Source organism: Eubalaena glacialis, chromosome 5 (genome assembly GCF_028564815.1).
Source record: "Eubalaena glacialis isolate mEubGla1 chromosome 5, mEubGla1.1.hap2.+ XY, whole genome shotgun sequence".
Taxonomy (NCBI): Eukaryota; Metazoa; Chordata; class Mammalia; order Artiodactyla; family Balaenidae; genus Eubalaena; species Eubalaena glacialis.
Window position 1 is genome coordinate 153698736 of NC_083720.1, and position 72089 is coordinate 153770824.

Below are 72089 nucleotides of genomic sequence, written 5' to 3' on the forward strand. Positions count from 1 at the left end.
ATGCCTGAATTTTTATCCAAAGGAGTTGAAAAGGGCTCCGAGTGCACAGAGTGGGTTTGAATAGGCAGTGGGAAGGATGATTCAAATTGTTTTCTGATTCTATCTGCTGAGCCCTGTTTATCCAGTGTATTTGTAATATCAATATATTAGCTACACCCATGATTCCATGAGCCGGTTCTTAATTCTACCAGAGACCTTCCCCTTCGGCAATGGTGACTCCCTGTCAGATGCCAGGACTGGGAGAAGGGCCTCCAAGAAGTTCAATGAGGTGTCAGGGACAAACATTTTGGGGGCGAGAGGAGTCAACCAAGTTTACTAAGTCAGACAACTCTTACCTACTTCCTAAGCGTTTCTCCACTAAAAAAACCTGCCTTGGAAACAGCTAGCAGAGTCTTCTGCTTAGTAGAACCTGCCCTCTGCCAAAGACTTACTTTTACTTTTTAAAGAGTTCAGGTCAGTTATTCTTCTGAATACTGAAAATAACAAGATAGTTTTACAAACCAGCTTGGTTATAGTTTCCTTTCAAAAAGTTAATATTTACTATCTAGAAAATAATTCTGGGCTCATGGAAGTGTGCTTTAAGAGTATTGCTACCATATGATCCAGCAATCCCACTCCTGGGCATATATCCGGGGGAAATCATGGTTTGAAAGGATACATGCACCCCAATGTTCATTGCAGTGCTGTTTACAATAGCCAGGACATGGAAGCAACCTAAATGTCCATCAACAGTGAATGAATAAAGAAGATGTGGTACATATATACAGTGGAATACTACTCAGCCATAAAAGAGAATGAAATAATGCCATTTGCAGCAACATGGATGGACCTAGAGGTTATCACACTAAGTGAAGTAAGTCAGAAAGAGGAAGACAAATATCTTATGATATCACTTATATGTGGAATCTAAAAAAAAAAAATGATACAAATGAACTTATTTACAAAACAGACTCATGGACTTAGAGAATGAATTTATGGTTACCAGGGAGGAAGGTGGTAGGGAGGTATAGATTGGGAGATTGGGATTAACATATACACACTACGATATATAAAACAGACAACCAACAAGGACCTACTGTATAGCCCAGGGAACTCTACTCAATATTCTGTAATAACCTAAACGGGAAAAGAATTTGAAAAAGAATAGATACATGTATATATATAACAATCACTTTGCTGTACACCTGAAACTAACACAACATTGTTAATCAACTATTCTCCAATATAAAATAAAATTTAAAAAAAGAGTATTGGATAACAAAGGAAATCAATTTGATGCTTAAGTTCTCATGCAGTTTAGCCAGAATCTATGGGTGCTTCTAGGAAGAATGGTCTGAGTTTGAGTGCTACAGGAACAGTTCTAGTATACATTTGATCACTTGGAAGTTTATCCTTTCCTTCTATACATATTCCAATGCCTTGATCTTTTCCGCATTGTTAAATATAGTCTTTTTACAATTACACACCGTACTCTAATTTCCACTCCCTGCCCTCACCCCCCTATAACAACCTTCTTTTCCTGTGGGGAAAACATTCCCTGTCCCCTGCCTGCCTGCGTGCCTTCTAGACTCTGTTTGCTGTAGAAGCAAAAGCAATAAGTCTAAGTGAGACCCAGAGGTCATCAACCGCTGCCTTTGTGCCAGGACAAGCAAGCCACCTACACCAATCACTAACCTGTTTTTAAAAGAAACCTCCAATCAGGGAGAATCCACAACTTCTTTTTGTGAACTGTTGCACCGAGCAACGGCACACTATAAATGCCTCTTCCCACCGATGTGTACTCTTATCTGCCTGTTCTTTTTTCTCCCTCATTTGCATTAACCCTTTCTTGCCTTTTTATGAACTTCTGGGCCTTCTCTTCTCAGAAGCGGTGGGAGACCAATGTTACTCTGGACACAGCCAGGATGGAAAGGTAAGTCCCTGGCAACGTTGGTGCCCTAATCCCCGGAGGCTGGGATGGACAGAGAGGTGAATGCATTCACCTCGTGAGGTGTTTATTTCACTGCTGCTAAGCGAACACTCTCAAATGCTTTTTAACACCAAAAAGGCTGACACTTCTGAGTCTGTTTCCAAACAGGACACTAGAGGGCTCCCAGGAGTTAAAAATAAGTGGAAAAATACGGCATTTGCTTTTTTTTCCCCCAGAATTTAAAATTAAAGTTTATTTTTTACAATATTAAAAAAAAAAACCCTTACACATCTTAAAAGTGGGTTGTCAGCAGCCAGTTAACAAGTACCCGTTTTGCTTTGCAATCAGAAGTTTTCAAGGGAGCTTTGAAAGCAGAGCTGAAATATTTGAAATGTGGAACACTCTTGACCATGAAATATGTTCTACTTACATGCCTCAGCCTTTAATAGTTCTTTGCATTAGCGTCAGGGATTACATTCTTCCTGGAGCCAAGCACGGGGCCAGCTGTGTAAGTAAGATTGCTTACCAGTTCTTCTTTTTAATAATGTGAAAGAGTAGAGCTAGAGGGCTTTTGGTTTTCTTCTTTCAGCTGACTTTGGTGAAAAGAAAAGGAATAAAAAGCAGTTAGATGTGTGTTTTGTGTTTATGCGTGTGTGTGCGTGTGTGTATGTGTGACTGAATAAATGTAATTGCTTCCAAGATACATGGGCATGTATGGCTTTATATTATAATAACCCTTAAAGTAAGATAATGGAATATATTATGAAGAAAAGACTGTACCATACGATTAAGAGAATATGTTTCTGAATTTGAATGTTAATACTTGGTGCTTCTGTCCAATTAGTTAACGCAGGACTTTTAAAAATAAATAGAAGATAGTTACAGATTTTTAAATTCTTTGGTTACTTTTCTTAAATTATTTCTGAATTTCAAAACGAAAAGCCTGGATTTGTCCAATTTTAATGCTTTTCCTTCAGGATCAAATTAAATGACTCTAGCTGCAAGTTATAAAATAGTCTTGGATTTTGGTGGTTGGTTTTCACTAATGGAAACTGAATAGCAAATCTATACATCTATCTTGTTTCTATTTTTTTTAAACCTCACTTAAAAAATCATTTCGTGGTGATAGTGATGAAAGGAAAGGTTCCGTGTTTTCCTTTCCTCTTGTGGAGGAACTGACCGAGTCTGAGGCTGTGACTCAGTTCACTCTGTGTCCATTCATTCCCAGGAACTAGCCCGACTTCTCCTCGGGGAGGCTGACGGGGTTCAGAAGGTCTGCTGTGGCCAGTGTCAGAAGCCTTCCCGGCCCCATCACCCGCCCTTAACTTCCTCCTCGGCCCACTGGCGACCACTTAGACACCTGCGCGGAGGCGACAGCTGCGTTCAGAAAGCCATGCATCATGCCAGAAGGAGCCGACGGCAGACTTTAAACCCTGCTCAGCATGTGGATGAGGCGCAGAAATGAGCCGTCCGGACCAGCCGGGGCAGCTCCTCAACTGGTTCCTCTCCTCCCTGTGCGTCCCGAGGGTGCGGAAACTCTGGAGCAGCCGGCGCCCCAGGACCAGGAGGAACCTGCTGCTGGGTACGGCCTGCGCCATCTACCTGGGCTTCCTGGTGAGCCAGGTGGGGCGCGCCTCTGCCCCGCACGGAGGGCGCGCGCGCAGGGGGCCGCACTGGAGCCGGGCCACCGCCGAGGCCCCCTTCCCTGAGATACCCCTGGACGGCACGCTGGCCCCTCCCGAGGCCCAGGGCAATGGGACCACGCTGCAACCCAACAATGTGGTGTACATCACCTTGCGCTCCAAGCGCAGCAAGCCCGCCAGCATCCGCGGCACCGTGAAACCCAAGCGCAGGAAGAAGTATGCGGTGGCTTCTCAGGCCCCGGGACCCGGGGCTTTGGTGGGACCGTCCCTTCAGCCTCAGGAAGCTGCAAGGGCAGCTGAGGCTGAAGTGCCCGGGCACGTCCGGGGAGGAAACCTGGCCAAGGCTGGGGAGCGACCCTGGGGGTGGAGGCAGGGTCTGGGAGCGCAAGGTGGGGACGCAGATGTGCAGCTGCCCCGGGCCGAGGGAAGCAACATCAGGATCTACAGCGAGAGCGCCCCGTCATGGCTGAGCGGAGAAGACATCGGCCGGATGCGCCTGCTGGCCGACGGCGCGGTGGCGGGTCTCCAGCCGGCCTGGCCCGCGGGCAGAGCGCGCCTGCTGGTGCTGGAGGGGACCGGCCGGCCCGCGGCGCCCGCCTGCGGCCCCAGCCCCTGCGGGCTGCTCAAGCAGCCTCTGGACATGAGCGAGGTGTTTGCCTTCCACCTGGACAGGATCCTGGGACTCAACCGGACCCTGCCTTCTGTGAGCAGGAAATCCGAGTTCATCCAAGGTAACCGTTTCCCGGGCTTCTTGTTTGCAGCTGTTGGAGACTGGGCTTGATTTCCTCTTTTCCCTCAGCCTCTTTTTCTAAATGATTTTCTCCACCCGCGTTTCCCATTTGGAGAGCAGCAGCGCGTCTTTCCATACGCTTGGCGTCCTCGGTTTTCTCAGCTTTGGGAGGACACGAGAGCGCCCGGGCGATGCTGTGCTGCACACGCGAGAGAAGCCCCCGCTGTGCAATCTGTGCTCTCCGTTTCCCTCGCTGCGCTTCCCAGAGGCTTATTACATCTGATTAAAGCCAGTGGCAATTTGCGTGATGAGGAGAGGGAGCCGGGGTGGAGGCAAAGAACTTGCTGACAGTCAGGCATATTAGTAAATGGGTTTGTATGGAAGTAAGTAGCATCCTGCGCACTGGAAGTTTTTAAAAATAAAGGCGAAGAGGGTTATCTTTCTTCGGCAGATGGAATCTTTTTAAGAGGCCCAGAGCCAGACCATGTTAGATTCGACCCCTTCATCTTTCACGATGGACGTGACCGCTTTAGTTTACAAAGAAAATGAGGCCAAGAGAGGTGATTTGTTCAGCGTATATAGCAACCAGCCACGTGGCTTCTCCAAGTCCATGACTATGGTTTATTGAGCCTGAGTGCCGAGAGATGCCGTCAGGTGGCAAACATTGTGGCAGGTTCTGGGGTGTGGAGTCTGCCGATTCAGCTGCAGGCGTCAGGGCTGGTGTGTGACAATGCTCACGCCATAGAAAGGATTTTCTCTGAATCCTAAGGCTATTCCAGCGTTCCAGCACAAAGTAGGGTGTGTCCTTGGCTGCGTTTGAAAGCAGAGTGATCCCAGAAGTTGCCACTCTAAATCCAGGCTGGTCCAAGAGGCTAAAAAGGACCCCAAAGAGTTTATAAGCTCAAAGGCTATTTCCTTACTGCCTGTCACCACAAAACGTAGCATTTCAGCCCAGTTCCCATGGAGTCTGGACTGGAATGGATTAAAGCCTTGGGAGTGGCCAAAAGCCAAACTGCATTTTCAATGGCTTCAGGGGTATAATTTAGTCTTAGAATGGGTACTTCTTGAAGTACCACTGGTTTACTTAGAAAGACTTGGCATTGCCTACTCATCCTGGTTCGTGGCTAAGTGCTGCAGAGTCACAGGTGTGTTTCGATGCCTCGGATTCACAAAGGCGTCCGCCACGATGATGCTGATGTGAGAAAGCCTCTCAGACGTTCTATCAACTGGTGGTACAAGCTCATTTCTAGAGGGTCCTCACTATTTGCTAAGCGCTATGCTGACTGAGACATAGCGTCTCTGTACATCTTGACTCCTGTGTTTCTCACAGCAGTACTAGGAGGTAGGTGCGATTCTTATCTCCACTTGGGAGATGAGAAAGCTGAGGCTTATTTAGGCAAAGTAACTGGCCTCATGTTAATGGTTAAGCTGGGTTTTGCGCCCAGGCCCAGCAAACTTCAAAACGTCAGCTCTTAGCCATTGGGCTTAGGTGACGCTACCACTTCTGTCCAGACAGGTGCACCCTGGAGAGAGGGAGGATGCGGGTGGGCACGGAGAAGCGGGCACACACTGAGGCTGTCCTGGACCAAGCAGGGCAGAGGGTCCCCCTGGAAGGCTCCCTTGCCGTTCATTCATGTCATAAAGGCCCTGAGAAGAGGTGATGCGTGCTTGAATGTATCCTGAGGCATGGTACTCTGATTGTCCTTCCAGCTTCCCTGGGAGCTCCTGGACGGAAGTTGAGAGAGGAAAGTAGTGGTTAGGAGCCTGAGCTCTGGAGCTGGACCCCTGGGTTTGAATTTACCAACCGTGTGACCCACAGACATCACAGTATCTCTCGGACCCTCCATGTTCTCAGCTCTAAGTGACAACAGTACCCACCACAGGAGGTTGTTGCTAGTTAATACAGGGAAAACACGTAGACCTGGCGCTTGACACGCAGTAAACCTTCAATAAATACTGCTATTTGTGTTACTACACGAAGCACATGAGGTTCCAAGTTCACTGAGTTACTCATATAGCCTCCAAGCCTCACCTATCATTTCTTTTTTTTAATTGAAGTCTAGTTGATTTACAATGCTGTGTTGTTTCAGGTGTACAGCAAAGTGATTCAGTTATACATATATATATTCTTTTACAGATTCTTTTCCATTATGGTTTATTACAAGGTATTGAATATAGTTCACTGTGCTACACAGTAGGTCCTTGTTGTTTATCTATTTTATATATAATAGTGTGTATCTGATAATCCCAAATTCCTAATTCCTCCCCTTCCCCTTTGGTAACCAAGTTTGTTCCCTATGTCTGTGAGTCTGTTTCTGTTTTGTAAATAAGTTCATTTGTACCATTTTTTTAGATTCCACGTATAAGTGATATCATATGATATTTGTCTTTCTCTGTCTGACTTACTTCACTTAGTGTAATAATCTCTAGGTCCGTCCATATTGCTGCAAATGGCATTATTTCATTCTTTTTATGGCTGAGTAATATTCCATTGTGTATATACCACATCTTCTTTATCCATTCATCTGTCAATGGACATTTAGGTTGCTTCCATGTCTTGGCTATTGTAAATAGTGCTGCAATTAACACTGGGGTGCATGCATCTTTTCGAATTAGAGTTTTCTCTGGATACATATCACTTCTTCATGTGACAGGGCTAGGACTAAAACGTAGGTCTCCTGCTGGCTTAGTTAAACTTTTTGGTGTCAGGATACTTCTTAGGTATTTAATTCTGTTCTCTGAATATCCAGCTTCTTTGGGAATGAAGAAGGCAGTTGCATTAAATTTGAAGGAGGCATTTATAATTCCAATGTAGACTGGTGTTCCTCTCTCTTTGCAGAAGTAAGTGTTGATGGAAAGATACCAACAAGGTTGTACTGACATGACTCTCAATATGATGAGTTAAATACCTAAGACTGTATCTCAAGTAATACCAGAACTTTCTTTATTCTTTCTTTGATACTTTCTACTAGAATGTAGTTATTGAGAGTCATAAAATCAGACCAGTTTCCTCAAGAGGCTAGGACATGATTTATAGTTATGAGTACTCTACACAATATAATTCTACTCATGGAGACATTGTACTGATGTAAAGTACATAAATAGATCAGTTCTGCTCACGGTAGGGGATTAACAGTCTTAGGTTCTAGGTATCTCTCTTCACTCACCTACCTCTAGTCTTTTCCTGACTTGTGTCTTTCTTCCCTTGATTTCCACAGATGTGTGGATCTTCCCTCTAGAGTCCTCCTAGTCTTCTCTTGGTCCAAGCTTAGCTTTATTTGTGCCTCCCTAGCTACCTAAGGGGGTGATGGATCTTATCTTGTTACCCAGCATCTGTTTCTGGCTCATTCTATATCATTGCTTTATAATTATAGTTGTTCATTTAATCATCTCTTCTTTCCCACTAGGCTCTAGATCTGTGAAGGCAGAGACATTTCCTGTCGTGCTCATCATTGAATGTCCCGATCCCAGTGGAGAGTCTGGCACATAGTAGTTGCTCAATAAATATTTTTGAATGAATGCAAGAATGCATTTTTGGTCTGTTTCACTGACTCCAAACAGTAAATCTGTACTTGCTTCTGGCTTCAAAAACTGAGGACAAGTACTACCATTTTAGTCCTAAATCCAGGCTGGGATTTCTCCTTGAGATTCTTATAAATAACTCATTGAAAAGGTAAAGAAAAATATCCTTGGCAGCCTCTGTATCATGCAAATAATAAGGTTTATGGAGCTTATTCTTGTGAGGACCATCAATGTAATGTGGTCTGTGGCTTCACACTGTAATGTAATTTGATAATGAGTTTTCTGTAGGAGGAAAAATAGAACTCAGCTTAGGTATGCATTTCTCTGATGATCTGGCTTGGTCTGGGAGGAGATCTTTTCATATCTGGGAGAGTGGATAGTCAGCCAGTCCTGTAAATAATCTGCCTTAAGTGTTGTTTCTGTTCTCTGACTTTTGATGAATGTTTGTGAAAATAAATTCATGCTTAGTACCAAGAACATCGCTAGTCTCTTGTGAGTCGAATATAGATATTTGGCTTATCGCAGTTAATCTTTCAAAGAAACCTATGCAGGAGACGCTTTCTTATCTCAATTTTGAGAAGAAAGAAAGATAAGAAGAAGGCAGCTCAAGGTCATACAATGAGTTAATTGTCCAGAAAGAATTTAAGCCCTTGTCTTGTAACTTCCAAGACTTTCCTCTTTATCAATCTGCTTTCCTCACCAAATCCTTTTGGGGGGCGTTAAGGTGTGTCTTCTTTCTCCATCACCACGACCTATTTGTATACCTGGTTATCTAACACAACTAGACCTTGACGACTTGTGCACTGATGCACAGATACGGGCTATGGGAACCTCTTATTTCTCAAGGAGACAACAACCGTGACTATAGCAAGAGTAATATTGAATGTTACCATCTACTGGCACTGTTTTAAGTACCATGCACCTATTATCTCAATAAATCCTCCTAAACTTTTTATAAGGTGGGTACTCTATGAGAGGCCTTTTGTGGATGTGGAAGTAGAGGCCCAGTGTAATTAAATACCTTTGCCGAAAGTCATGTACATTACCTGGATGTAAAAAGGAGACATACGATGCAAAGGGAGATGCAAAAGAACATCAGAGGCTGTGACTGAACGATGTGCCCACCCCAGCCTCTCAGATGAAACTTTCTGTTCATCCAGCCCAAAGACAAAAGGTCCCAATGATAAAGCTCATCTTCAGGTATTTATTTATTTGTTTGTTTGTTTGTAAAACTGACACAGGTGAGCCTATCAGCCCAGAGCCGCTAGCTCAGGTTCGTCTGGGACAGGTTCTTGGTTGTATAACTTGATGACTTCTAGATGACTCTCCTTGAATCCAAAAATATATATGTGAGATTAGCAGGTTTACTGGCCCTGAACTGTACACTGGACCATTTTCTGACAGGTGTCACTCCAAAGACATCCCAGAAAGTGAGAAGGTTGTACTTGGGGAAGGACAAGGTTGTAATTAGGTAGGGAGGGCCAGGAGGGTACCACCCTACAAAATCCAGCCATGACCACTAGACCAGAGTCTCATCCTGTCCGTATCTGTGTGGGAAATGCAAAAGTGAATTGAAATATAGCATCAAAGGCCTCGTAAAGAAATCCATGTTTGCAATAATGATGTATTTTTCAGTTGTAAACTTATAAAGAATCTAGTGTTATGCCTCACAGAGTGTCTATACTGCATTTGGTGTCATTTGACTATTGCATTACTTAACAATTCCACACAGCAGATGGTATTGATACTTTATATATGGGAATCCTGAGGCTCGGTGAGGTGTGAAATTTGCTCAAGGACGCATAACTAGTGAGCAGTGGAAGTGGAATTTGTACCCAGTTCTGTCTGATACTAAAGTATCCTCATGTTGCTTCTCTTGACCTACATTACCTCTCCAATATAACTTGATATAATCATGGCATAGCGACAACAACGTTCAAATTTTAACATGGTGATTTCTGATTTACCATTAGGCCAATCTTTCTATTTAACTTCTTTTTTCAACTCAGCCACTTAACATTGATAATATTTTCACTCAAAGGAAGTATGGCCATACTACCCTGAACACGGCTACAAGGGCTGTTGTTGTTGTTTAAATACAAGCCAACGCTTCCCAGATTTTCTTGTTTGACCGTAAACAATCGTGTATATGCAAATATGACTGAATGTATTAGTATGTTTTCTGCCAAACTGTCCTTGCAGAAATCATCAATCATGATAGAGGTCACCAGATACTATGTGATACTGATACATTTAAATACTTGTTTAAACAAAATATTTAAAAATACGTATCTAAGACAAGACAAAGCAGACTATGTCCATGTAGAGAGCAGAACCCCAGCCGCCCTGTGATCTTCCACGGAGCACTTGGGCCAAGCTCCCCAGCAGTCTGCGCAGAGATGCAAATGAATCCCAAGGGCTACCTTTTTGGCAGCACTTAAGCATCGTCCTGTTTTTCATGCCCAGCATGGGAGATGCATTATGTGTGCTTTATTTTTAGGATGCCGCTTTACGGCCATAGAGCTGTCAGGCTGGATTAGGTAGCCTCGTTCCAGGAACGCTGTGTGTCAGGGCTGCTTGGGTGACAGACGGCAGGCACCTCACCCACTTCCGTTTAGATTCAGTGTAGATGCCGCTGAGCTCACTGTTCTCTGACTTGTACTGCCTCGTCTCGTCACAGAGCAGGAGGGATACAGTGGGTACTTTCCTCTCTCCTCTCGAGTCCGTGCGAGCAGTGCTGTGAGCTGCACGCTGGTGGTGCGGCTGCCGGAGCAGGGAAGTGGCAGCTGCACAATTCATGTCGTCCCAGGCTCTCAGGTGAGGACAGAGGCATTTTGCAGGGAGTTATGACAATAACCCAGATGCCCTCACAACTTGGAAACACACTGACTTCAAAATCCTAGAAGTCTGGGACATGGGTGCAAACTTTCTTAAAATATTGGCTCAGGAGTATAGGAATCATGTCTTGTTTCTGAAAATCTGGATGGAAAGCACATTGTGTTCTTTTTTAAAATTTTTATTTATTTATTTATTTATTTTTGGCTGTGTCGGGTCTTCGTTTCTGTGCGAGGGCTTTCTCTAGTTGCGGCGAGCGGGGGCCACTCTTCATCGCGGTGCGCGGGCCTCTCACTATCGCGGCCTCTCTTGTTGCGGAGCACAGGCTCCAGACGCACAGGCTCAGTAATTGTGGCTCACGGGCCCAGTTGCTCCGCGGCATGTGGGATCTTCCCAGACCAGGGCTCGAACCCGTGTCCCCTGCATTGGCAGGCAGACTCTCAACCACTGCGCCACCAGGGAAGCCCACATTGTGTTCTTTATCAGAAAAGCCCTAAGGGTATTATTATTTAGCAATCAAGTTGAGCTGATCAACTAAATACATTCATAAGTGAACAAAAGTTTACTGAGCGTGGGCTTCAAGCAGTGCTGGGCTCCACTGTCGTCTTGTTTGCTCACTACATACCTTCTTCGGCAAAGTGGGGGAACTGGGGGACCTTCTCTGCTGTGTCCCTGGAAGTGTCCCCCGATCTCACACGAGGCTGGGGTAGAAGGGACAGTGGCCGGTAGTTGCCACGGTGCTCACAGCCTGAAAGATGCATGTTCCTCAGCTCCATGCAATCTGTTCCCTTCTACAGCATCATATTTATCTTTTCTTCTTTTAAGAAATAGTTGTTGAGCACCTGCTATGTGTCAGCCACTCTTCTAGTCATTAGGGGCCACATCAGTGGACAAAAGAGTCAAGAATCCCTGTCCCCCTTGCAGCTGACACCATTCGACCATGTGACAGCTCAGTGGCCTGGAGGGACTCTTCTTATGGCCACTGATTTCAAGGTTCACTCAGCACCAGCCTGAGCCCAAGGTCATGACCTTTCCATTGGGACTGAATCTGTTGTCACCTCTGGGCGGGTTTAAGGACAGCACAGGTGCTGACCTCAGTTAATGGGCAAATATTGACGTTTCGGTCGAATTTGGTTGTAACTGACAGCATTTACTTTCTATTTGTGACTCTAAACGTGGGGAAGGAGCTGTATAGTTTCCAATTCAAATAGCTTTGCAGTTCAGATTGTGGACATATCTGCTTGCTAGGGCTGCTGTCACAAAATACCACAGATGGGCGGCTTAAACAGAAGACATTTATTTCTCACAGTTCTGGAGGCTGGAAGTCCAAGGTCAAGGTGTCAGCTGGTTTGGTTTCTTCCCAGGCCTCTCTCCGTGGCTTGACGATGGCCGCCTTCTCACTGTGTCCTCATAGGCTCCTTCCTCTGTGGTCCGTCCCCCTCCTGTCTCTCAGTGTGTCCAAACTTCTTCTCATTAGGATAGTCAGATTGGATTAGGGACACTGTAACAGCCTCATTTTAACTTAATTGCCTCTTCAAAGGCGCTTTCTCCAAATGCAGTCACATTCTGAGGTGCTGGGCGTGGGGCTTCAACGTATACATTTGGGGGAATACAGTTTAGCTTCATAATGACTGTCAGTCTAGACTCCCTGAATTTGAATCCTGGTTCTACTGTGTGACCTGGGTGAATTCCCTTAATCTCTTTCTACCTTATTTCTTCGAGTGTAATGGTATTGATAGCAGTACTGACCCCATCGAGTTGTGAGAATGAAGTGAGCCGATACGGATAAAATACCTCGAACAGTGCCCCCCGCATAGGAACGCGCAGTGATTGCTGTGTGTTATTTTCATTCAGTTTCTAAGCTGAGTCAGCGCTTGGTGATCTATCGCTTTAGATTTCCTTAGTTTGTTTCTCTAGAGTGATGTTCACGTGAACTAAATACACAGGCACCTCAAATTGTCATGTAAAGAAGGCGCCTGGAGTGGGTGGTGGAGGGTCCCAGTCTCTCCCGTTTGTGGAGGGCGAATCGCTTTACATTCACCATCTCACCAAACCGCGCAACAGCCCTGCACATCAGATGTTCTCGGACAGATTTCCTGTGGGGAAAGTGAGGCTCAGAGACTAGCGTATGTGCAGGTCGTAGGCAGTGGGGTGGGATGCATACGTGGGTGGCAGGGCCTGCCAGCCTCTCCTCATCACCGTCTGCACCACCATCATTATCCTCTCGCATCACCTGGACCCTCAGTGCATGTGGCGGCGTAATCATGCGTCCCCATGGAAAGCCACCGCCTCCGCGGCCTTTCGGTCTGATTCCCGAGTGCAGCCCCGACGCCTTAACTGTCCACCTTCTCATGACGGTGATTTGGCGTCAGGAGGAGCGAGGCAGTGGTGTCTCCACCACCCCTGTGTTCATCATTCCCAAGTCTCAGAGGATTATGGAGACATGGTGGTGGATGGCAGAAGGAGGGCCTGGAAACCCCCCTGCCCCCACCTCTACCTCTCAAGTGTCTCAATCCTTCTTAACGCACTTAGAGTGAGGACAGTGACATCACTGCTTACTAGGAGGTCACACCAACCAAACGTCTGTTCAGGGCCCATTGACCATTGCTTAGAACCTAAGGGCTGGAGGTGAAAACTGGGGAATTCTGAAAAATTCACTCATTCATTCCTCAACATTGTTGAATGCTTGCTTTGATCGGGACTTATGGCAGGAGCTGGAGAACCAAAGATGATTGGGAACCAGTCCCTGCTCTCACAGGGCTCCCAGCTTGAGGGCAAGAGACAGCTAACCAAACCCGTCCTACAAGAAGGGTAGGATCTGAAAGAGAAATTAAGGCCACACTCCCATTTAACATTGCAACAAAAAGAATAAAACACCTAGAATAAACCTACCTAAGGAGACAAAAGACCTGCATGCAGAAAACTATAAGACACTGATGAAAGAAATTAAAGATGATCCAAACAGATGGAGAGATATACCATGTTCTTGGATTGGAAGAATCAACCTTGTGAAAATGACTCTACTACCCAAAGCAATCTACAGATTCAATGCAATCCCTATCAAACTACCAATAGCATTTTTCACAGAACTAGAACAAAAAATTTCACAATTTGTATGGAAACACAAAAGACCCCGAATAGCCAAAGCAATCTTGAGAAAGAAAAACGGAGATGGAGGAATTAGGCTCCCTGACTTCAGACAATACTACAAAGCTACAGTAATCAAGATAGTATGGCACTGGCACAAAAACAGAAATATAGATCAATGGAACAGGATAGAAAGCCCAGAGATAAACCCACACACATATGGTCACTTTATCTTTGATAAAGGAGGCAAGCACATACAGTGGAGAAAAGACAGCCTCTTCAATAAGTGGTGCTGGGACAACTGGACAGGTACATGGAAAAGAATGAAATTAGAACACTCCCTAACACCATACACAAAAATAAACTCAAAATGGATTAAAGACCTAAATCTAAGGCCAGACAGTATAAAACTCTTAGAGGAAAACATAGGCAGAACACTCTTTGACATAAATCACAGCAAGATCTTTTTTGATCCACCTCCTAAAGAAATGGAAATAAAAACAAAAATAAACAAATGGGACCTAAAGAAACTTAAAAGCTTTTGCACAGCAAAGGAAACCATAACAAGATGAAAAGACGACCCTCAGAATGGGAGAAAATATTTACAAACGAAGCAACTGACAAAGGATTAACCTCCAAAATATACAAGCAGCTCATGCAGCTCAATAACAAAAAAACAAACAACCCAATCCAAAAATGGGCAGAAGAACTAAATAGACATTTCTCCAAAGAAGATATACAGATTGCCAACAAACACATGAAAGGATGCTCAACATCATTAATCATTAGAGAAATGCAAATCAAAACTACAATGAGATATCATCTCACACCGGTCAGAATGGCCATCATCAAAAAGTCTACAAACAATAAATGCTGGAGAGGGTGTAGAGAAAAGGGAAGCCTCTTGCACTGTTGGTGGGAATGTAAATTGATACAGCCACTATGGGGAACAGTATGGAGCTTCCTTAAAAAACTAAAAATAGAACTATCATATGACCCAGCAATCCCACTACTAGGCATATACCCTGAGAAAACCATAATTCAAAAAGATACATGTACCACAGTGTTCACTGCAGCACTATTTACAATAGCCAGGACATGGAAGCGACCTAAATGTCCATTGACAGATGAATGGTTAAAGAAGATGTGGCACATACATACAATGGAATATTACTCAGCCATAGAAAGGAACAAAATTGAGTTATTTGTAATGAGGTGGATGGACCTAGAGTCTGTCATACATAGTGAAGTAAGTCAGAAAGAGAAAAACAAATACCGTATGCTAACACATATATATGGAGTCTTAACAAAACGGTACTGATGAACCTTGTGGCAGGACAGGAATAAAGATGCAGAGGTAGAGAAGGGACATGAAGACACAAGGGGTGAAGTGGAAGCTGGGACGAAGTGAGAGAGTGGCACTGACATATATACACTACCAAATGTAAAATAGATAGCTAGTGGGAAGCAGCTGCATAGCACAGGGAGATCAGCTCGGTGCTTTGTGACCACCTAGAGGGGTGGGATAGGGAGGGTGGGAGGGAGACGCAAGAGGGAGGGGATATGGAGATATATGTATACCTACAGCTGCTTCACTTTGTTATACAGCAGAAACTAACACACCATTGTAAAGCAATTATACTCCAATAAAGATGTTTTAAAAAAAAAAAAGACAGGTAGGATAAAGACCTCCACGAGATATGTTTAGGGAAGCCTGCAGGCACAGAGAGGGATGTGTGTGTATAGGGGGTGGGTAGGGGGACTGCAGAAAGTTCTAGAAGCGGTAATGTCAGACTGGTTCTTCAAAGTCACTGTGGGTGGGTACAGAAGGGTGGAGAGAACCGATGTGTGAGAAGCTTGTGAAGGCAGCGTGTGCCTGGAAACTGCAAACCTTTCTGGAAAAAGGAGAATAGGGGCTGGCGGTGGTGAGTGGAGAGTGGGTGGGTTTATGTTATGGAAGGATATGGACTTCATCCCGCAGATAATGGGAAATCATTGAGGGGTCTGAAGAAGAGGGGTGATGTGATGAGCTTTGGACTGTAGGAAGCTCACTCCAGTCAGCAATTCATGGCTTCTTCATCTACCTTCACCAACATTAAATGGCCCAGGACCGGGTCCCTCTGATGTGACCAAGACTTTACTGGCAAAATGCAATCGTTTGTGGAGCTTGGCAGTGACTCCATCATCATGACCCTCTGAAGTCAAGGTTGGTTCCTGTTTTTCTAAATGGAATATTGAGACAGGAAGAGTCTGGGAGTTCCCATTTTTATAGCGGAAGTCCAGGGCAGACCTAGAAAGCAGAAGTTCCCGTCCATTAGTCAAAGGTTCAGAACAAAGAAGGACACTTTGTTTTTATTTATTTAATTTTTAAAATCTTTATTGGAGTGTAATTGCTTTACAGTGGTGTGTTAGTTTCTGCTTTATAACAAAGTGAATCAGCTATACATATACATATATCCCCATATCCCCTCCCTCTTGTGTCTCCCTCCCACCTTCCCTATCCCACCCCTCTAGGTGGTCACAAAGCACCGAGCTGATCTCCCTGTGCTATGCAGCTGCTTCCCACTAGCTATCTATTGTACATTTGGTAGTGTATATGTGTCCATGCCACTCTCTCACTTTGTCCCAGATTACCTTTCCCCCTCCCCGTGTCCTCAAGTCCATTCTCTACGTCTGCGTCTTTATTCCTGTCCTGCCCCTAGGTTCTTCAGAACCATTTTTTTTAAGATTCCATATATATGTGTTAGCATACGGTATTTGTTTTTCTCTTTCTGACTTTTTTCACATTGTATGACAGTCTCTAGGTTCATACACCTCATTACAAATAACTCAGTTTTGTTTCTTCTTACGGCTGAGTAATATTCCATTGTATATATGTGCCACATCTTCTTTATCCATTCATTTGTTGATGGATACTTAGGTTGCTTCCATGTCCTGCAATTGTAAATAGAGCTGCAGTGAACATTGTGGTACATGACTCTTTTTGAATTATGGTTTTCTCAGGGTATAAGCACAGTAGAGGGATTGCTGGGTTGTATGTTTTTAAAGTAGAACCGATGGTTTGGATTGTTTCAGTCGTCTGTGGCAGAGGAAGTCAGAAGTGCTTCATGCTTAGCTAACGCTTGAGGAAACATGGAGATTATTTTAACTGAGTCCAACCTCGAGAGAACCAGTTAGTGAAACAGTTAGGAAAGTAACTAAATACATTTATATTTTTGTTGGAAGAACGGTATTCTAAATCACCCAGAAATTGGATTCCTAAGACAAGCCCTTGTATTGAGGATTTGGTTGGCTGCATGGAATCTGCATGTATAAAATCTATGGAATTCTGCTTCTCTGCCACCTTCCCCTTTTAAAACCTAATATAGGTTGATTCTTTCTAATATCTGACAGTGCTGTATTTTCAGTGTCTCTGGATCTCACACTTTTCACGCCTTGGGGAACCCGTTGCCTCAGTCAGGGTGGCTTGAGTCCTGTGGAGACCAGAGATGCCGTCAAGAGTAGAATCTACACCTGTGACTTCTTTTTCCACCCCACGCACTCAGCTTCTCTCCAGACACGGCTCTTCTCCTTGTTAATGGCCAGAGCTCCTCATTTCGCTATGCTGGGGCCCGGCAGTTCTTCGTTGCTTGGCTTGGCACTGAGAGCTCAGCCTTTATTTTAGTCCTTCCTTCCCATGGTCCCTTTAAAACACTCTTCAACTGGCAGACACGCAACCTGATCGTCATTACACGCGTGCTTGTCTGTTTCCACTAGACTCCCAGCTGTGGCCCAGGCCTTGCCTGGGACTGGGTTCTTGCAGGGCCTCTGTTTCTGGTATGCCTCACTCTGAATTCTTTCTATCGCACACACAGGAACCAGATGCGTCCAGATACTGGGGGACAATGGTAAATACGTGCTTTGGGAATAAGTGAATTAACAATGTTTAAAATCCTGAGCATCTTATCCTGCACATTTCCTCCCTGGCAAGACTGTCACAGAATCCTATTTCACCCTCCCTCACATTGACTGGCTTGTCCACATTCGCCATCCCTAAGCCAAGAGATCTTACCTGCTTTTTTCACTTTTAATCGCCAGAACCCTACTGTGAGAGGCACAGTAGAAAAATAGAGCAGATAGTACTTAAGGGATCATTAACATCAAGACACCTGCTACCTTCTCAGTGGAGGTTCGCCCACATCAACACTTGCCTTTAGATTAGAGACCTGCAACATTCAAGTTTTCCTTCAATGCATCGGACAGGTGCAATGGAACATGACAGAATTTGTTTCCCATAACAAAGATGAGCCTCAAGTTTTGGCTGGTCTTTGTTTTCTTTAGAGGGTTTTGGAGTTATTTTTAATGAAGGGCTCTGAGCTGAACTGTCACTTTCCTTTTTGTCTTGTTCACAAGAAGCTTGGAACTTGGCCCATGTGATAAAATAGGCTTTTGATTTCAGAGCTCAGGATATTTTTACTTGTTTTTGCCCGGTGATAGATGCAGACATTCACTGATAACTCCCGCTGTAGTTCAACAAAACTGGTCACCGGTTCAAGGTGAAGGGCACCTGATACACCAGGGCAGAAGAGGTTGTGTATAGCATTCATTCTTAGTGGATTTTCACGTTCATCTTCTCACAAGAATGTCTTCTTTGTGCTTTTGAATAAAGAACGACTTGGGAGAACATCAAAATTCAGGGGAGATTTTCAGATTTTGGAAAAAATAAGTTTTACTGGCAAGTCTCAGTTTTTTAAAAGACAGCTATATAACCGTTAATTCACAGGAACACCCACATTTCTTTTAAAACCCCACTTCCTCCCCATTCTGACAGTTAGAATTTTCTCTCTTCACCGTTAAGATCTCTCTAGAGAGCCCAGTACTGCATCATTCTGACAAACCCAAATGCGAAGAGATAAATGCTCCTCATCTCTGAAACACTTCAGGTAAGTTGCTTTAACCTGTTTCCTGCTTTCAAAGGGTATTTTTCTGTCATCCCTTCAGATCTGTCAAGGTTCATTCAATTCTGTTATCAGCCGTATTTTATACAAAGTGGAATGCTCCTCACAGCTCTGAGATCTGGAACCAGCCTGGGCAACGTGCACAAATACTCTGCAAGACCTGCTGGCTGGAAGGAAGGGCATCCAGCCTGGCTCAGCCTGAGAATTGCCGCTTACCCTGCTTTCCGGAAGCCCCTTTCCCTGCGGTGACTGATGCCAGGCGTGGCAGGACAGAATGTGTTTCTGTGGCAGTCAGAATATTTTGCTGAGGGGAGATGCATGTGGAGGAAAACAGAGGATGTTAACTGAAAACCAGTTATTCCCATCCGTTGAAAGCTCCCTGTGGCAGTTTGAGAACCATTTAATAGAAAATGTATCATTCAAAAAAATTTTAAGATTTAAAGGAGAGAAATGGTAAATGAAACACAATAAACCCATACACTAGATTAGGGATTGATTCACTACAGTCTGTGGGTGAGAGATAGCCCACAGCCTGTTTTGTGTGGTCCCTGGGCTACCAATGGTTTCCACAATTTTAAATGGTTGAAAAAAATATCCAAATAACAATGATACTACTATGACACTTGAAAATTACAAATTACAAAAAAATGTGAATTTCAGGGTATGTAAATACAGTTTTATTGGAACACAGTCACCACCATTTGTTTATATATTGTTTTGACTGCTTTCATATGACAATGGGGTTGCTAGTTGACATTGTATGGCCCTCAAAGCCTGAAATACTCACCGTCTGCCCTTGACCAAGTTTGCCGACCACTGGGCTACATTATTGTATCACAGTTAAAGTGACACTATTTAAGAATATTTAATTGTAAGAGAAATGTTTGCAATGTAACATTTAGTGAAACAATTATGATAAACTATATACATAAGGTGATTCCAAATAGTTTATTCCCCTTGTGCAATTTTTGCCTCTTTTCCCTGCTGGAAATGTAAACTCTATGAAAGCAAAAAATCCCACAAAACAACAAACAACTGAAAACCTGGCATGTATGTCTGTATGCTTTAGGCCTAGAACAGTGCTTGAGACATAGTAGATGTTCAATAAACAAATGAGGGCTAGAAGGCTGATGAATTATGTGATTGTATAATGCATGCATATAAAAATAGTCATAGCAAAACCTTTCCAGGATATGCATATATGTTAGGCACCAGGCTGAGAACTTTAAATGCATGATCCTGTTTAACAAAGTTTGTTTTGGAAGGTACAGTATTGCCCGCACTTTACAGAGGATGAAAGTGAGGTGTGAAAAGGTTATATAACTTGTCCAATGTTACAAAGCTAAGAAGTAATAGGATCAGAATTCAAAAGGTCTGTTGGGTTCTAGAGTCTGAATGCTAACCATAAGCTCTACTCCTTAAATTTCTAAAAACAATTTACTTTTTCAGGTGTGAAAGAAAGGGATGGGAAAATACCAGATGTAAATATACAAATAACAGAACCAGTTACTAGGGTAGGAGATTGTAGATAATTGCTGTTTTCTAGGCTATACACTTTTTTAATGTTTGTTTATTTGTTTTTTGTATTGAAGTAGAGTGGATTACAATATTTTATTAGTTTCAGGTACAACATAGTGATTCAATATTTCTGTAGTTTTATATTCCATTTAAAGTTATTAAAAATCACAGATATATTTTCCTGTACTGTATATCTTTGTTGTTTATTTGTTTTATACATAGTAGTTTGTGACTCTTAATCCTATAGCCTATATCTCACCCCTCCCCACTTCCCTCTACCCACTGGTAACCACTAGTTTTTTTTACCTATATCTGTGAATCTGTTTCTGTTATGTTATATACATTGGTTTGTTTTATTTTTTTAGATTCCACATATAAGTGATGTAACATAGAATATTTGTCTTTCTCTGTCTGCCTTATTTCACTAAGCATCATACTCTCTAGGTCCATCCATGTTGTTGCAAATGGCAAAATTTCATTCTTTTTTATGGCTGAGTAATATTCCATTGTGTACATATACCACATCTTCTTTATCTTTTCATCTGTTGATGAACACATAGGTTGCTTCCATATCTTGGCTATTGTAAATAGTGCTACAGTGAACATTGGGGTGCATGTATCTTTTAGAATTAGTGTTTTTGTTTTCTTTGGAATATACCCAGCAGTGGAGTTGCTGGATCATATAGTAGCTCTGTTTTTAGCTTTTTAAGGAAACTCCGTACTGTTCTCTATAGTGGCTGCATCGATTTACAGTCCCACCAACAGTGGAGGAGGGTTCCCTTTTCTCTACATCCTCACCAACATTTGTTATTTGTAGTCTTTTTGCTGTTGGCCATTCTGACAGGTGTGAGTTGATATCTCACTGTGGTTTGATTTGCATTTCTCTGAAAATTAGCAAGGTTGAGCATCATTTCATGACCTGTTGGCTGTGTGTAAGTCTTCTTTGGAAAAATGTCTCTTCAGGTCTTCTGCCCATTTTTTAAGGGATCTTTGTTTTTTTTGATATTGAGTTGTGTGAGCTACTTATATATGTTGGATATTTACCCCTTGTCAAACATATAATTGACAAATATTTTCTCCCATGTAGTAGGTTGTCTTTCCATTTAGTTTATGGTTTCCTTTGCTGTGTAAAAGCTTTTAAGTTTAATTAGGTCCCATTTGTTTATTTTTGCTTTTATTTCTTTTTCCTTAGAAGACAGATTTTAAAAATACTGCTACAATTTATGTCAAAGGGTGTTCTGCCTGTGTTCTCTTCTAGGAGTTTTATGGTTTCAGGTCTTACATTTAGGTCTTTAATGCATTTTGAGTTTATTTTTGTACATGATGTAAGGAAATGTCTAATTTCATTCTTTTACATGTAGCTGTCTAGTTTTCCCAGCACCAGTTATTGAAGAGACTGTCTTTTCCCCACTGTATTTTCTTGCCTCCTTTGCTGTAGATTAATTGACCAAAGGTGTGTGGGTTTATTTCTGGGCTCTCTATTCTGTTCCACTGATATATGTGTCTGTTTTTGTGCCAGTACCAGGCTGTTTTGATCACTGTAGCTTTGCAGTATTGTCTGAAGTCAGGGGGCGTGATTCCTTCAGCTCCTTTCTTTTTTTCTCAGGATTGCTTTGGCAATTTGGGGTCTTTTGTGGTTTCGTATAAATTTTAGGATTATTTGTTCTAGTTCTGTGAAAAGTGTCATGGGTATTTTGACAGAGATTTCATTAAATCTGTAGATGACTTTGGGTAGTATGGCCACTTTAACAATATTAATTCTTCCAATCCAAGAGCATGGGATATCTTTCCATTTCTTTGTATAATTTCCAAATTCCTTTGTCAATGTTTTATAGTTTTCAGCAAATAGGTCTTTTACCTCCTCTGTTAAGTTTATTCCTAGATATTTTATTCTTTTTTATATGATTGTAAATGTGATTGTTTCCTTAATTTCTCTTTCTGAGAGTTCATTTTCAGTGTATAGAAAAGCAACAGATATCTGTATATTAATCTTGTATCCTGCAGCTTTACTGAATTCATTTATTAGTTCCAATAGTTTTTTTGGTGGAGACTTTAGTGTTTCCTATATATAGTATCATGTCATCTTTTAGCTATACATTTTAATGTTTTTCCACATTTCCTAAAATGAGTAGATTTACTCTTAATTACTTTTAAAATATGAAACAAATGTTTCTAAAGGGAAGGAAAAACAGCACAGAAGTTAACTGTTTCAATTGTTTATGTGCATAATTTCCTCATTTCTCTGAGGGCCTTGTCTACTGAGGAAACTGGCACTTTGTCTGTCTTGTGTATTGATTTGTGTTGCTGAATTTCAGTGTTTTTCAACTCCCTTTGAATACTTCCCAGCCTTGAGAATGCAAAGTGCTAGCTGTGTATCAGTTTGTTCCAAAGACACTGAATGATAGAGCCTCTTGGTGTTGATATTTAGAAGTCTGAAGTGCCCATATCTTTGAAAGCTGTGTTGTGTCTCTTACATGTATTTGGTTACACTGGTTTATGTGTGTCTCCCACTACATGATGGTCTGCTTTTACCTAGAATTTATTATTATTATTTTTTAAATTGGCATAGTATTTGGAGCATATACATTTAACATTATATTTATCTAATACCTAAGAAGATAATTGGGTCCCAGCAGCCCCAAATCATTTAGTACAGTAAAAGGAAATAAAAAGGAGAGAGATAACAATTAAGTTCTTTATATATGGTTCATGTTTCTTTCTCTATTTTTCTTTTAATTGTACATCAGTGACTGTGGCCTATTTTCCACAATCTAAAGGACTTGCTACAGGCCCTGGCCTAAATTGCAAGGCTGAAAGGAGAAAGATTTTTCTTTTGAACAAAACTGGAATGTAGGTGATTAGAATGATTAAGTGAATGTTATTAATATTATTAAGGTCATTGTAACACCACATTCAGGAGTGGTTAGAGGAGTGACTGTCCTTGCATTAAAGACCAGAGATAAGAGCTCTACATGAAGGCAAAGAAGCAAGGTGGGAAAATAAAAGTCTTCAACAAAAAACAAACAGTTATAGATTGAGAACCTCTCAGGTCATTTGAAAGAGCTTTAACAATCCCTGTGATGTGTCTTGACATTCCAACCATAGCTTCAGAGGACCGAATGCCCAGGCCCGTTAAGAAGGAGAGTTAAATGGGGTTTTTCAGACCTTTGTGACTTAGTCGTCGTTTTATTTGTTTTCTTCCAAGAGATCATTCTGATTTTTAAGTTACAAGCAAAGCTGCTCTTCATCATCTTTCAGTGACTTTATTTGACAGACATGGGAGCTTGAGAGGGATGCTTTGGCTTTAAGCTTACAGTGTCATTTAATGTACAGTTCACCAGTGAAATCTCTAAACTGTCGAGAATGAGACAAAAACATTCGAGTGACGGATTTTTTTGAAAAATATTCTATGCACAGGAAGTTGAAGAAATGACATTTGCTTAAATACACTTTGTGAGGTTTTATGTGAATAAATGACCCATTACCAGGAGTGCCGTTGTTTCTGTCAGAAAAAAAAACAAACCCTCTTGTTTCCTTTTTCTTTCTTTGGAGATTATAGTGACTGGTGTGAAACATACAATTTCACTTTTAAATTGGCAACTTCTAAAAAATTCTTTTTCTTCCTGACATCATAATATGGCCTCAGAAAATCAGACAGTTGTTATTACAAATAGAGAGCCACTCCACTCAGACACTGAATAGATAATTATAAATGTCTGGATTCTTCCCTTTTTCATGGTGGCTGCTTTTAGATGCGGAATAAAACCACATTAACTGGAAGACGTTGTTATTGGTGGTTAGTGGCCTGTTCCTGCCGCATCTATAAAGTATCTTGTTTAAAAAAAACTTTTCTTTCCTTGTCTAACAATAACTCTCCATCTTCCAAGACTCCTATCAGGAAGCATCACTGAGGTATAAAAATAGTAAATATTCAGAAGGGAAAGTGATCATAAATGTCATCTAATCAAACTCTCACGTGTGACAGATGAGAGTGTGAAGCTGTGGAAGACTGAATGACATCCAAGAGTACACACTGAGTCAGTAACATTCTAAAAGTGTGTTTTTTTGTGTTTTTGGATTCTATAGATGGCCGCCCATGTCCTTTCATTCTCTGGGACTCATCTTTATCTCCAACGAGTAATGAGACCCACTCTTCTGTTAAGCTCACCTGGGGAACTTATCAGCAGTTGCTGAAACAGAAGTGCTGGCTGAATGGCCGCGTACCCAAACCTGAATGGGGCTGTACTGAAATACATCACCACGAGTGGTCCAAGATGGCTCTCTTTGATTTTTTGTTACAGGTAAGTTCAATCAAGTAAGTGGTTATCTGAGACTGATGCAGAGTTATAAACGTCTACCACTAAGGAGTTTTCTGTACCTTGGGTTTTTATGAAGCCAGAGTTTAAGTTCTGTAAAGCTGTATTTGGCAAGCCCGATGTTCTATAAGGTTGTATTTGGCAAGCCTGGTACCACATCACGAGATGTTATATCCTTTTGGGAAATATTCAGAAATGTCCCTTGGCCCTCATATTAATTTCTGAATAAGTAATTCTTCAGTATTTTACTCATGGAATAGTCATACCCATCATAGATACAATTTACTGAGATAACCCATCAACAGCTCTTCAAGGTAGAGAGTCTTACCCCACTTGGGAGGTAAGTAAACTAAAGTTTTTTGAGGTTAAGTAACTCACCCAAGTTCTCACGACTACTAAAATCTGGGGCTTGGAATCCTGGGATCTGTTGACAGTAAAAGTGTCTTTTTTCTATTATTCCACACTGTTTCAATGGTCACTTAGCCACATACTTTACAGCCACCATTTCCCCTGTTTTTGTTCCAGTAATTCTTTGCAAATATGTCATTAAGATTAGACATTGGAGAATAATAAATATTGGCCATCTACATAACTGAGTGACTTGATGTTTTATAGGTTTTTGAATAACTCTTACCTCCTTGTGATGAAGACCTCATGACTCTCCCTACCCCCTCATTCCAATTACTGCCTTCCCCTTCTTCCACCTTAGAAAAACTGGTTTTCTGTTTTTGTATTGTTAATTAGTATATTCGTGGCAATTTAGGACTGCCTTCCTACAAAAACGTAGGAAGAAAACCAGTTTAGTGCAGGGTCACAGGGTAGGGTTTAGGAACTTCGAGAAGGAGAGGTGATCTCTGGTGTCGGTGCCTCAGAGCCACCAGTGAGAACTGAGCCGAGAGCAGGCCACTTGGTTTGGCAAAGAGTCGCCAAATACTGATGAAAAGTGCAGCTGTGAGACTCAGGCTGGGCTCCGTATATGTAGAGCCTCATTATTCCATTTAATTAGCGCACTATCTCTCTGAGGTAAGTGCCCTCTCTCCATTGTACAGGTAGGGAAACTAAGGCATAAAGAAGTTCCTGTCAAGAACTGTGAAGAGTCTGAGGTCTTACCCTGCTTGCGAGTTAACAAGCCATAGGTGCTAGCAGAAGACAAAAGCCTCCTGGGTTAGCGACAAATGACTTCATCACTCACGTTCCTCTGCCCTCAAGTCCCACTGGGGCGATGTGGAGTCGCCCCACGGAACGGTACACCCAGTGGGGTTTTGTACCTTTTGAGGAAACCTCCAGTCTTATAAGAGGCTGCGGACACAACTGCCCAACATTCGCCCCAGAAGGAGACATTATCTTTATTATCTTGGTCAGGAAACAAATCTGTCTTCCACCCCAGAGGGAGACACTCTTTGTATCTTCCAAGGCTGTTTGCTATACTGACATCCTTGAAGAGCTAGTGCAGAAGAAAACTTGACATAAGATGTGCAGAAACGCCATGGAGAACTGTTTCTCAAGAGTTACCTCTCTTGTTTGGTGTTACTTAGCTAGTAAGTTCCCAAATAGAGATTTTAGCAAGTTTGGCTAACTGTATTTTTCATACTTTTAACTATTATTACATAACAACTACCAGGTTATTCTTAGTTTAATGGAAGATGTTGGTGTGATAACATGTAGTAGCAATACAGTGGAGAATGGAAGAAGATTGCTAGGGTGAAGTAGGTAAGGGTATTCACTATGGGGAGTGGTCAGCATAGACGTTGAAGGTCCTGAAGATGATGACTATGGTAGGGGGTGGGGGATGGAGAGGAGATTCATGAACCTGGTGGTGAAGTCTACGAGAAGGGATAGACCTTGAGGTTTGCAGCTGATGAACAGAAGAGCTAACCTATAATGATTAGATGGCAAACCCTGTTAGAAGTTGTCTCTGGTGACATTTGTTTTAATTTTGGAAGCTTCAACTAAATCTCAACCTACCATCTGTCTTTATCATTCTCCTTTCTGTTAAGGGAAGCTCCAACTATCATTCAACCAATGAAGATATATTTGTGCGACATCTGCTGTGCATTAAACCATAGAAAACCACCGCAGGGGCAGCGAAGTAGTATGAGATGGTTATCCCCACTGCTGCACACCAAGTTTGGTTTTTAAAACATTACTTAGTTAGGAAACTATACTGTATAAAACAAAAAGATAGATCCATGTAAGGATGGCTGGCTGAAAATAATGTAAGTTCTTACTGTTATGCAGTCAAAAGAAGAAGAACCTTTTGCCATAAAATAGTGAAGGAGAATGTTCGAGTGGGATCGTGGGCTGGGAATGATGAAGAGGTTGGGGAAACCATGAGAAAGAACATGGGATTGGCAATGTTCCTATGATACTTAGTGCATCCTAAATACAGGCATACCTCAGAGAGATTTTGGGTTTGGTGTCAGACCACTACAACAAAGCCAATATCACAATAAAGTGAATCACAAAAAATTTAGGTCTCCCAGTGCATATAAAAGTTATGTTTATAGTATATTATGGTATATTATAATCTCTTAAGGGTGCAATAGAGGGAGGAGTCTTTCTCATCCCCCATAATTCATGAGGATGAGACCTTTGCAAGACTTTAACCTGGAACCATCCAAGGTAAGAAACCAAGATTGGAGTTCCCAGTTTTGGCTCTGGTTAAAGCACTGAATCTAAAAGTCAGAAGTTAGTCTGACTGTTAAGAGTTCATTTGGTCACTATTTACAAAAATAGATCAAACTATATATACAAGGGTGGCATCTGTGAGAATGGATTTACATTTTTGACTCATCCAGCATTTATTTGTCCCAAAGTCACAGACAAAGGCTAATTTTCTCTAGTTGTTGCAGTGTTTCACAATTCTACCAGTAATGTGCAAGAGTGTCTGCTTCCCACTCTCTTACCAACTTTGGGAAGTTGAAAACTAATAAATGTTTTTGCTGATTTTATGGAGGATAACGGGGTCTTGTATATATTTCCAGGTCCTTCATTACAAGTGAGGTTGAGGATAACATATTTTCATACATTGATTATTTGTGTTTTTTTCCTGTGAATTGCTTGTTCAAATCATTGATGTTTTTATTGCATTCCATAACTTTTTTCTTATTGATTTATAAAAACATTTTTATGTGATGAAAGTTAGCCATTATCCAACCCTAAATGTCTCAAACAATTTTTCTTTGTTGTTTTTCTTTTGACTTTTTAAAAAATTTATTTATTTTTGGCCGCGTTGGGTCTTCATTGCTGCGCACGGGCTTTCTCTCTAGTTGCGGCGAGCAGGGGCTACTCTACGTTGCAGTGCGTGGGATTCTCATTGCAGTGGCTTCTCTTGTTGCGGAGCATGGGCTCTAGGCGCACGGGCTTCAGTAGTTGTGGCATGCGGGCTCAGTAGTTGTGGCTCGTGGTCTCTAGAGCGCAGGCTCAGTAGTTGTGGCACGTGGGCTTAGTTGCTCCGCGGCATGTGGGATCTTCCCGGACCAGGGCTCGAACCCGTGTCCCCTGCATTGGCAGGTGGATTCTTAACTACTACGCCACCAGGGAAGTCCTCTTTTGACTTTTCTAATAGATTTTACTCCAGAGAAATTTTACGTTTTTGGTAAGATATTATTTTATTTATTTTTTGCTTCTTATATTTAGCATCATACAATGTTTATAGAGAGATGTTTATTGAAAATGTTTACTGAGCAAATAAATGAATAAATGAACAAGCTTAGGCCATTTTTCATGAGTACCATAATAAATAGTTATTTTTTGTATAATAATGCTTCTCATCAATTACACTGAAATTTTTATTTTAAAGTCAAATATATGCCTTATTTAAATGGTGTTTGGGAATATGTTGGATTATATTGGGTGGATTTTGTGAGCAGTCTTCGAAAAGTTATGCCTGAAACAAACTGAAATCACTTGCTCTGATGCTACAGCAAGGGCAAGGGAATACAGAATGCAGTTGTTAATTTTCTGTACACAACATTCTTTCTGTTTCACCCAGTTAACAAATCTACATTCCCAAAGGCTATGGCATTTTACTGGGTCTGTTAAATATGATAGAGGCACAAGTAACCTTTTATTCTTGAAGCGTGGGTATCTGAACTGAGTGGATAAAAATTCTTCTCCCATTAGGATGACAAAGGGTAGTATTCTAGAGAGCATTTGAGTTTCCAAGATTTGGTCAAATTCCTTTCAAAAGATTAAATAAAATAACAGAAGAAGATTTAGGAGGTATAAAACTTGCTTTTTGACCTCAGATATAGTCTGTATAACAGTTAGAAACTGAGATTCTGGAACCAGCCTGCTAAGTTTGAATTCCAACTGCCAATAATTTTTGAACATTGAGAAGCTAAACCTCTCCTTGCCTTGGTTTCCTCATCTGAAAATAGGAATAATAATATTGTTTTTATAGAGGGCTATTGAGAGGGTTCAGTACTTTTATACACATAAAGGATTTAGGATAACGCCTGTTACACAGGAGGTGTTCAGTGAGCATTTCATATTAATTAAGAAATTGATCATCCAGAAATAATAGTAGAGGTAAATATCAATATAAGAATTAAGTAAAATACTTTATCATTATTTTTACTTAAGTTGTAAGTTATTCCCAAACCATTTCATTTTTTCTAGTCTCGTGTAATATTTTCATACTTACAATTAGATTTTAGCCTATTAGGTTTTAATTATTTTTGACTAGTCTGTCTTCTTTAATAAGCTGTGAGTTTCTCAAGGGCAAGTCCCTGCCTTATTCAACTTTGTAACCTTTCAGTTACCAGCAGTGTGTCTGAAAATGTCACAGTTACTCAGGGCATTGTTTTTTTTTTGATCAAAGAAAACTTACCTAGTTATATCAAAATATGAAATCCAAAGTGTCAAATTAACCAAATGCAAAGTGGATGGCTAGTGGGAAGCTGCTGTATAGCGCAGGGAGATCAGCTCTGTGCTTTGTGACCATCTAGAGGGGTGGGATAGGGAGGGTGGGAGGGAGAAGCAAGAGGAAGGGGATACGGGGATATATGTATATGTATAGCTGATTCACTTTGCTATACAACAGAAACTAACACAAAATTGTAAAGCAATTATACTCCAATAAAGATGTGGGAAAAAAAGTGTTAAAAGTGAAAGAAATAAAAGCGTACTTGCAGTAAAGAAGTAAAGTTTTGTTAAAGGCAGATAATGAGATGTTTAGAAAATGAAAAATCAAATGAATGGAAAATATTTAATATTTTTACTATTTAATAAAGTCCTCCCTGTATTTATATTTTTTGTTTATTTGATGGGAAATTAAAGGGTATTTCCATAGAGAGGGACCAACAGAGAGGTGACTTGGGAGTTGTTTGCTTCCACCATCAACAAAATAAGTTACACATATTTCTTTCCACTTGGATTTGACAGATGCTCTTTTTTTTTTTAATTTTTAAATTTTTATCTTTTTTAATTTAATTTTTTAAAATTAATTTATTTTATTTATTTATTTTTGGCTGCATTGGGTCTTCACTGCTGTGTGCGGGCTTTCTCTGGTTGCAGCGAGCGGGGGCCACTCTTCCTTGCAGTGAGCAGGCCCCTCATTGCAGTGGCTTCTCTTGTTGTGGAGCACGGGCTCTAGGCGTGTGGGCTTCAATAGTTGTGGCACACGGGCTCAGTAGTTGTGGTGCGCAGGCTCTAGAGCGCAGGCTCAGTAGCTGTAGCGCACGGGCTTAGTTGCTCCGTGGCATGTGGGATCTTCCCGGACCAGGGCTCGAACCCGTGTCCCCTGCATTGGCAGGTGGATTCTTAACCACTGCGCCACTAGGAAGTCCCTAATTTAATTTTTATTTTATATTGGAGTACAGTTGATTTACAGTGTTGTGTTAGTTTCAGGTGTACAGAGCTAAGGGATTCAGATATCTATATCTATATCTATAGATATAGATATAGATATATCCATTCTTTTTCAGATTCTTTCCATTACAGGTTATTAGAGAATACTGAGCAGAGTTCCCTGCGCTATACAGTAGGTCCTTGTTGATTATCTATTTTATATATAGTAGTGTGCATATGTTAATCCCAAATGAGCTCTTTTCTGTTCTAGACACTTGGCAGGTATAGTGCTGGTGATAGAAAGATGGCTGAGACCGTCTTCCTGCCAGCAAGAGTCATACCATCCAATAGAGGAGAGAGATAATCACAGCGGAATTTATTAGGTCTAATAATTGAGTTTAACATCCTATAGAAACAAGTAAGATGCTATCAGTTCTTGTGGAACTTGAGGGGAAAGAGTGTGGACCGAGAATGTGACATTTAATATAGAAATTGAAGAACTTGCAGGCATCAGGTGAGCACAAGTGTCAGGAATTGAGTTTCAGAGGGAAGGATTCTAACAAAGGGCCGGAAAGGAGGAAAAGTGCACTGACTGGGAGAAGTGGTCCTTTGGAAACTTCCTGTTCCATTAAGGTGGTTTCTCCCAGATGTCTGTGAGTAAAACACTTATGGTCATAAATTCAATAAGCGGCAACAGTATAAATTGGTAAGCCTGGCCACCTAGAGTTGTCTCTCCTAACTTTTACCTGCCTAATGATTTAGTTCCTCAATATAACAAATTAGATTAAGAGGTGTTCATCTCTGACCTATTCTGCCCACCCCGCTCTCGATTCTGTGGGTCATTTTCTCCTCTTAATGGTGTGATGATAGCAAAGTAAAAATTCTGGCCAACTATCTTCTAAACAAGAGGAAACATCACTTTTCATTAAAAAGAAATTGTTTCTGTAGGAACGTTCTATATGCCTGGGAAAGAAAGATTCCAACGGTGTTCTCCATGGTACATGATGACTGTCTTCCAAGCATCCCCTCCCTTTATCCTTATGACTCTGTGATCAAGGGCCTCGCTTCCAACTTTTAGAGGTCAGTGAGGGAAGACACTCACAGGCAGGTACGTGCTGTGACAGCAGAAGGTACAGCAATCCGGGGTCTCAGACACTGTCCGTTCAATTACGTAATTTGAGTCAGTTTTGCTGTTTTGCATAATCAGCACACTGCCAATCTAATGGCCCCTAGCCCTGTATTTATTGGTAAGTCCAAACAAGCAAATAATATAGTTTCTCATTCACTTGCTGGGAAATAATGAGGGATGATACAGTCAGGTACTGTCTTAGCTTCAAGTAGCAAAGAAAGTCTGGGATTAGCTTTGGCAATCTTGGTTGGCATGCTGACTTGGCTGGGATCTAGGGAGGAAAAATTGCCAAGGATGAGAGGATTTAGAGAACATTACATTCCTGCTTTTTATTGTTTGTTGAAAAATCACAGTGGTTCACTTGACTATAGAGTCACTTACAATGTTAAGGACATGGAGAAGATGTCAGTCTAGGCTTTAAAAATGACGGACTTCTAACTTGGCAGACACGCATGTGCTAAGCACTGAAATATGTTCTGGTTAACCATAAAATTTTCAAGTTGTAAAACTAAGTTTGCCCTTTCGATATTGAAAAGTCTGACTTCAACATGGTTTCTACTATATATATGTGTGTTCACACTGTCATGGGGAGAAATTATTTTTGGTATTAACGATGCTACAATACAGTGATTATTGAAGAGGCCTCAGAAGACTTTGCAAATTATTGTGTGACACTATAGTTTCATTATTCTGAGTATTGCTTGAAATAGGTGAGCAAATTGGCTAGAAAACTTGGTATGTATTGGCCCCGACAGTGTCTTTATTGCTTTTTATGTTTATATGTGTAAAAATAGAGAAGTGAGGTAACAGAATCATACAGATTTGCTTCTGATGATATCAAAAAATATAGAGATTTTTGCAGGAGAAAGATGTAAATGAAATGGTTAAACCCTGCCAAGAAAGGATTTTTATTAAAGAAGGAGTTAGGCTATCTTTTTTTTTTTTTTTACATCTTGGTTGCTTCCACATTTCTGTAATTATGAATAAAGCTGTTGTAAACATACATGTGCAGGTTTTTGTTTTTTTGTTTTTTTTTAATCAGTCATCAATTTTATACACATCAGTGTATACATGTCAATCCCAATCACCCAATTCAGCACACCACCATCCCCACCCCACCGCGGTTTTCCCCCCTTGGTGTCCATACGTTTGTTCTCTACATCTGTGTCTCAACTTCTGCCCTGCAAACCGGTTCATCTGTAGCATTTTTCTAGGTTCCACATACATGCGTTAATATGCGATATTTGTTTTTCTCTTTCTGACTTACTTCACTCTGTATGACAGTCTCTAGATCCATCCACGTCTCAACAAATGACTCAATTTCGTTCCTTTTTATGGCTGAGTAATATTCCATTGTATATATGTACCACATCTTCTTTATCCATTCATCTGTCGATGGACATTTAGGTTGCTTCCATGACCTGGCTATTGTAAATAGTGCTGCAATGAACATTGGGGTGCATGTGTCTTTTTGAATTATGGTTTTCTCTGGGTATATGCCCAGTAGTGGGATTGCTGGATCGTATGGTAAGTCTATTTTTAGTTTTTTAAGGAACCTCCATATTATTCTCCATAGTGGCTGTATCAATTTACATTCCCACCAACAGTGCAAGAGGGTTCCCTTTTCTCCACACCCTCTCCAGCATTTGTTGTTTGTAGATTTTCTGATGATGCTCATTCTAACTTGTGTGAGGTGATACCTCATTGTAGTCTTGATTTGCATTTCTCTAATAATTAGTGATGTTGAGCATCTTTTCATGTGCTTCTTGGCCATCTGTATGTCTTCTTTGGAGAAATGTCTATTTAGGTCTTCTGCCCATTTTTGGATTGGGTTGTTTGTTTCTTTAATATTGAGCTGAATGAGCTGTTTATATATTTTGGAGATTAATCCTTTGTCCATTGATTCATTTGCAAATATTTTCTCCCATTCTGAGGGTTGTCCTTTCGTCTTGTTTATGGTTTCCTTTACTGTGCAAAAGCTTTGAAGTTTCATTAGGTCCCATTTGTTTATTTTTGTTTTTATTTCCATTACTCTAGGAGGTGGATCAAAAAAGATCTTGCTGTGATTTATGTCAAAGAGTGTTCTTCCTATGTTTTCCTCTAAAAGTTTTATAGTGTCCGGTCTTACTTTTATGTCTCGAATCCATTTTGAGTTTATTTTTGTGTATGGTGTTAGGGAGTATTCTAATTTCATTCTTTTACATGTAGCTGTCCAGTTTTCCCAGCACCACTTGTTGAAGAGACTGTCTTTTCTCCATTGTATATCTTTGCCTCCTTTGTCATAGATTAATTGACCATAGTGCGTGGGTTTATCTCTGGGCTTTCTATCTTTTTCCATTGATCTATGTTTCTGTTTTTGTGCCAGTACCATATTGTCTTGATTACTGTAACTTTGTAGTATAGTCTGAAGTCAGGGAGTCTGATTCTTCCAGCTCCGTTTTTTCCCCTCAAGACTGCTTTGGCTATTCGGGATCTTTTGTGTCTCCATACAAATTTTAAGATGATTTGTTCTAGTTCCGTAAAAAATGCCATTGGTAATTTGATAGGGATTGCATTGAATCTGTAGATTGCTTTGAGTAGTATAGTCATTTTCACAATATTGATTCTTCCAATCCAAGAACATGGTATATCTCTCCATCTGTTGGTATCATCTTTACTTTCTTTCATCAGTGTCTTATAGTTTTCTGCATACAGGTCTTTTGTCTCCCTTGGTAGGTTTATTCCTAGGTATTTTATTCTTTTTGTTGCAATGGTAAATGAGAGTGTTTCCATAATTTCTCTTTCAGATTTTTCATCATTAGTGTATAGGAATGCAAGAGATTTCTGTGCATTAATTTTGTATCCTGCAACTTTACCAAATTCATTGATTAGCTCTAGTAGTTTTCTGGTGGCATTTTTAGGATTCTCTATGTATAATATCATGTCATCTGCAAACAGTGACAGTTTTACTTCTTCTTTTCCAATTTGTATTCCTTTTATTTCTTTTTCTTCTCTGATTGCTGTGTCTAGGGCTTCCAAAACTATGTTGAATAATAGTGGTGAGAGTGGACATCCTTGACTTGTTCCTGATCTTAGAGGAAACGCTTTCAGTTTTTCACCGTTGAGAATGATGTTTGCTGTGGGTTTGTCGTATATGGCCTTTATTATGTTGAGGTAGGTTCCCTCTGTGCCCACTTTCTGGAGAGTTTTTATCATGAATGAGTGTTGAATTTTGTCAAAAGCTTTTTCTGCATCTATTGAGATGATCATATGGTTTTTATTCTTCAATTTGTTAATATGGTGTATCACATTGATTGATTGAGTATATTGAAGAATCCTTGCATCCCTGGGATAAATCCCACTTGATCGTGGTGTATGATCCTTTTAATGTGTTGTTGGATTCTGTTTGCTAGTATTTTGTTGAGGATTTTTGCATCTATATTCATCAGTGATATTGGTCTGTAATTTTCTTTTTTTGTAGTATCTTTGTCTGGTTTTGGTATCAGGGTGATGGTGGCCTCATAGAATGAGTTTGGGTGTGTTCCTTCCTCTGCAGTTTTTTGGAAGAGTTTGAGAAGGATGGGTGTTAGCTCTTCTCTAAATGTTTGATAGAATAGGCTTTAAAATAAAGACTATTACAAGAGACAAGCAAGGACACTATATAATGATCAAGGGATCAATCCAAGAAGAAGATATAACAATTGTAAATATCTATGAACCCAACATAGGAACACCTCAATACATAAGGCAAATGCTAACAGCCATAAAAGGGGAAATCAACAGGAACACAATAATAGGGGACTTTAACACCCTACTTACACCAATGGACAGATCATCCAAACAGAAAATAAATGAGGAGGCACAAGCTTTAAATTGATATTTATAGGATATTCCATCCAAAAACAACAGAATACACTTTCTTCTCAAGTGCTCATGGAACATTCTCCTAGAGAGATCACATCTTGGGTCACAAATCAGGCCTTGGTAAATTTAAGAAAATTGAAATCATATTAAACATCTATTCTGACCACAATGGTATGAGACTAGATACCAATTTCAGGAAAAAAACTGTAAAAAATACAGACACATGGAGGCTAAACAATACGATACTAAACAACCAAGAGATCACTGAAGAAATCAAAGAGGATATCAGAAAATACCCAGAAACAAATGACAATGAAAACATGATGACCCAAAACCTATGGGACCTGCACCCCAAAACCTATGGGATGCAGCAAAAGCAGTTCTAAGAGGGAAGTTTATAGCAATACAATCCTACCTCAAGAAACAAGAAAAATCTCAAATAAAAAACCTAACCTTAACCTAAAGCAATTAGAGAAGAAGAACAAAAAACCCCAAAATTAGCAGAAGGAAAGAAATTATAAAGATCAGATCAGAAATAAATGAAAAAGAAATGAAGGAAACAATAGCAAAGATTAATAAAACTTAACGCTTGTTCTTTGAGAATATAAACAAAATTGATAAAACATTAACCAGACTCATCAGGAAAAAAAGGGAGAAGACTCAAATCAATAGAATTAGGAACGAAACAGGAGAAGTAACAACTGACACTGCAGAAATACAAAGGATCATGAGAGACTACTACAAGCAACTATATGCCAATAAAATGGACAACCTGGAAGAAATGGACAAACTCTTAGGAAAGTACAACTTTCCAAGACTGAACCAGGAAGAAATAGAAAATATGAACAGACCAATCAAAAACAATGACATTGAAACTGTGATTAAAAATCTTCCAACAAAAAAAAAAAAAAAAAAAAAAAAATCTTCCAACAAACAAAAGCCCAGGGCCAGATGGCTTCACAGGTGAATTTTATCAAACATTTAAAGAAAAGCTAACTCCTATCCTTGTCAAACTCTTCCAAAGTATAGCAGAGGGAGGAACACTCCCAAACTCATTCTATGAGGCCACCATCACCCTAATACCAAAACCAGACAAAGATGTCACACAAAAAGAAAATTACCAGCCAGTATCACTAATGAACATAGATGCAAAATCCTCAACATACTACTAGCAAACAGAATCCAAAAGCACAATAAAAGGATTATACACCATGATCAAGTGGGATTTATCCCAGGAATGCAAGGATTCTTCAATATACTCAATCAATCAATGTGATACACCAAATTAACAAATTGAAGGATAAAAACCATATGATCATCTCAAAGATACAGAAAAAGTTTTTGAGAAAATTCAACACCCATTCATGATAAAAACTCTCCAGAAAGTGGGCATAGGGGGAACCTACCTCAACATAATAAAGGCCATATACGACAAACCCACAGCCAGCATCATTCTCAATGGTGAAAAACTGAAAGCATTTCCTCTAAGATCAGGAACAAGTCAAGGGTGCCTACTCTCACCACTATTATTCAACATAGTTTTGGAAGTCCTAGACACAGCAATCAGAGAATATAAAGAAATAAAAGGAATCCAAATTCCAAAGGAAGAAGTAAAACTGCCACTGTTTGCAGATGACATGATACTATACACAGAAAATCCTAAAGGTGCCCCAAGAACACTTCTAGAGCTTATCAATGAATTTGGTAAAATAGCAGGATACAAAATTAATGCACAGAAATCTTTTACACTGCTTTACACTAACAGCAAAAAATCAGAAAGATAAATTAAGGCAACACTCCCATTTACCACTGCAACAAAAAGAATAAAATACCTAGGAATAAACCTACCTAAGGAGATAAAAGAACTATACTCAGAAAACTATAAGACACTGATGAAAGAAATCAAAGATGACACAAACAGATGGAGAGATATACCATGTTCTTGGATTGGAAGAATCAATACTGTGAAAATGACTATACTACCCAAAGCAATCTACAGATTCAATGCAATCCCTATCAAACTACCAATGGCATTTTTTACAGAACTAGAACAAAAAATCTTAAAATCTGTATGAAGACACAAAAGACCCCGAATAGCCAAAGTAATCTTGAGGGAAAAAAATGGAGCTGGAAGAATCAGACTCCTGGACTTCAGACTATACTGCAAACCTACAGTAATCAAGACAATATGGTACTGGCACAAAGACAGAAATTTAGATCAATGGTACAGGATAGAAAGCCCAGAGATAAACCCATGCACCTATGGTCACCTTACTTTTGATAAAGGAGGCAAGAAAATACAATGGAGAAAAGACAGCCTTTTCAATAAGTGCTGCTGGGAAAACTGGATAGCTACATGTAAAAGAATGAAACTAGGACACTGCCTAACACCATACACAAAAATAAACTCAAAATGGATTAAAGACCTGAATATAAGACCAGACACTATAAAACTCTTAGAGGAAAACAGGGGCAGAACACTCTATGACATAAATCACAGCAAGATCTTTTTTGACCCACCTCCTAGAGTAATGGAAATAAAAACAAAAATAAACAAATGGGACCTAATGAAACTTAAAAGCTTTTGCACAGCAAAGGAATCTATAACAAGACAAAAAGACAAGCCTCAGAATGGGAGAAAATATTTGTAAACTAATCAATGGAAAAGTGATTAATCTCCAAAATATATAAACAGCACATGTAGCTCAATATTAAAAAAACACACAACCCAATCAAAAAATGGGCAGAAGACCTAAATAGACATTTCTCCAAAGAAAACATACAAATGGCCAAGAGGCACATGAAAAGCTGCTCAACATCACTAGTTATTAAAGAAATGCAAATCAAAACTACAATGAGGTATCGCCTCACACCGGTTAGAATGGGCATCATCAGAAAATCTACAAACAACAAATGCTGGAGAGGGTGTGGAGAAGAGGGAACCCTCTTGCACTGTTGGTGGGAATTTAAATTGATACAGCCACTATGGAAAACAGTATGGAGGTTCCTTAAAAAACTAAAAATAGAATTACCATATGACCCAGCAATCCCACTACTGGGCAAACAGCCAGAGAAAACCATAATTCAAAAAGAGACATGTACCCCAATGTTCACTGCAGCACTATTTACAATAGCCAGGTCATGGAAGCAACCTAAATGCCCATCGACAGAAGAATGGATAAAGAAGACATGGTATACAATAGAATATTACTCAGCCATTAAAAGGAACGAAATTGGGTCACTTGTAGAGATGTGGATGGACCTAGAGTCTGTCATACATAGTGAAGTAAGTCAGAAAGAGAAAAACAAATACCGGATGCTAACACATATATATGGAATCTAACAAAACGGTACTGATGAACCTTGTGGCAGGACATGAATAAAGACGCAGAGGTAGAGAAGGGACATGAAGACACAACGGGTGAAGTGGAAGCTGGGACGAAGTGAGAGAGTGGCACTGACATATATACACTACCAAATGTAAAATAGATAGCTAGTGGGAAGCAGCCGCATAGAACAGGGAAATCAGCTCGGTGCTTTGTGACCACCTAGAGGGGTGGGACAGGGAGGGTGGGAGGGAGGCTCAAGAGGGAGGGCATATGGGGATATACGCATGCATATAGCTGATTCACTTTGTTGTACAGGAGAAACTAACATAACATTGTAAAGCAACTATACTCCAATAAAGATGAAAAAAAATTCTACAAGTTTTTAGTTCACTAAATTCATAGAGAAATGGCATTTATGTAAAACAGACTTGGGTTCGAATCTCAGCTTCTCTAATAGACAGCTCTGTAACCTTGGGCAAGTTTATAATCTCTCAGAGCTTTAATTTCTTTATTATATGAAAACGAAAATGATTTTACTTCCCTTGGAGATTTGTTCTGGGAATACCATGAATTATTGCACATGAAGTACTTGTCCTGGTATCTGGCCACTGTCAAGGGCTGAATGTTTGTTCCTCTCCAAATTCTGTGTGATTCCGAACCCCCAAGGTGTTAGTGTTAGGAGGTGGTGCCTTGGGTAGTTGAGGAGGTCCTGAGGACAGAGCCCCATGAATGGCATTGGTGATTTTAGGAAAGAAGCCCAACTGGGCCCCCCAGTTCCTTCTGTCACGGGAGACCCAGTGAGGGGTCGGCAGTGTGCAGCCCCGAAGAGAGCCCTCACCAGAACCCGAACACGCTGGCACCCTGATCTCAGACTTTCAGCCTCCGGAACTGTGAGAAATACATGTTTGTTGTTTATAAATTTGTTGTAACCGCTCCACGGACTAAGACACTGACGGAGAGCAAGTAGTCAATAGATCAGCATCGTTATTATCTAGAACCACCCTGTTTATAAGAATCTGAATTTACTGTAAGTATATATATGTATATATAGCTATGATTTCCTGAATCTCTGAATACTGCAAGCCTTTAGTGGTAGGGATCATGTAGGTCTGTCTCTGAATTTTCTACAGCATAGAGCTGCTCATGGTAGCCTTTGGTGCTGTAGGAAACCATGAGAGCATGGAAGGCAGTTTCCATGGACTTACCATCCCGGTCATGTTGGGGTGAGGGGTATTTTTTGCATAGATGGGGGAATTGCAGACAATACCTTCTTCTGTGTTTGTTAACTGCAGGGTCCCCAGCTGACACAATTTGGGAAGCTAGCTGGGATTTTATTCTCAGATTCTGTTCCTTGAGGTCTCCTCATCAAGACATATAAAAGCATACCAAAGAACAGCAATGAACCTCACAAATATCGTGTTTCCAACTTCCAGAATTATCCTGTCAACTTCCTGTGCATATTTGCTTTAAGAATTTCCTTTAGAGATAGAAATACATTAAAGTCGGTTAAACTCCCTTCGACCATCTCTTCATGTTCCTTCCTGTACTTTCTTTCTGAGGTGATCACTGTCATGAGATTAGTATACACCTTTTCAGCCAATTTAAAAATTATTTTACACACATAATAAGTGGATATCTGTGTGTGTGTTTTTTCATTACATTCTGTAAATGCAGTTGACTACATGCATTTTCCAGTGACTTGTCATTGCCATCTTTTAACAATTGCTCCTACTTTTAACAATTAGAGAGAGGCAGGGAACAGCCAGGCTGTAGCTTTAAGATGCCGGAAATAGGGGTGGGAGGTGGAGATTAGAGGGGCTTCTATTCTGGAGGGTATAGGTCTGCAAGGCAGCAGCCAAGAAATTTTCCCAGGATTGGAAGTGGAGTCTTAATGGGACAAATATCACATTAGTGCTTTTGGACTCTTTAACATTATACGAAAGGCTTTGTTTGGCTTCATAGGTGCTGTATTTAAATAATTTGCTTCACAGCCATTTGTTCTATTTTTCCTATGAGCATATGTTAGTACTTTTCATTTTACTTTATAAACAAAACTAGGAATTATAAGCATACAGGATACTGCTTACGGGGTTCAATTCAATTCAACAAACTTGGACTGAGGGATTTCTGTGTTCTAGCCAGATAATTCCCAACCAATCTGTGGGCCTCAGGCATCATTTCAGATTTTGTGTCTTGGCTCTTGACTCTGACACAATGTCATCTCCAGGCCTGGGAACTATTGTTCTCTCATTTCTCAGTGTGATTCTTTCCCAGAAAAGATGGCCCCTTGGTTGATTCACACACCCAATTCCATCTAGGAAGTTGGTAAAGTCTTCTCCTGCAGAAATTGACCCGTTAGATCATCCCTCCCACTAAGAAGTTAGGCCGTGTCAAAACCTCGTGGAGATTAGGAAACCAGCACTATTTCAAAAGGCAAATAGTTTCACTTTTTATGGCCCTTACATGGAATGTACTTCTGCTGCTAAAAATTCTCTACAAGAACATGACAGGATGGAGAAAGTAAATACAAAGGCCCTGACCTTTGTCAGTCTGTCTTTTGGGCTTTGACATCATTTCTCTGGTGGAGACCTTTTAAAGACCACATTCTCTCACTCCACAGAATTTAAACTATTTATTTGATTTTTCAAGGATGCAACTTTGAAGATAAAGAGCTGCCACACCTACCCTGGTCCGTGACAGAGGTGTAGCTTACTAGCAACCTGGCCTCTACAGCAGGAAGGTATTTCTCTGGATCCTGGCCCACTTCCTGTTAAGGGTTCTCTGTGTCTCAAAGCCTTTAGAATTTTATGTATCCTTTCCACCTACTGGCTAGCATTTATTCTCAGAGCTTTCTGGCATGGATTATGCTAAAGCCTCATTTGTGTAAAATGTGGCCTGGTTGACATAGGTCTTTGCTCTTGTATCTGTCGGAATCAAAGGAGAAATGTCTGGTCAAATACATTATATTCATAAACCTCATATTGCCAAGTGACAACCAACTGAGCATTTCTGGGTCAATTCTAATGTAATTATTAATCAAAGCACAGTCTGTTTTCCTTTATTACAGGTCATTTTTGCTTATTTCAACCCTTGCCATGGAATTTTTAGGCTGTGCTGAAATTGATTAGTGCATGGTCAGTACACATCAATCCTAAATCTTGTTGTATCCATAGCTGGGCTGGAGAGATCAGGGATTAGAGGAAACCTGTGTGATTCCATAAATAATCTTTTGAGACTCAAAGATTGTTTAATGCACTGTTTGAGCTAGCTTTTGGGATTGGCTTCGCCACTGATCCTATGCCATGGAAACACAGACAGTTTGAAACCATCCTTGACTGCTGTTTTCCAGGAAAACAGGAGGTCTAAGCGTTGAATCTAGATAAATCTGCCAGGAGGTAAATAAGGAAACCGTGGAAAAAGCAACCCAACAGTATTGCCATAGCAACAATGAGAGGACAAGCAACTATCTATCTGGCTCAATATATATATTTTTTTGTATGTAATTATTTTTAAAAGATTCATGGTTTGTTTTGCCCAAGGAAGTAGACTCAGAGAGATTTAAGGGAGAGCTGGTCCATAGGGATTCTATTAGTGCCAGGCTCTTCCCAACCATATTCAAAATGTTTATGGACACAGATAACTAAGAGATAAATGGGACTTTTCACATTTGTTACTGATTGTGGTCACATTGAATGGGACTGTTTGGGGTGATGGCTTTTCTGTGGCCCTTTCAGGGGGGTCTGTGAGGTCACAAAACTCAGAGTTTTTTTTTTTTTTTTTTTTTACAATATTTACAAAATTTGCAATCATGGCTGAATCTGTTGGTGCCTTGAGATGAATCGAAGCTGGCTCCAGACTCTACCAAGAGTTGTTCTCCTTTCGTGGCCAATGGACTCATGTGAAAAGACACATGGAATGAATGCCTGATGCACTTAAGAAAGTACTTGATGAAGCAATAAAAACTGTTAATGTTCTTAAGTCTCTACCTGTAAGTGTACATCTTTTTAACATTCTGGGTGAGCAAGTGGAAAGTGTATATAAAGCACTTCTATTGCTTCCCGCAGTACAGTGGTTGTCTTGAGGAAAACCGCTTATGCAATTGTTTGAATCAGGAGCTCAACTCATTGCTGTGTTTTCCTTTAACACCATTTTAACTTGCAAGAACAATTCCATTTCTCTTATTATTTTTTTAGAGATATAGCAATTTCTTGTAAAAATATGTTATGTTAACATGTAATGGGTGTATCAGTGTTATTTTTAAATGAGGTAATACGTAACTTCAATTTTTTTCAGTTTTAATTTCTATATGATAAATAACCCACATAAAGGAGGATTTTGGGGGGCTTCAATACTTTTAAGAGTGTCAAAGGTTCTGAAATAAAAAAGTTTGAGAACTATGACTCTAGGGTAATTTTTCTGAAATAAACTCACTTTTGCCTGTGTAGTCTCTGGTAACTTCAGCGTTATGACGTTTCTGTAATTCTAAGATTCTTTGATTTTGATTTTAACACTCTGAGCTTTTTACAAGATATTGGATCAGGAAAACATGGAGGTCTGGCCTGATTAGAGGTCTTTTAGTAGTTAGCTATCTGCATTAGACAGATTTCAGTAGGAACTGGCGTTCATTCCTTCATTTTTTCCAACAGACATTTATTGAGTATTTGCATTGTACAAATCGTGGTGTTGGTTGACTTGGAGGATACACAGTGAATCATACTTAGAGGCATTCGATTGGAATCTCTGTGAAGGCAGGAATCTTGTCTTCTCCACGTTGGGAGGCAGTGTGGAAAAGGCGGAAATTGGTAGAAATCCACATCATTCTCTAGCTGTGTCTCCTTGGGCAGGTTACTTAGCCTCTCTGAGCCTTTTCTTTATTTGTAATGTGATACCTAACCTTTTGGTTTATTTTGATAATTAGTAACTGCATGATATAAAATGCTTTGGCAGTATCCTGGGATTTCATATCTAAGCTACATAAACGGCTTTACTTTATAGCTACTTGCCAACCCAGGGAGCATAGAAACAAATACATTTTCAAACAGGAAATTCTATACATATGTGTAAAAATAATCTTTTTTTTTTGAAGTCTAATTTAGTAAAGCAGAATTTGTTTATTTATTTTCTCTTTTTTTTCCCTTCTAGCTTTATTGAGGTATAATTGACAAATATAATGTATATACTTAAAGTGTACAATGGGGTGATTTGATTTACATATACATTGTGAAATCTTTACTACAGTCAAGCTAATTAACACCTCCATCACCTCACAAAGTTACCTTGTGTGTGTGTGTGTGTGTGTGTGTGTGTGTGTGGTGAGAATGTGTAAGATCTACTCTGTTAGCAAATTTGAAGTGTACAATACAGTATTATTAAATATAGTCTGATCCTCAGAACTTATTCATCTTCTAACTGAAAGTTTGTTCTCTTTGACCAGCATCTTCCATCTTCCCGACTCCCCAGCCCCTGGCAATCTCCATCCTACTCTCAAGCAGCATTTATTTTTAAAGAACCAGAAAATAATCAGTCTATCTTTTTTATAAAGAGAGCTGATTTCCATAAAAAATAAGTTTCAATAACTTTGGGGTATGTTACATTAGGTTGTGTTAATCACTGTTAAAGAAAAACTATTCCATGGTGCTTGTTAAAGATGGTAAATCATTCTTTGTTCAGGACCATCGCAATAGGTGTAGGGACACTGCAGTGGGATTTTACAGTGGGGAGAGAGATGGGGCTGAACCCAGAATACAGCAATGCAGGTGGGAACTCATAGCCAGGGGGGCAGAGTAGGGGTCATGGGGTGAAAAATGGCTAAGAGCAGACATCCGGGGGAAGGGGAGTTCCAGGGAAAGTGGCCTAACCAGATTCTTGCTAAAGACAGGTGCTCAGACATTACCTTTGGGATGGTGGGCGCTGAGGACCCAGGTTAGGTGTTAAGCGTGATCAGGTAGCTGCAAGGGTGAGGGCTTCGGGTTAAACTGACTTTGCAGGGTTCTTGCTAAAACTTGATTTTATAAGGAGGTGCGTGAAAAGCCTAGGAGAAAGTTCAGGAGCCTGACTTTGGTCAAGCAAAGAACCTTTGTCACCATAATCAGAACTGTGTTTTAGTATAGTCATTTCGTTTATCTTTACTCATTTTTGTCACTATCCTTATAATAAAATACTACATAATAGGGGAAAATAAAACAGATAGAAATTCCATAAGAATGCTAAAAATGAATACACATCAAGTCAAGCCAGGGAAAAGCTTTGAATGAACTGTTCCCTGAGATGTAAATGTACATCATTTAAAAATTATTGGCAACCCTGTTTAATGTTGAATCATTAAAAAAGCTGTTTCATTTCATTGAAAGAAAGTAGTTTTAAGAAAGTGTACTTATATTAAGGTTATCTTATTGCTGTTTTAAATATTTGCTTCATATAAATCCATTCTATAAATCAGAATTTCATAAAATATTTACTGTGTTTCTTAGTGCAAGTGCTCTTTGAAAATCTTTACAGGAAGGTGGGTGTGCCTTTGACAGGCTGTTTTCACGCATCTCTGCTTGTGCAAATTACAGAACGTGAATTTTCTTTCTCTAAAAATAGATTGTCACTTGACTGGTGACAAGTGACTCTTTCCAGAGTCTTTCTGTGGCAGAATGATGTTTGACTTTTGGTATTTATTCAGAGGTACATGAATTCAAATATTGCATCTGTAGAAATAGATCCAAATGTGTTGTAGCGTTAAAAATAGTTTTACTTATATTTAAAAAAAACACTGTTAGTCTTTACTTATGATTCAGTAATGGGACAGAAGCTGGAGAGTCTGCATAGAATTGGTATACACTGATAGTTATTTTTAAGTGTGGAATTCTGGAGTATAGGCGGTGTAGAGCCATGACTGCTGTGTACGGAGGCCGAGGCACAGGGGAACCGATGCCCATAGTTAGATATATGTACCGCAAACGGTTTTTACTTTTCTCATCGTTCACCAGCTACTCTGCTGGTCACATTTGCATGCATACTCATTTAACAGGCTACCTGCTGCCATGGTAGCACAGAAGAAAAATGAAACCTATTATTTTATGAGGTGAGAGTTCCCTAGCGATACAGGTGCAGACTGGTGAGAAGGCTGATTTTGCTTTTGCTTTGTTGAGCTCCCAAGGTTATGGGCCTAGGTCTGTGATCACAAGTACCGTAGGGGCTGGGGGGCTTGTCCGAGGTCGCCCTTCTCTGTGACCTAGTAGAGATCCACACACCCACTAGACCACAGGGATCCAAATCTGGTTCCACTGATAACGTGGCAACAGTGCATTGATGGACATCAAGACAAATCCAAGTACAAGGATTTTCCAACGTGAGTTATTAGCTGACTAGTAAGTATGTCCACATGCTTCTGTTTTTCTTCCTAGGGTGGGGCTGACAATTCTCCCTGTTTTTTTGCCTTTTTGAGATAAAGTAAGTACTGAAAGTTTTCTCTCTCCGTGCATTTTCTAAAAACAAATGAGGTGTCAAGTGAGATCACTGGAATTCAAAGGAATCTTCCAGAAAACTGCAAATTACAATGCTAGTGTTATTTCTGTCACATGTGCGTGTTGTTTTTCAAATGCCTCTTGCACGCAGGGTGTTACATGGACTCCCCGTGGGGTGTGAGACTCCGTGGTCCACAGTTAGTGAAACTGAACCACGTAAAGACGCCAACCAGGAGCAGATGAGGAGAACATGCAGCTCTGTTCTGTGCTCCCTGCCCATCTTTATCCACTCCATTCTCTGGATGCTGTTCTAAAAAGACCCACGTCCTACTCTGCCAGAATCATGTTGTTTATTTGAGTCTTCCCAAAGAAGACAGTGTTTTGGAGGAGCTTTGTAGATAGCCAAATGCAGAGTGGATGCTATCGGGAGAATTCTGTCAATCGTACACAGATATCAAGTGCCTGCTCTGCACCAAGCGTTGGATGAGTTACTATGGTGAATTGTTCAGTTCCACTCGTTACATGTTTTATTGTGTCATTTAAACTTTCTTCCTAAAACGCAGTTTTCTTTGTAAAGGGGCAGTTTTAATTTTTAAAATTTTATTTATATTTTTACATTTTCTTTATTTTTTAGTTGAAGTATAGTTGATTTGCAGTGACTCAGGTGTACAGCAAAGTGATTCAGTTATATATATATATGTTCTTTTTCAGATCCTTTTCCCATTTAGGTTATTACAAAATATTGAGTAGAGTTCCTGGTGCTATACAGTAGGTTCTTGTTGTTTATCTATTTTATACATAATAGTGTGTATATTTTAATCCCAAATTCCCATTGTATCCCTCCTCCCCAAAAGGTGCAGTTTTAAAACAAATCACTTGAAAAGAGATGGTGAGAAGCTTGAGATATTGACTTAACAAACCAGAAGCACACACGCACACACACACACACACACGTGTGCGCTCACTCAGACCCTTAGAGAGGTGTAGAAAAACAGGTAGAAAAATAGACGGGGCGATGTAATTTAACTCAAAGAACTGAATGAGAGAAATTTTTGGATCCAGGGAATTTCTCATCTCCGTTAGATAGTACATGTTCATTCTACTCTCTCTTCAGCTTCCGAGCACGTCCTGCCTTGGTTCCCTTCAGTTTTTTTTTTTCTGACATCTCCTCCTGATGCCCTGCTCCCTTGCCTTTCACCTCTCTTCCAGCCCTGCAGGAGAAGATGGTAGTGGAGCTTGCAGACAGGCACCGGGCCCTTGTTCAGCTCTGGCTCTGGCTCTGGCTCCCCGCCCTCACGCTGCCCTTACTCGCATGGCGAGGACTCATACAATGCTGCCCTAGCCAGTCCAGACCCGTCATGGAGAGAGAAGGGAAACACTGCAGACAAGCGTTTAGAAGCTTTGATGTCAATCTGGTAGAGGAGTTTTCTCTATTGAATCTAACAAAATATTTGATTGGTATTTTGTATTTTTCAAAATGTCATTTCTCTAGTAATAGATCATTTTGTTTTCCTTTATTGTATTATCTTTTTTTAAAGTTTCATTAGAAGGATAATGGGACTTCCCTGGGGGGCCAGTGGTTAAGACTCCGTGCTTCCACTGCAGGGGGCACGGGTTCGATCCCTGGTCATGGAACTAAGATCCTGCATGCCGTGTACAGCGCAGCCAAAAGAGAAAAAGAAAAAAAAAAAAGGATAGTGAATACTTTTTTAAAAAGCATTTATCATAATATGGTCTTTATGAAGCTCTTGATCCCTGAGTTCTTGAGATGATTAGATGAATAAAATCTAAGCATTTCTAACTATGAACGAAGGTGTTTACTTATTTATATGTTTTATTGAAGTATGGTTGATTTACAAGGTTGTGTTAGTTCAGGTGTACAGCAAAGCGATTCAGGTATACATATATAGACACCTATTCTTTTTCAGATTCTTTTCCATTGCAGGTTATTACTACATATTGAATGTAGTTCCCTGTGCTGTGTAGGTCCTTGTTGTTTATCTATTTTATATACAGTAGTGTGTATCTGCTAATCCCAAACTCCTAATATATCCCTCCCCTCCTTTCCCCTTTGGTAACCATAAGATTGTTCTCTGTGTCTGTGAGTCTCTTTCTATTTCATTTGTATCGTTTTTTTTAGATTCCACATATAAGTGGCATCATATGATATTTGTTTTTCTCTGTCTTACTTCGCTTAATATGATAATCTCTATTTTATCATCTTTTAACAAAGCAATAGGCCACATGGAATATGGGGCCCGGGGAGAGAAAAGGCAAAAACACCAGGTTTTTCATGGTAGACCATTTGAGAAGCACTGGTCTAACATACCCTCAGGTTCTCTAAACATGCCCTTGGATTTCCTACCTTCATGCCTTTGCCTATTTTTTAGCTAATTCTGCCTGTCTTTTAAAACCCAACTGTGATATCCTCTCCTTCATGAATTTTCCCTGAACTCTTGCACTGAAGTTCTTTGTGTTTCTGCTGAAACCTGGGACCAGTACTTATTGCAAGTTGGGTCAGTTAACATTCTGTACAGATGTACTCATCTCTCTGCAGCACTGCGTTGGAGGCTGCCCCTGAGAAATACAGGGTGATGGACACCTGGGTTAGAAGCCTGACTCTTGTCATGTGTCAGCTGAGGGACCTTGAGTCAGTCAACTAGCCTCTCTGTGCCTCCATTCATCAAATGGGACTCTTGTTAGCACTTAGCTCTTAGGGTTGCTATGAAGATCGAATAATCCATGCAAAGAATTAAGTGGACGATTCCTGGCACATACCAAACACTCAGTAAATGACTGCTATTATGTTTTTCATTATTAATATTAGCAACATGTTTAGAATATTTTTATTGCCTTTGTTCAGGCAATAAAATTAATCATTTAATTGCTTTGCTTTGAGGAAAAAGAGATAAGAAGAAACTCCCACAGATCCACTTTTTGAAGACACAGGTAGAAAGGCTGGGGTGCAGAAGTATGGAGAGTGATTGGATTTCTGCAGATTTCTACTGGGCCTTAGAGAGCTAGTCAGGGCAGCTGAGGCATCCTGGTTTGGGCTCTGTGCACATAACTTGAGTCACTCTTATGATACTTTTTCTTACAGACAAAACTCACAGTACCAAAAGGAAAATGGGATTAAAAAAAGAAACTTGAGAAGAAGGCAAGATATCTAAAAATATCCCCATCAACAAAATACTTGGCTGGAACACCTGAATTTTCTGAGTATAATTTTAGTTAGGTAAACATTGAAAAGATATATTTTCCTAAAAAAGGAAAGGGTAATTTTATAGAAGATCATCATTGGCAGGAATCTTCAGATTCAGAAGATCAATTTTGCAAAAGATTTTCCTTGTTTTAAAGAGTAAGAAGATGTGAATTTGAACAAGTTGCAATAATGGTGATCAACACCTAACTGCTTAACTGACAAGATTTACCCCCAAATAGGCTTCTTTGTAGGATTATTATCTAAGAACATAGACATGTAGATGGTAACTATGGTGCTTGATCATGCGACACTTAAATGAAATGATTGTTTTAATGTGTGGACTAAACAAGTACATATATTAAAACCATATTTATGGATATATAGATGTCTAGGATGTGCTTTATTGGGCCTTAAAAAGTGGGTAAACTCTCCTCAGTGTAAGTGGAAATATATTCAGTGTATAACAAAATTAAATGCCAAGCAAAATGGTGTTGAATTTAAGGGAGTGGATTATGGTTTTGTGGTCAAATTATTTTGGGTATATTGAATGTCAATTTGAAAGGGAGACTATAAACAAAATTCTGGGAAGAGCTAGGAACAAGATTTAATAGCTGCTTAAGCCCTTGCTAGACAAGGTTATTAATACAAAGACATAATTTAGTATAGTTGGATGCTAAGAAAAACAAAGTAATACTCAGAGTATTTAAAGCCTTACAGTCTGATTCTCTATCTGTAGGTGCACACACACACAGACACCACACACACTCAACATGTGTTAACATACCCACCAGGGACATGCATAGATCTGAATAAAAGGAACGATAAACATTTTTGGAAGAGAAGTTAAGCTGAACGCACACACCCGCTTTCAATAACAAGGTCTGTGAGACTTGAAGGGCACATCGGTCTGACAGGGGAGTGGTGAAATCATCACAGACTGTTGAGTGATTCAAAATGAGATCAGACAAAACACTTTAAAAGTGCACTGTTCGAAACAGTCCGATGTTAGAAGATAGTAAAAAGATGCCCTAATTCGGTCTGTCCCACTTCTAACTTTTAATGCTTTCTTTTAGCTTAAAAATAGAAAAGTATAATATTTACAGAAGTACTAAAAGTTCGGCCTGAACGCTAAAGTGCTTATTATTTAGCAATAGCATATATGATACTCGTGTCCTTGTTGTAGAAACAACAGAAATGTTGCTATATGTCTTGGTCCTTTCCCGCTACTAGAAATCAAAAATGAAGAAAGAGCTTAGGGTTCAGAGCACCATTTAAGAACTGGCTCATAGATTTGTCGTTAAAATTTAAGTTCTGAACACACATATCCAACACAACACACCTTGATTTTGTAGCCCAAATGAAAGAGGATTAAGTTTTTTCCCCCGTATATAATGTCATTATAATTGGATGAAAACATATGAAGATGATGGGAAAAGGGTAAAGGATTCTTTGAGAATTATTAGCTAATGTATATAAAAAAGAGACATTGGAAAGTGACTGGCAATATATTTTTATAGACAAGCCCTCAAAAATAGTTAGCCCAGTCTCAAAAATCCTCTCGAGTCCAATAAACAAACTTCTAAAACCCCACCCCAAAAAGGGGGGACATCGGGTGAGAAGCAGCCGCCAGAAGAGTTATTTTTTACATTCTCCCTGACGCCCCGATGGTAACTTAAAAACTGGTGAGCACATACAATCTCTCTATATCATTTGGTTTCTCTTATAGTCAAAGGCAGTCAGGGTGCTACATAAAATAAATCAAATTGAGAAGAAAGGGCTCAATACATTTTTCTAACAGTTTCCAACTTATGCTTTTTTCATTTAACCTGCAGTGATGTGGGTGGGCATTCCTGCCCACCTTTGGGAAACTTTGCACCAGCCCTGGGAACTCACCATGCCCTGGAGTCAGCCGATGTGACAGTTTTGGATACACCACTGGTTAGGTTCACGACCCTATGTATCAGCTGCCTGGAGCCAGTTCTGCCAGAGCCCTCCCTGATCTGTAGACTGTTTCTCGACCAGCACTGTACCCTCCGAACTGTCCAAGTTCTCGTGGCTCAAGGACCACCCCATCCCATGTAACTGCTTTTATATAAACCTCATAGAAAATTGGCTTATGCTAACTTCTCTTATAATTCCTGCTTCCCAAAGTATGCTATTTGATACCAAGTCTACTTACCTGCAGAAAACAGAGAGGAGGGTCATTTGTCCAGTTCTCAAAGTTTACTGTGGTAGTGAGACAAGATTAAACCACTTCATTTTCCTCAGGAAGTAGTGCTGGTGGAGGGGTGCTGGCCATGGGTGACATTTGCCTTGGTGCCTGGCCCACCGCTAGGGGGTAGAAGATGTTACATAAACATCTGTTGCATGAATGAATGAAGAGTTATTTCAAAGTAGGCTCAATTTTGGTACTACTCTTTCTGCATCCCTTCCTTAGCAAGTGGCCACCTAGAGTGACCACAGCCCCACAGGATCTGCAAAAACCCAGAAAGAAGAGAAAGGTTGGGAATTTAGTGACAAAAGAATAAAAATGACACTCTGTGTTGAGCCATCTTTTGAATGTTGAGCGTATGTACAATCTTCGACTAGCCTTAAACTATTCAACGTGACGTATATGGGGAAAATCGTGGCATTTTGAAGACAAACACAACGGTGTCTGAATCTTAACTTTGCTACTTACTAATATTTAAGTAGCAGAGCAGATTATTTAATCTCTCTGAGGCTCAGTTTTCCTTCACTGAAATGGAGAAATTACCTTTTGCCTTGGAAGCTTGTTGTGAGGTAAATCACTTCATATAGTGTGTGCGATGTGTCTCAACAATAGTAATGACAGTTTTCTTTTTTATTTGAGTATCTTCTAGATGCCTGGGTCAGGGCTGGTGTGTATCCAGACACTTTCATTAATCTTCCCACTAAATGTGCAAGGTGAATAGTTTCATTCCCATTATGCAGATCATTAAACTGAGAGTCAGTAACGTAAAGGGATGTATACAAGGTCACGGAGCTGAAAAGTGTGAGAGAAGAGACTTGAGTTTAAATTTATCTAACTCCTGAGCCTAGGCTTTTCTTTACTCTGATTAATAAATATTATTTCTTCCCTTGTCCAAAAGAAATGGAAGTAACCCAATTCTCCCTTTCCTAGTTAATCTGTTTGCCCTCTTCTAGAGGGTAGTAGCCCTATTACCCACAATAAACACCAATAGGCCCAACTGTTCTGTTCATTCTGCTTACTTATTTAAAATCTAACTGTGGGCTCCATACATAGACTGTTCTTGGCTATCTTTACTGGATCGCACATCTTTTCAGTAGATTTCTTCTCTGTTATTTCAGGTTAGACACTGCAATACTGAAATCCAGAGAGGTTAGGGGATGCAGTAAACTTTTAGAGCCACTGAGATAACTCAGGTTTTCTGGATGTGTCAAAGTACCATCGTTTCTATCTTCTGTCCCGAGTAGCATGAGAGCAGAGATTCTTCTGGCCACGCATCGGTGTATGATGTCAGTGGGAACTCTGAATATTAAGGGTGGAGATGCTTAGCTTGGAGGATCTGCCTTTGGAGCTGTTAGCAGATCTGGCAATGCTTAGACCCATCGCTGAGTCAGAAGGATATGAACTTTGGACTTGAAGTGTTGCCTTTAATTAAATGAGCCTGGCCCCAATTAGATTCTGGCAAGTCAGCTATTTAGAAAGCGCTCATTTTTTGGAAATCTTCTGACTTTCCCAAGTTTTGTTTTTACTCAGCATCTTGGATTTGTTTTTGTTTTCCCTTATCAGATTTATAATCGCTTGGATACCAATTGCTGTGGGTTCCGACCTCGGAAGGAAGACGCCTGTGTACAGAGTGGACGGAGGCTGAAGTGTGACAACCAGGATGCCGTGGCTCTAGCCCACATCGTCCAGCGAAAGCAGGACCCAAGGCACTTGGTCTTTATAGACAACAAGGGTTTCTTTGACAGAAGCGAAGATAACTTGAACTTCAAACTGTTAGAAGGCATCAAAGAGTAAGTTTCTCGATGTAGTAACATCTGCAGGACATTACATTTCTCTTGAATAAGTAGTAAGGTCTGGAGAAGACTCACATCCTGTGTCTGATCAATTTAGCCCTTAAAGAGAATCTGGGAATGGAAGCCCAGAGAAGGGAACCAAACCCAAGGGGAAGAGAACAAGGGTGCCGCCAGGTTTTACCGTCACTGACCCGCCCGTGCAACCTACAAAGGTCCTGCTGCGTTTCACCTCCATCATGTTGCTGACCCTCACTGTGAAAATCCGTGTGGGTGAGGTTGGAGTTGTGTGGAGGTCTGTGGAATAGGAAGCAGCACAGCAGGTGACAGGGGCTCCATTACCAGGGCACAGGACCGGGGAACTAACAGACGAGCTGATACTGACAAGGCAGGATGTCCAAAGGCAGAATAAACTCAGCGACTTTGATCAGCTCATGGGAAGTCAGAGCCAGTCGGCTGAGGACACGGTGGCCAAGGACAATGGCTGTTTAATTCAAGTAGGAGGGTTTCTGAGCATTTGAAAATCCTTCCATAGACATAGATTATGGGGAGAAGTGTCTTGAGCTTACACTCCAGAAGTATTTGGAAATACAGGAAACTAAGACACTCCATAGTGGCAGGAACCTCACTGCAGAGTCTGAGCTATTCGCCCCCAACCGTGGAGGTTGAGGCCACATTTCAGTGCTCCCCCCAGTAAGCACACTTCATAGTCTTTGTACCTTAATGAGAAACCAGGGTCACTAAGAAACTGGGGTGTGTGTCTGAACTTGAAGATAGAAGGGTGCTTTAGTGAAACAGTCAACCAGCCTTTTGTGAAACTGAGTGACTGCTGGGAACACATGAGCGAGCCTAAAATTGAGGGTAGAAGCCAGGTCTTCCAAGTCGAAGCCCAGTAATTTTTCTGTTCCTATTTCTCTTGTTAATAAAACTCTGAAACATATTTCAACAATTCTTCCTAGCTCCATGAATTAGGTAATGTGGATTTTATGGTCTTTTGACACTAGAGACAATGAGGGTTTCAGGAGCCCCACTTTCATGAGTTTTTGTTGTGTCTTTCTCTGTTAATACTCATTCTTCACATCTCTTTGTGGATTGAAGGTAGAATATATGGATTCTCTTAGATTCTCTCTTCTAAGTGTCTAAGCTCAGGAAATTTTATGTGTAGGAAAATTTACATACCAGAGGCATCACTTACTGAGTTGGTATTATGGGGTCTTCTTTAAATCCCTGCATTTCCTCTTAGAATTAAGTGTATGCCTGGAGAATCCATCTATCCTATACATTCATAAAAATATGAATAACGTTTTATTTATGCTTTCAAAGAGGATTTAACCTTAAATGCATTATGAGGAGTAATGAGTTTAAAGTTAAATCTTCTTTGAATATGTAATTTACCCATTCAACAGCAAAAAATGAAGACCCAGATTTGCTAACCCAGATTTATGCATAGAATATTTCTATTAATCAGTGTAATGCAAAATCAGGTAATTTTTTTGATTTTCCCTTATGAAAAGGATTAGTCGCTGAAGAGATCCATGGTTTTAGCAGTTTCATCTCGTACATTCTGCCACAGCTAAATTAGTTCAAGGGCCATAGAATTTATAAATCATGGATTATTAGTACTTCATAGAGCAAAAATTCTTACTTAATTAGTACTATGGTCACTAAATTATATAGGACATGTCTTCGGGGAGCTCAGAGCATCTGATTAGCATCCTTTAGGCACGTCCAGCTCTGTGGCCTTTGGTCTCTCTGCAGCATCAGAAATGCTGGAGCGCGTGGGTTGCTGTATTCATGCTCCCTCAGTGCTATCCCCAGCTTGCTCCACTGACCTTTGGAGAAGGTGCGTAGAGGCCTGAAACTCCTGGCAGACTGTACTCTTGAAACAAGTATATGTTCTGTTTTAGTTTTTAAGGAACAACTAAGTTTACTATTACACTCCAATATTTGTACTGTGCTTTCATCAGCATTTTAATGAAAGCTTGGAGAGAGGCCACATTGGAGATTCAGCAAAACATTGCTGGTAATTTTGAACCAGAAATTTTACTAAGTCCTTCAGATAATGTATATGCTAGACCCCTGGCTTTATTCTTTCTAAATGAAGAGCGGAAATCTCAATGCACTCTCTTTAGGTAATTCAGCAAGAATCCTTCTAAACTGACCTCAGGTTTTCCAAAGAGATGCTTCATTGTGGAATGCCCTGGGTCTCAAACTTGAGTTTTGCGAAATTTATTTGAAAACAATTTAGTATTCCGGTTTAATAGAATGTTCCCAGATTCTTAGAAATCCTGAAGTATCATCTGAACCAAAGGCCGTTCTTTATTTAATTGGGCATTTTGGAATGATTTCTTTCTTTTTACTACATACATTTTGGATTATTTCTCATTAAATTCAGTCATGCATCTTCTCCTCTAGAAGAGTACTTTACTGAAATTGTCAGCATTTCTTCTCATATTTCCTTGCATAAAATCCCATGTTGACACTTATAAGGTTACGATTCTACTTGACTGATTAAAGTGGTTTCTATGGGTGCAGTGGAGCTTAAGATTGAGGAAAGTATTTTTCCAGGTTATCAGAATCCATTCTAATTCCATGCCTCTCTTTGCCTGCATATAATAACCTTAAGTTAGACATTGGTATTTATGTCAAGTTCTCAATGGTATAGAAAATGCAGTTCCCTTGAAACCTATTCTTCTAGTATGTAATTATTAAGAGATGTGTCAGCTTGACAGTGACAAAAAATGTTTTGATTCTCAAGGTATTACCTGATAGTGTGATTTCTGCCAGATTAATGAAGGGCAGAGCCATTGGGTAAGGCATAATATTTCCCAGCAATTACGAAGAATGAAATATCATTTTCTCTTTTTAGGTTTCCTGAATCCGCAGTTTCTGTTTTGAAGAGCCAGCACTTACGGCAGAAACTCCTTCAGTCTCTGTTTCTTGATAAAGTTTACTGGGAGAGTCAGGGAGGTAGACAAGGAATTGAGAAGCTTATCGATGTAGTTGAACAGAGAGCCAGAATCCTGCTCACCTACATCAATGCACATGGGGCCAAAGTGTTACCAATGAATGAGTAGCCAAAGGTCTTGTGGCTATAGAGTTCTACATATATTTATGCATTTTTGTTTTGGGGTCAAGTACACAAACCTCAAGTCCTTTTAGGGATGAGGCAGTAGCGATGAATACACAAAATAAATGAATTTAATCAAGTATATATGATGAGCCTGAGCGCTATAAGCAGACTCTAAAAGCTTTTACAAGTATAAAGGTTTACTGCTAAAAAAGGTTTACATTTTCCTTTAACACCATGACCTGTGAGTTGCAACATCTGAGCACAAAATGGTAGCAATTATTATCCCAGCTAGCTGTGTTAAAATATCTGTCGTGTCGGTTAATAGGACAGTGCGAATCAGAGGTGGTGACTCCTTTAATAATTTGCTGCTCTAATGGGAACGGTTCTGGACGTCCTTCTGTTACTAATTGTTAGAACATAGAGCAGTCTGGACACGACCCACAGGCAACTCTGTGTTGGAAAATGGAGGCGTATGATCTGCAGAAACCTCAGAGCCTACAGTAATTCTTAGGAGAGATGGTGGTTTATTTGTAAAACCCCCAGTGTATATTCTATTATACCTATAAATGATCAGCCAGCTCTGTGATCCTGAGCACAAGAATCGCATTTTCCATTCCTTTTTAGAAAGGTATTTGTTGCCAGTATAGAAACCATCCATATCCGAAGATTTATACGTTAGGTAGTTTTGCTCTCTCAGTTTCACTCCAACTTACGTCTAGTGGCTTAGACATTCAACAGTTATAAGGTATTTACACATGTGAAACTATACTTACAGAGTATCTTTTTGTTAAGTGGATGCTCTTTTTATACTTTTTGTCATCTTTACCAAGGATATGCTATAATTTCTGTATATTTCATTAATAACAGCGGATTTCTTCTAATTTGTTCTGTGTAATTATATTTAAACTGAATTAATTGATATTGTCCAGATATTGATTATAGAACCGGATATTGAATGTGTTTAAATATATTGTTTGGCTTATTCTAGTATGAAAAATATGAACAACATCAATTAAAACCCGACGCTGATCAATTCTCCTCAATGAAAGCACATGACTAGAACTGAAACAGCCAAAATTATTTAGGCTCAAATAATTCTCTCCGAACTCTACCAACTTTTTAATGAGGAAGAAGGACGTGAACACATAGTATTCTTGCGTTGAGTCTTCATGTCCTTGAAGGTGTCCACATCATGGTGTTTGCTAGATGGTCACATAGACATTTCAAACCCTGAACAAATCATTATTACCCTCCCCCATCCCTTATTAAGAAGCTACCCTACTGACTTCTTCTTTCAGTTTAAAAATACAATTTAAGAATGTTTATGATGTATTCTATCCTCTGTTTTCTCAGTTCTGCATGTTATTCCTAAAGTGCACCCCATTTTCTGTGTTCTGATCGAGGGTCACTCAATATCACTGTAAATTAGAACTATTGAAGACATTTTGATAGAGGCTAAGATATCTATAGATTATAATTTATACCAATGAATGGGGGCAGAATGTCAAAATAGCATGTTGAACACAAGAGAAGACAGACCAAGGGAAAAGGAATCATTCAATCATCTAATTATAACTTTTCCAGGGTCGCATTCAAGCCCTATTCTCAGCACCGTCCTTTGCTGGCTGACCCTTGGAGAGCTGGTCTTCAGATGATCTTCTCTTCAGTGTGCCCTCTGTAGCCCTGAGTGCCTCCCCTGGTCCTACACATTCACTGTACGCTTGGACCCTCATGAGTCTCCACTTCTACCTGCTGTATTTGGGCTTTTTAAGATTGCTTTATATCTCAATAATCAGCACATTAATGAAAACTTGGCCTAACAGAAGTCTGGAGATCCAGACTCTACTTTAAAATAACTCTTTGTCAAGTTGCCTTATACCTTGTCTTATCCATGTGGCATATTTGCATTTTAAAATGCTTTTTATGGAATATACCATCTTATCCAAATTTGTGAAATTGATGCTGGGAATTCCATGTTTCTCAGAAGCGGCTTTAATTTTGCATCTCAAGCTACACCGTTTCGGGGTAGCTTGGTCCTCCCCCTAGTGGGTCTGATTGTAAGGTCCAGGAACACATGTTTATTTTAGTCACCTTTGCTTTTCAACAATGTATTTTGTTTTGGAATCAGTGAATAATTCATGCTGTATTATTTTTGAATAATGGATGACTGAAGGCCAGGCTTTTCATTCTAATAAGTAATCCTCTGCTCTTACTGAAACTAAGGGAATACTCTGTGCCTTTCAGATATACTCGTTATGCTGTGGTTTGGTTCACATAGCACATTATGGGGTTTATTTGTAACTTGACAAATTTAAAATAGAGCAATTTACCTGGGCAGACATACAAAAGCTTATTCTTATGTGATTATTTTTTAAGCTGATATTATGAAAATAAATATCTAAAAAATGTATAATAAAAATATTAGAAATTAAAGATGTGTGCTTTTTACTCTGTAGGTGGTTTTTTTGTTGTTTTGCTTTGTTTTTGTTTTTGTTTTTGTTTTTTTGTAGATGGGTTGCTTTTCAGAAGTGAAGTCTAGGAGAGTGTTTGCTGCCTTCATCCATGATAAAAGAAACAATTGAATGGTCAAAAATTATACTGGATTGTGTTTGTGTATGCATGTATTTGATATCATTAACAGTGATTTCATGCCTTCTTTTGGTGTACATTTAGCATTGTTTTAGGTGGTATGCAAATTAGTTAGCAGGTATCATAAACTAGAAGAAAACACTAATTTGGGGTTTTCTTTGCTTTGGGTGAGTCTTACCATTATGTTTAAAGTTTTCTTTATAGTATTCATATTTATTAAGCTTATTAGGCACTTGGGGAGCTTATTGAAATATAAAATGTTTTAGACTTATGCTCAAAATATCTATAATCCCTGAACTTATGTAATAGCCTGTTTATACCATTGTACTTTTCAATATACATTAAATTACAGCTAATGACTAAAATAACCTAGATGTAGATTCATCTACACACTGTCATATGAAATTCTAATGTTTATCTTAGCACAGAACAAATAATGCACATTTAGGGCACTAGTCTGAAAATATGATATGGGAATCGTACATGGGTCAAATAAAGATGATGAAGACCTTTCTCTAAAAACTAAATAGTGTCATCAAGAATTAAGAACTTTTATGAATGAAAGATGATTCAACTTGTCAGAGAAGTTTCCGGACACTTGGAAATAGCCAGAAGTGTTCTTTCAGTGCAAGGCTGGGCTTGATTTTTTATTGAATGGACTATTTAACAGTGCTCTAAAGCAGAGGTTAACTTGTCAGTTTTTATCCCAGGGAGATGCAAATAATTTCTGTCTGGTGAAAGAGACAACCCTAATGGTTTTACCGTTTATTACCCTGTTAGACATTAACCAGTTTTTATATCTAGTCCAACAATCTTATCCTAACATAGCCTGTAAATATTTAGCTTTGAAATACTCTTTGAAATTATTTTACCATCTTACTGGTTCCCTTGTTAGTTAATTATTTGAATAAAATCTTTGACATATGTTCATTTTACATTTGCATAGGAGTTGCAGTTCTACCTTTTTGAAAATTTTGCTTTAATAAATTTTTGACTGCAGAGCCATATAATTGTATTTTCTTGAGAGTCATGATTTTAAAAGTTTGAAACTTTAACAACTTTCAAAACAGAGTCACATAATTTTAAGAACTGAATGCTACCATTTGATCAACAGCTTAAGTTTATTTTCATTTAATCCTTTAATTTATTAAAAATTATTAGTTGATCATCTACTTGAAAGGTCTGACTCAGACGGGTTACTGGCAGACTTTGTTTTGTAGCCTAAAAATTTACATGGTATGTGAATGAAGTCACAGAAATCCTTTCTTACATCAACGTTTCATATGGTTAAATTAGTTCAACATTTTTTTTCACCTTAAAAAGGTATCTTTTTACACTCATGTTTCCAAAGTGCATTTAATTTGTTGATAAAAATATGCACAATTTTGCGCACATTAAGAAATCTCTATGCATCTTCTTTCTAAAAAAATTAATGTGTATTTCTTAGCAGCACTTGTCAAGATTTCTAAAGCTTTTGAGACAAAGAGCTAAAAACAAAACAAAACAAACAAAAAAACCCTCCCTTGTCAGGGGCTTTTATCCCATGCTGCAGAATAGCTAGCTGAGCTATATTTCAAAAGACAAACTGGGCTGCAGGGAGTGGACCAGTAACTAAATGAGACTGAAAGAGCTGTGATTTTGCAAAACGTGCCAACATTTTCTTTAGCTCCGGGACACGAGACGTTATCTGGCTCATAAAGTACTCTATGTTATTGGCTCAACTTCTGTTTAGGAGAACAAGAGATCTTGTTCTATATCCTCATTTCAGGTCCTCAGGAGTATTACAAATTGAGGTCAACATTATTATTTTACCTTTTAGTACTTAAAAAAATAAACTGTGAGTCAGGTATCTGCTCTAACTTGGTGAGAATACATTATAATGAAGCTTGCAAGATTCAGGTCTTTCATAAGAGAATTTTGAAATAATTTATAGCATCTCCTAGGAGAGAGTCAATCTTCCTCTCTCTTCATCAGGTAACAAGTGACAGTTAAAATATGACTTTCCCAAGACTTTTGGTGACAATCGTGGCAGTACCATTTGTGTCATTTCCTTAGTCTTACTTTATTGTTAGTTGCAAGTAGAGATGAACTATGTTTAAAGAGGACTGACGTGGCAACATCCAGAGAGGAACTTCCTGATTAAGGACATAGATTCCTAATGAAATCTTGACTTTGTCCCAGGCTACCTACCAGTTGCCAGTAGTAACATGCCTTCAAGTTGTGACCACCAAAAATGTCTCCGTATATTGTCAACTATCCCCTGAAAGGCAAAATCATCCCCTGGTTCAAAACCACTGCTTTAGTCCATTGATAAAAGGCCCCCCATAGAAGGTAAACCTTTAATTTTCTTTTGTCTTCTTATGTTCAGTTCATAAAGATGTTCTCTGTCAAATTCCTCATATTAGAATGGATTGCCATGTTGTATGACATCAATCAGAGCCCCAGGAGGTTTGATGGTTTGGGGAAAGGGATCTTGAAATAAGCCACAGGAGAGTCAGGAGGAAGAGACATCTTGGGCTCTGAAATACAAATTTTAGGTGAGGGATAAATCTAGGAGCACATGACAAATTAAACATCAGCGCAAACATTTTGGAATGAGTGGTGGTAAAATTGCTTTACCTTCCTCTGCCCCCGAGGCCAGTATCTGTATCCTTTGAGAAGAAGACAGGTCTGTAAAGAGGGCATGCTCTCATCAGGACTCTTAACAGCCCAGGGGACCACCCCCCCCACCCCCTGACAGAAAGTCAAATATTGCGGGGGGGGTGTTCTTACGGCAGGAGGGGAGGAAGAGTAATGAAGTGCATTAGAAGGGAATTGTTGGACCAGGATGCAGTTAGCAGCCAATGGGCAGAGCAGAATCACGTGGGTAGTCCAAGAAAAGGATGGAATATCAATAAAATAGACTAAGTAATGTCGCAGGAACAAAGTGCCATCATATCTCCGTGGCTTGAAACCACAAATGTCGATTTCTCATACAAATGCCCATCCCGGCTTGGCAGGAAGGCTTTGTGTTTCCTAAACACTGGGACCCAAGCAGATGAGCAGGATGGATGTATCCATCGCTGTGCCCGAATGAAGGGAAGTTCTGAAGGGCTGGTATATCCAGTTACAAGTCACTGGACAAAAGCAGTCTGGAAAGTGGGAAACTTGAACTATCTGGTGAATGAGTGGACGGCGAAAGGTACAAGTGGTGGCTCAGATTATATTTGAGGCAAATACAACCTACGTCTACTATTGTCCATTCAATAACCCTCTTCTTCTGGGGACCCCTCCCACCCCCATTTCACTTCCCCTCTGCCTGGGCCCCCAGGCCATAGTCGAGAGGTTAAGGGATGTATGTGTGACTTCCACTGGGCAAACACAGTCTCTTTATTCAGCTCTGTTTGCTATCATCATTGATTGGTTCAGAATTGAACACCTGACCGACTGGGTCAATCAGAAAACGTGCCTCAGAATTTTAGACCTGAAAAGGAGGAAGACCAGGACTAAAGTGATAATGGGCAATATTCTGGAGATCTTAGACTTTACATGAGCTGGAGAAAGCTGATTACAGAGAAAGGAGGAAAGATGGAAGGGAACCCGCAGAGGAGCTGACAGCTGACGGGAGGGGTGGCTGGTGCCTGTGGTCCTGTTGCTGCCGTTGCCTTAGTTGCCCTGGAGATGCCTTCCAGTTCTTGGTTTCCTTGAAATGGCTCAGTGTCCTTTATTAATTCACCTTTTTGCTTCAACTTAATCTGGATTGGTTGTTTTTCTGATACTTGCAACCAACAGAAAATCTCTGATTGGTTTCTAAGGCAGTTAGGTCTTCTTCTAATACAAAGTTTAGAAAGCACGTCGTGATTTCTTCCTATGACAGATGAAGGTGTCCGTGCTCTCAAGTGTTCTTCTCCCACTTCTTTCCTTCCCAAACCAACTTCTGAAATATGTGTCATCGTGCTCACATTGTTGATCTTCTTGCTATTTACCTTCCGGCTTCCACCTGTCACAGGTGCTTTACTGCTTTGTGTGCATGGATTTCCTGCCCACCATCAGTTACAGCTTCCTCATTCCTGACGTCTTTGTTTTTCCTCCTTCATCTCTTTGCTGACAGGTTTCTTCATCAGATGATGTTTACAGACTTACTCATGAGTTCTATATTCACAGAGACCTGCTCATTTGTGAATAACACTCTGTTTTATTGATGTGTTTAAACAACAGCCTGGTGATAGGAAATTTGGATTTCATATATTTTTTTTCAAAACAAAATGTCCCTGGAGGTCTGTAGACATTGCAACCCTATCATTTGGCATTGGACATTACAGATAAGATTTCAGAGGCCAGCCTGCAGGTTTTTTTCCGTCTAACTTGCAGGTAATTTGCTTTTCCAGTTTTGATGCACACTGAATTCTTTCTTCATTCTTTAATTTTAATAAATTCTCAGGACATGTCTTAAAGTTGGTCATTCTATATCAAATTTTCCTGGAACACAACAAGAAATCAACATAGTTATATTTTTCCTCATTTCAAAAATACTTTTACAATGTATATTTGAATATTCTTTTAGTTCTATTTGTTCTGTTTTCAGGTAAGGAGATATTTATGATGTGTGTATGGAATCTGCCTCCGAATCAATTGTATTTTCCTTATTTGCTTACTTTTCTATATTTCTTTCCTTCACAAAAGGTACTATTTTCTCAAGAGTTTTCTTTACATCTCTGACTTTATTTCAGGGGCATCTATTCTACTTCTTACTGCTTCTCAGTGTTGATTCCACTAACGAATTTATCTTCAAATTTCCTTTTTAGAAAGTTCAGCTTTCATCTTTTGCTGCTTTTATTAACTCTTTATTGATTTTTAATTTTTTCATTCTTTTTAGTGGAACTAGTTTTTCAAAGGGTTTTAAAAATATCCTTCGAGACTGTAGGAAATAGTTTCTGAAACTATTCAAATTAAATTCAAATGAAATAAAGTTAAAAGTTTATTTCCTCAGTCACGCTAGCAATATTTCAAATGCTCTGTAGTCACAGGTGTTTCATGGATACTCTATTGTCACATCAGCTCAGATGGAGTGCATTTCCGTCACTGTAGAAGGTCTGCTGGCCAGTGTTGCTGTAGAGCACAGGCCGCCTCTGTGTATTTTCATGTGCCGTCCTCAGCGGCAGCTGCTGTTTCCCGATTTCTCCCCCTCTACCTCATCTGCCAGGCAGCGCATCTAGGTTAGGGTTTTGGTCTCTGTCTTAGTCAGGTTGGGCTGCCATAACAAAACGCCACAGGCTAGGTGGCTTCAACAACAGGGATTTACCTTTTACAGTACTGGAGATGGGAAGTTCAAGATCAAGGTGCCAGCAGGGCCAGTGTCTGGGGAGGGCTCTCTCCTTGGGTTCCAGACAGCCACTTCCTTACTGTGTCTTCACATGGCCTTTTTGGGGTGTGCAGGTGGAGAGAAAGGAAGCAAGCTCTCGGGTGTGTCTTCTTATAAGGGCACTAATCCCACCATGAGGGCTCCACCCTCACGACCTTGTCTAAACCTCCCAAAGACCCCATCTCCAAATACCATCACATTGAGGTTAGGGCTTCAACATATGAATTTTGGGGTGACACAATTCAGTCTAGAGCACTAGCCCTTCAAAGTTCACATCCTTCTTGCATATAAAATATATAAATTCCATGCAAACAGCCCCAAAAGTCTTAAACTGCTTCAGCATCATCTCTAAAGTCTAAAGTTCAAAGTCTCATTTAAATACCATCTAAGTCACATATGCAGGAGACTTGATGTATGATTCATCCTGAAACAAGATTCCTCTCCAGCTCTGAACCTGGGAAACCACACAAGTTGTGGGCTTCCAAAATACTGTGATGGGGCAGGTCAAGGATAAACATTCCCATTCAGAAAGGGAAAAATAGGAAGGAAAGGAGGGGTGACAGGTCCCAAGTAAGTCCAAAACCTAGAAAGGCAACTCTCATTGGCTCTAAAGTCTTGAGAATAATCCTCTCTGGCTCGGTGTCCCACCTTTCAGGGTCATAGCGGTGGCAGCGTCATCCCCACAGCTCTGCGCCTGCGGCTCTCTGAAAGGTCTTGCCCATGTGACATCTGGGATGGCAGTGGGTTTGGGGTATCCTGGCCAAGTGAGAGCTGAAGGAACTACTTCTGTCCCTTGGGCCTGTGGTGAGAGTATCAGCTCTGATGATCTCTGAATCACCCTCAGCATCATCCTTCTGTTATCTTGAGGAGTAGTGCACATTCATAACTGAAGAGATTTATGGTTCTGTCTTGCAGAATCATGCAGGCTGAGAAATCCCATGATCTGCAGTTAGTGAGTTTGACAGCATTTCTTCATTCTGTCCTGCTTTCTCTGTCTCTTTCATTTCAAAATGGCAGTGTCTTTGCTGGTATAATCCCATCTTCTCCTTCTTAGGTTTCTTAGAACCCTATTGTTTATTTTCAAAGAAATCAATGCACTGCTCTCTGCTTTCGGTGATGGTCATCTTATAGCTTTATACTAGAGACATCATTCTTTCTCATTTGCCATCTTCTTTATTCATTTCAGTGGTTTCCAAAGAATAATTGTATGCCTTTCTCCCCTTTCTCGTTCTTCAGAAAGAGAACCATGTGAGAAAAGAGTCTGCTGGGGTAGACTGGCGAGTGTGTCGGGGAGGAGCATGGGGAGGATGTGGAGAAGTGATCTAGAAGCTCTAGAAGTTACTTAGGCACAAGGGAATCAAGGAGTGAGGCAGGATGTGTCTAATTTTGAAGTGTTTTTCATACATAATTGTGAGTCATTATAAATTTTAAGGTTCAAAGTGTATTGACTAACCATTCTGAGAAAACTCATGACTATGGGAGATAACTTGAAACGATATTCCAGAAACAGTATGTAAAACAGGCTGCTGTGGGCTTAGATGCATGTTCTGCACCTGTAGTCATCACACAAGTAGTAGTCTTTAAAGGGAGCTATGTCAACCAGAGAAGGTCACCTGCGTTTGTATCACTGAGAAAGATTCAGAGCAATTGACGGTCACACACACACACCCCCCACACCACACACATGGGACAATAAATCCAGATAAAGAGCTGAATTGTTTTCTTTCTTTTGTTTCTTAATGAACAGGTTGATTTCTTTTCACAGTTGATCATAAACTGAGTGATTTACTATTATCAGAATTGAGACTTTGAACTCAGGTTGGGATGCCCCAAACCATGAGATTAAACCCACATCTCAGGACTTTCTGGACCAATTAGCTCTGAACTGGTGGTGACTACAGAATTTATTTTAACTTGATTTCTTTAAAGTTTTATTGATTCATCCATGTAATAAATATTTCTTGAGTGCCTACTGTGTGTCAGGCACTGCCTTAGATCTTGGGATCCAGCAGAGGAAAATAAGGGAACACATTTTTCTTCAGCAGCTTCCATTTTCAAATCTTTGATCATGAAACTGTAAAAGTTAATATCTGTCTATATGTGGTATAATGGAAATCAGAGGCGTTAGCTAATTTTTTTTCATACATAAGAAAAACTAATTTTATATAGAGTTTTTTAAGCCTTTCCTTTCTGTTCTTCAAATGTTCCTACTAAAAAAAGAAATATTATTTTTTCAGATATATTTATGAATCAGAATCTCTTACATAATTTCTCAAATATCTTTCATGATAGCTCCAGCCAATGCATTTTATTATCAGGAACTGTGTTTTGTGCACTTGACGTTCTGTTCTTCTTCAATTTTATCTTTGGTAGAAAAAAACTCCTCCTATAAATCCTGACAAGGACTCCAGGAAGAAAGAGCTTGGAGTTTTGCCAATCTTTGTAGTGTGCTTTCAGATCAAGGAAATGTTCTAAAATCAGTATTTAAATAGCATACTTGGCAAAATGTTCTGCCCTGAAAGGAATGGATGACTTTTTTTTTTTGAAGAGGAAGAGTAATGGGAACCAGACAGTGAAGTTCAAGAAGCCAGTCCCGTAAGCCTACTTCCCTTTGTTGCGCCATAATCCCCTTCAACTCCTTTCAACATCTCAGATCTCTTTCTCCACTATCAGCGGTCTTCTTCTCTTTCTATTTTGTTTTTAGTGAATTGCAGAATTGCAACCTTCTATTTTATTTTGTCTAAAAGCCTCTTCAATGCAATATCTATCAGAATACTTTTCTGCCATATACAGCCATTTCATCTTTGTAAAATCTCCATTGGTTCTTCCCCTTTTTCACTGACGCTGATTTATCCTCTTTCTCTGAGATGGAGAGATACAGCCTTTGATATTCTGTCCTATTCTCCTGCTTCCCTCAAAGCTCTATCCTTTTTCCCCCTACGTTGTTGCTCTTAAGAAATTTATAACTTTGTTTCTACTGCCTGGGCTGATGACAGATAAATCAGCTTTGCCTTATGAATACTTCCACAAACCGTTTGCTTGTCTTATCTTTCAGCTCTTTAAAAGTTTCTTGAATAAGTACTGGACACCATTTAAATCAACTGAAAAGAGCATGAGATAAAGCAAAAGACAAATAATGGGAGAATGATACAGTTGGAGATCTGGTCATCATGTAGGCTCATTTGGTACAAATTTTTTTCATTTATATTTTGAAAATAATAACTTGTGAGTTCTAGAGGGTTGTGGCATGAAACAGTATGGTAGATCTCCTAATTTAATCACAAGAGCTACCCACCATGGCCATCATTAAAAAGTCTACAAACAGTAAATGCTCGAGAGGGTGTGGAGAAAAGGGAACCCTCCTACACTGTTGGTGGGAATGTAAATCGGTGCAGCCACTATGGAGAACAGTATGGAGGTTCCTTAAAAAACTAAAAATAGAACTACCATATGATCTAGGAATCCCATACCTGGGCATATACCCAGACAAAACTATAATTCAAAAAGATACGTGCACCCTAATGTTCACAGCAGTACTATTTACAGTAGCCAAGATGTGGAAGCAACTTAAGTGTCCATCGACAGATGAATGGATAAAGAAGATGTGGTACATATATACAATGGAATATTACTCAGCCATAAAAAAGAATGAAATAATGCCATTTGTGGCAACATGGATGGACCTAGAGATTATCATATTAAGTGAAGTAAGTCAGACAGAGGAAGATAAATATCATAAGATAACACTTAGATGTTGAATCTAAAAAATGATACAAACAAACTTATTTACAAAACAGAAACAGACTCACAGGCATAGAAAACAAACTTATGATTACCAAAGGGAAAATGGGGGGGGGGATAAATTAGGAATTTGGGATTAACATATACACACTACTATATATAAAATAGATAACCAACAAGAATCTGCTGTATAGCACAGGGAACTATACTCAATATTCTGTAATAACCTATATGGAAAAGAATCTGAAAAAGAATGGATATATGTATATGTATAGCTGATTCACTTTGTTGTACACCTGAAACTAACACAATATTGTAAATCAACTATACTCCAATATAAAATAAAAATTACAAAAAAAAGATAGCTGCCCATATCAGGTTCACACTATGAGGCTGGCATGGTGTGATACACTTCAAAAATAGTAAATACTTTAGTCCTCTAGACTATACTTGTCACATGAGATAAAGAAAGAATGGAGAAGTTAATAATTTGTCTAAGAACAACCAGGAAGTGACAACCTAGTATTCATATCCAAATCCACCCAACTTCACAGCTTGTGCTTATGACAGACAATCAGGCCACACAACCTTCCCAAGTTCATCCAAGGGCTCTCTCCACTCTGTCTCAGTGACTCACTTCCTTGAGAGAATTCGTATCTCTTATACACACCGAGATAAATTGCAGAAACCATGGCCAGGTGTTTAAGTGGAAACATTGACTAAGAGCCATCTAATCGAGAAAAGCGTCAGCCGCTCAAGTTTGCAATAGCCCTCACACATCTGGTTCTACTCACGTGTGTGAAATGGTCATTGTCAGTGTTCCCCAAGATGGGTACCTACTCTTTAAAAGTGTTATCATCTTGGGCCATATGTTCGGGTTTCCTGATTCATAGGAGACAAAGAGAATTTCAACTGAGAATTGCAATCTCAATCTATTTGCCATGATGCTGAGTTACACAGAACTCGGGCACATGTAAAATAAATACCTCTTTCTGTTCCAAGCCTTGATGAACATTTTTCTTGATGCATTTGGATTCCTCGGGTAAGAAAATCACAATGTAAAGCCATTCTTTACATTCGATGTTGTGAGTTTGAACAAAGGGCTGTGAGACCGCTATGGTGTGAAAGCTGGTGAAGTTCACAGAACAAAGGAGGATTAAGCCCCCTTAAAATCACAGCATTCCACTTCATTTTACTTTGTGTTGTTATGTCGAAAATTGAATTTGCTAGTTTGCAAGTACATATAATAGCCAGTTAGAGCTTTGTTCAACTGATTAGTTAGTGTGTTTTAAAGCAAGAGATTGAAAAAACAATGAACAGATTTAAACTCATATAAAATCAGCTCTGTGCTGGGAAAGAATTTTTACTTTCACTGAGAGTCATGTAAAAAGGTTTATTTTCATGACCAAAAAGTGATCCTTTGTAAAATTTTTGTTACCATTGCTTTGATTGAAACTTTTTTTTTTTGTTTTTGCATTCCTGTTGGCAGTTGTATGAGTGACAACACTCTTAAAAATGGTGTTAAGTCCCCAATATATACTCAACAATCCAGTATCTATCTGGTTGGCTTATATGAAGTCATTGAGGATTGTGGAAGATTGAGAAGTAGAAATAGACATCTTTCCCTTTAGATTGTGGAAGATTGAGAGGTAAAAATAAATGTCTCTCCCTTTATCATCGTGAACAGTTTTTTAAGAACCTGGACTCTCCAGGCAACCATGTATGTCACTGTGACCATGAAACAGCATCAAAGCTCATGGCCAGTGGGATATCTGAGCTCGCGATGCACAGAGTAATATGAAATTCATGGCTCAGTCCAGTGTTTCGGTGGGAGATGAGGTGCTTTTTTAGCATACCATGTTCTTTCTTATGAAGCTGATAGACTATCAAATCTGTTCCATCACCATATGTAAAAATGAGAAGCCATACCCAAAGAACTGGTTAGTACAGAACCCATTTTACAAGAGGCTACTGTTGAAAAGTAAAGCTCCCTAAATTCCTTCTATCAAGACTGCTGCATCGCACAGGGAGATCAGCTCGGTGCTTTGTGACCACCTAGAGGGGTGGGATAGGGAGGGTGGGAGGGAGACGCAAGAGGGAGGAGATATGGGGATATATGTATACATACAGCTGATTCACTTTGTTATACAGCAGAAACTAACACAACATTGTAAAGCAATTAGACTCCAATAAAGATGTTTAAAAAAAAAAAGACGTGCATTTGTACAGCATTGATTTATTTTCCCTATGTCTTTCCCTATGTCATTCCCAAAAGGGCTTGAAGCACCTGGTTTCACTTGCTCCCAGTTGAAGCTAGGGGTAGCAAAACGCTACTCTTGTATTTCAAGATATAAAAGTGCAAGTGATGAACTCTTGGAAGCTGAATTTTGATCCACAGAAAACAAGAGACTAAGAAATAAGGTGATTCTTCTGAAAGTTTGGTATTGGATATAGGACCTCATGAAACAGAAAAAAATCAGTGAGTTATTCAGGACCAAGGCAGTCGAAGTGTAAGGGGATGGATGAATGCGTGAGAGAGAAATGTCTTCAATGTCGCAGCTACACAAAATCTTCACCAGTGTTAATATTAGCTTTGGAGATTAAAACCAAATTATAAAATATAAAATATATTTACCTTGTATCATATACACATACAGATTAAATGCATTATATGATATATGGTTATACATACATTTAATGTATATGTTGTGTCTACATATATTATATACATAGATATGTATATATTTAATACACATATGTGCATAAAATATATACATTATAAATAAATATATGCACATACACATATTTATATAATGTATACACACATGCATTTATAATGTATAGTATGCATACATGTATTTACATTACATAATGCATTAACCATTTAGTAACTGTGTATAACTTGTTTCATAGTATATGTTCAGTCACATACACCTAAAGCTTGAAGTCATTCGAAGTTCAAGATCTGCAGAAGCTCTTCAGTCAGTGTTAGTGAGCGATCACTCCTGGTAATTTCTGTTATATATTAACTAATTCTTTTAATAAATGTTTCCCGAATATCTGCCATATCCCAGGCCCAATAAGAAGTCGTGAACTAAACAGACACGGTTCTTGATTTTCAGAAGCTGATATTTAGGGCAGAATATATACAATAACATTGACAATTGCAGTGGAAGTTGTGAGAGGGGAGCTATGTTACAGATTAGGGCAGAAACGAGGGCCCCCATAGGAGGGGTGTGGGCTGGGATCAGAGCACTGAGGGGCACTTACCCTGCGAACCGGAGAAAAAGCATCTCAGGCACAAGCATCAGCGCGTGGAGTGCAGCGTTTCCACGCGGAGGTGGAGAAGTGCGCAGCGTCCTCCAGCAAACAAGGTAAAGCTGATTTGTCTAGAATGTAGTGAACGAGGGAGAGGCACAGAAGGTGATTGGTGAGACCACCCCACCGGACCTAAGGCCTGCTAGGGAGTTTGGATTTCATCACCCATGCATGAGATCTCCCTGGGGTCCGTGTGGAACACGAGCAGGAGACAGGCAGTTCGGAGGGAGGGGGATAGGACAGAGGGCCACCTAGTAGCTCCAGCGAGAGATGACGGACCGTGATGGGGTGAGTGGAGATGGCAATTAAAGTGTATTTAGAGGGTGAAATCCACCTAATTGACTGTAAAGTTTTCAGGCATGACCACAGGGTTTCTAAGTTGAGCCATCAGGTTCATTAGGGTGCCCTTAACTCAAATGGGAAAGATCAAGTGAGAAACAACTGCGGTGAATAAAGACAAAAAGAATATTCTGTTTGACAGAAGTCACTGTGCATTCAGGTGGAGACGTCAAACACAGATGAGAGGCGTGAGATGGGCAAGGTCCTTCAACACTGGCGCCGTTGACATTTTGGGCCAAGGTGATGTCCTGGAGACTGTAGAATGTCTAGCAGCATCTTTGGCCTCTGCCCACCGGATGCCAGTGACACTCTTTCTTGCTATGACGATCAACCTGTCTCCAGACATTGCCAAATGTCCTCGGGGGTAAGACTGCCACCGATTGAGAACAACAGGCTTAGAAATTTAATTCGGGAATTGTTGAAGTGTAGATGAAATTCAAAA

General features: G+C 39.9%; 1 protein-coding gene across 2 annotated transcripts; it reads left to right on the top strand.

The window, feature by feature from the left end:
• Positions 1–1738: 1738 nt before the first annotated feature.
• On the top strand, positions 1739–58692 carry GASK1B (golgi associated kinase 1B). Of its 2 annotated transcripts, none has more exons than XM_061192666.1 (5): positions 1739–1912; positions 3138–4283; positions 24268–24482; positions 53020–53246; positions 56116–58692. In XM_061192666.1, the coding sequence occupies exons 2-5, from the start codon at positions 3371–3373 to the stop codon at positions 56321–56323; spliced, it is 1563 nt and encodes a 520-aa protein (XP_061048649.1). In that variant the 5' UTR covers positions 1739–1912; positions 3138–3370; the 3' UTR covers positions 56324–58692. The 2 variants fall into 2 exon arrangements, with proteins under 2 accessions (XP_061048649.1, XP_061048651.1); XM_061192668.1 differs by lacking the exon at positions 1739–1912 and adding an exon at positions 2329–2417.
• The last annotated feature ends 13397 nt before the right edge of the window (positions 58693–72089 follow it).

Excerpts from the sequence above, each read along its gene's own strand:
- GASK1B (XM_061192666.1), top strand. The coding sequence starts at position 3,371 with ATGAGCCGTCCGGACCAGCCGGGGCAGCTCCTCAACTGGTTCCTCTCC. Across the intron at positions 4,284-24,267 it reads GAAATCCGAGTTCATCCAAG|ATGGCCGCCCATGTCCTTTC; the intron begins GTAACCGTTTCC and ends TGGATTCTATAG. Across the intron at positions 24,483-53,019 it reads TCTTTGATTTTTTGTTACAG|ATTTATAATCGCTTGGATAC; the intron begins GTAAGTTCAATC and ends TTCCCTTATCAG.